Below are 72,089 nucleotides of genomic sequence, written 5' to 3' on the forward strand. Positions count from 1 at the left end.
GGATACACACACACACGGATATACATGGATACACACACCTACACACACCTACACACACACACACACACACACACACGGATAAACACGGATACACACACCTACACACACACAGATACACACGTACATACATGCATGTACATACACACACGGATACACACACATACACACACACGCACACACACACACATACACACGCACACACACACACACACACACACACACACACACACACACACACACACACACACACACACACACACTACAGCTTGTTAAACTTGAGGGAATGATTTGATTTCGACAACCATCCTCTCTTCTGTATGTTCCTCCTACATGACCTTTTCCTTGTTAGTTTCCAATCAGCAGCTCCTCTCCACTTGTTCTTGAGTGTAATTTCTCTGCTTTACAATTTGTTCTATTGATTTTTTGTCTCGCGCAGCTGTACAGTTGGGGAAACCATACAAGTACTAAGTGTGGGGGAGGAAATCCATTTTCGATTTCAAGGTGCCCAACTGTGTCAATCTATGGCTGAACTCATCAATACTTGTCCTAATCACCTGCTTCCCATTCATTTGGATCTCATCAGGTTTATTAAGTCGAAATCAATGGACCCAACAGCTTTTTTGACTTCATGTAGAAAACTGGCTTATCTTAATTACTTGCTTTATTTAAATTTGGAGTTTTTGTGACCTAGCCTTTTTCTGTGGAAAAATACATGAGGACATTTGAGAGGACATGGCAACATCCTAACTATTAGAGACTTCATCCAAAATTATGAAACTGTGTCATTTTCAGGGTGTTAAAAAGCAATTCATGTATTTTTCTCACAACAAAAAGGATTAACAAGTCTCACAGATGCCTTACATATTTTCCGTATCTTAAACCTGTTATATGCCCCTGTTCAACTTTTATAACAGTTAATTTAATTTATCCAATGAGATTTTTTTTTTTAAGTTTCAAAGTAATATTATTGAAACCACAAAATAATAAGCTACACATTTATACTGAACAATATTTTTTCTTTTTTTTTTTTTTTTAATTATTTAGCATTTTTCTTTGATGTAAAAGGTCTGTAAACCTTCATGTTTCACTGTGAAATAATAATTCACTAATTATATGCATTAACATAAAAACAAAAAGAAATGTTTTAAGATAAGATGTAGCACATGTTACCCATTGGTTTGTGTTTGTGATGTTTTGAAGCCTTGAATTTGGCATGTGGTTACTGACATGCTGATTATTTGTAGCTAGAAGTAAAACTAAGCTAAGATCGATCACACAGCTAATTAACACCACCAGGCAGTTTCAGATAAAGGGTAAACCCTACAGCTGTAGTTAATAATGCTATTGACAAATTAGTTTAATTTATGAACTAATATAACTTGGCTTTATTAGCATGCTAGCTGACAGACCACATTAAATCAACCCTAGCTTGTAACTAAGCTATGCTAAACTATGAGTGTAAGAAAATATTGGTTCTGCAATATATCGCGATATTTCACTTCATGATACTGTATCGATATTAAAAAATACTGTATCGATATTTTTAGGTATTTATTCAAATGCAGATATTGTGGAGGTTCTTTTTTTCTTTTTTGTTTATATTTTATTTATTATTGTTTAACACTGTTTTATTAAATAATGGTTATTTGATGCACTCTAAAAGCATTTTTTTACTGTCTGAGAGGCAGATGTTAGTTCCTTTGTTGGGATTGCACAAAAATAACATTATGATGTCAGTTATGAACTAATACAATATGAACATTTGAATAGGATCTTAAACTGTAATGTCTGTAAAACATAATTTAAGTTTTAACACAGGAACATTTTGTGATATAGCATCAGATTCTGTTGTGATCAAATAAAAATGTGTTTAGTATTTAGAGTCAAAAAAATCTGCATAAGCATGCAAGATTTCAAAAAATATTCAAAGGCACACTGTAGGATTTTATTTTTACACAAATCCTACAGTGTGCCTTGGAGTATTTTTTGAAATCTTGCATGCTTATGCAGATTTTTTTGACTCTAAATAGAAAGACCCACCACAACTTTCCAAAGAGCACCTGTGGATAATCACCAAGAAGGTCCAGCAGCACTTCCACTCTGCTAGTTTAGAAAAATGTGTTTGGGCATATTTTGGGTGTAATTAAATTTTTCTAGGAAATAATCATTTAAAAAAAGAAGAAAAAAAAGTTGACATTTCATAATGTGATCCTAGTAATGTGACTTGTATCGTATCGCCAGATTCTTGCCATAATACACGCCCTAAGGCTAACAAGCTGGATACTGTATTTAAAGTTCCCAAAATGTTCATGAAACATTTCCTCTCACAGTCTTCTAACTGTAATTCATAGCCACAACCACATTAGATCTTGGAGGGGGAAAAATGTATTCATTAAACAAAAGGTCTGGATGTCCCTCTCTGTAGCCAGGCCAACTGTCCATCTTGCCTCCACAACTATGACAGGGACCGACAGTACCCAGCTGTCAACCAAAACAACCATTCCTTAATTATTCAGAACTTTTACAGCTGAGTAATGTAAAATTCACTCACTGTGCATTTGTGCAAATAAGCTACAGAGACCAAAATCATTGCTAGTACTATGCTGTAAACATATTTATGCCACACAGCTGGGCATTTTAACACAGGGGACTAAAACAGTGACTCTGTAGGTTTCGACATTCCTGCATTATCTACATTTTTCAGCTGTTTAGCTTGAACCTTTGTGGAGTTTTAATTCTTCTCCACTCTTCTTCCCACAAGGACAAGCAAGTTAATAAGCTATTGATGATTTGTTTGTCCCTATGTGTCACCCATGGTGCACCAGGGACCTTTCTAGTCCAGGGTGTCCTCCATCCCCCCTCCCCCAAAGTCAGCTGGGATAAGCCCTGGGCCGTTGGGACCTGACAAGGAAATTAGGTAGATGGATGGATGGATGGATGAGAGGCATGTTGATATAATTTCTATACAAGACAAACACACACTCTACTATATACTTTTCAACCACATTTTAAAGCTTAAGGGGGTTGAGGATTTTACAAATATTTTTTTTTATTGAAAACACAGCCCTGAATCTGTTTATCTGTCATTCTGAAAACCCCAAAAATGATATTAAACATAAACATTTTAGTTCTTCAGTTGTGTTTGTTTCCTCCATTACCTGCTGAAAATAAAGCTCAGAAATTAGATGTTCCTCTGCAGATTTTCTGAAAATGATAGAATTTTGGCAAACATTTCTCTGTAAATATATGTACAGCTGATGTCTAAATTCTCAACAGCAAGGGGGAGTTAGTGTACATACCAGAACACAATCACTGCCTCCAAAACCTCCAGCAAATCAACACTATGTGTCCACAGACTATATCACTCATCAAATAGTCATTTACACATATCTATGTCTTTCACATTTAAAGAGACATAAACTGCTTCATTTAGATTCATTTTCATAAAAAAACAAATACAGATATTAAGGCTGCTCATCATAAATCTTCAAAGTTTGGGTCCCAATGAAAGTCAAAATTTTTCTTTTCAATCTTGAGCTAAAAATGTTTGGGAATACCTGGTTTACATTATAACTCTGTTAGCTTGTCTGTGTTTTCAGACAGAATACACTCACAGCAAAAACACGTCATTTACACATTAAATGGCTGCACCAAAAGTCTATTTGGAATCATCCAAAAAAGGTCAGAACTGTCACAATTTAGTCTGAACCGTAGATCAACAAACATAGAAAGCCTCATAATCAAACTCACTCATGTAGAAAACATGCTGCGATTTCAGCGTCAAACTCCATTCTTTTCCTTTAGAGCTGTGTCCAGTGGTGAAAACAACAGTGCTTCTAGCTTTTATCACTTTCTCACATTTTATTTACTCTGAAGTTATTTCCTAACAGTTCTCACTCATCACTGTCTACCGCTTTGGTCAAAGACCCCTTGACATATGTTTTTAACACCATATGAGACCACAGTGGCTACACTGACTCACTACTCCCTTTAGTGGTTACGTACATTCACAGTGACACATCGACCCATGGCTGTGAATTAATTAATTTCTCTTTAATACAATACACCTATATCTTTGACATAACATGAGAACTGTTTTTTTTTTTCAACACACAGGTGAACTGAAGCTGAAAGTGAATATTTTATAGAATAAATCAAAATATTGGACATTGTCTCAATATGTCATGTCCAATCCTGAATAAAGTTGGACAACCTAGTCACTGTATTTATCAATAAGCAAGCACTAAATGCAGACATAACAATAACAACAACCATAATAATCATGGGTTCAAAATATGCCAAAACATGCAAAGTAATGTGAATAAATAATACATTTTAGGGTCGATATATATATACAATAGAAGAGAATATATGTATTAATAATATGCTACAGTTAGGGAAATAAACACATACAGAAATGAGAAAGTGAATTTATGACTCTAGAGCATAAACACTTGCTCTCCAGCCCAGCTCTGTTTGGTATGTTGATCCGCCTGTTTGCCATGCTGAGAGAGATGCTTCCATTCCCTGTTGACTTGTGCTTGTTCAGGTAGAAAATGCCAACAGGACGCTGCTGCCAATTTGTCAGACACAAATACTGGCTGTCTGCTGTGAAACCAATTTAGAGGAGGCTTCATCACTTACCAGTACAATCTTTCCACTGACGACACTTTAAACATGTTCTTTCATCTGACTTTGTCCAAGTTGCTTCTGTTCCTGCGTCCTCTGTCTGTCAGTATCCACACACAGTCAGTATATTGTAAAATGTCCTGTCTTATTAATGTAACTGTTAAGTTGCAGAAACAGTGGAACTGTTCGAAGCACCATGAAAACATCAGGACTGAGCATCTAAAAAAAATACGCAAAATAAAGAAAGAACAGTGGTGGGTCCTAGTTTTCAGGACAGCTGTGAGTTTTATATTTCATTACCAACAGTATTTGTTTAGTAGATTTTACTGTCATTTATTTCCAGGCAGCTGGTTATTTTTACTTTATTTCCCATGCTGCATTATTCTCAGCTGTCTGTTGTCATCATCAGTAAGCATTGAGAGGAATACTCTACCATGCCACCTTTCAGATTTCTCCTAGAAACTGCTTTTACAAGTATGTTGGGGAAAGAAACAGTGTATACTATAATGCAGGAAGTATTTCTGATTTCTAGGACACTAGTACAGCCTGTTGTCATATTTTTCAATTTATGTATGTATGGCTTATTCTGAAAGTGACTGGATGTCAAAAAATATATATAACACACATTGAATGAAGCCGTGGTTCTAAGCAGTGGGAGTATAGATACTTTAAAGGTCTAGTGTGTGATATTATTTATTTAAATTACTTTATATATTTCTTCTAATCATGTGCTATGCATATCTTTTATCTAATTTTATTTGTTTTTATATGTTTTTACTTATCTCATGTTTTATCCTTTTAAATAATTTATTCTTAGTAATTAGTATTTTATAATTTCAAACCATTTGATTTCATTCATTGTCTTTTATCATGTAGTGTCTTTTAGTTATTATTTACTAGGCCTGTAACGGTAGCTCTGTCTGTCTGTCTGTCACGCACGCTGTATAATAGAGGAATAAATAGAACGTTGAAAGTATGTAAAGTTTCACTTTCATTTCACGACAGTGTTCGTTACGTTAGTTATGGACCGCACCCCCAGGTATGTAACTGCGCGCCTCCCCTACCCCCCAGCTCTGCCAAAAAAAAAAAGAAAAAAAAATCCCCTGTGTACACAGGCACACACACAAATACACACAGTGTCCTAAACAGTTTGTTCTCTGTCCTAAAATAAATAATTTGGTTCATTGTGTTGTCAAAGTTTCTCTTCAGTTTGTTTAAACAGAATACCAGTTTACCCTCTTGTTAATGTTGTACTTCATGTGGAATTTTTTGGTTATTTTTATGCAGAATGTGAACTGACAGAACTGTGATTAGATTTTTCTTGTTTGTTCGAAACTACTTTTCAGGGAAAAGTGCAATACTAATGTTTAAAATACATTTAGTAATATTAATAATTTATTTTATTTTCTATTTGATTTGTAGCAGCAGAATTATATTATTCCTGTTTTTCTATATTCTATTGTCTCTAAAAATTGGGGGAATAATGTTTAATTTTCATAAATGCATTAATAGACATTTTGAGGGGTTTTCTTTCTTCCCGTACCAAACCGAAAAAAAAAAAAAACGAACTGTGGCTTTGAAAACCGAAAAAGTACCGAACCGAAAATGTTGTGTACCATTACAGGCCTATTATTTACATTTTATTCCTTATTTACTTTAATCATTGGTTGCTGGCTTTGTTTTTGTTTTTGTTTTTTTTTTAAATTTACGGCAATTTGTACTCTACTCTCTTGGAGTCTAGTGGCCATTTGGAGAACTGCAGGTTTTGGCTCTTCTACGTTGCCCTTTTAAAACCCTGCAAATTGCAGCTTGAGCTTTTTCTTCAGGAAAAGTTGAGTAGTTTAGAAACCTGGGGGTAGAATGTGGCTGTTCCTGATGGAAAGGCCTCTGCTGAGGTTCAGGCATTAGGATGCCATCTGGGCAGACTTGCTTCAGGGATTACATCTTCCAGATGGCCTGGGAGTCGCTCAGGATCCTTGTGGAGGATAGACAGGGAGGCCTTGGTATGTGTGGTCCCCATGTTTCTATGGTGACCCTGAAATGGACAGACCATTTTGGAAACTAGACGGATGGTTGGACTTTGTGTCCTTGCACTGCTTTACAGCCTCCTGGGGATGCCTTTATCTCTGACAGCTATGGGAAATTTCAAATCACTGCTGTCACCTTAAACCCATCATGCATCTCTTCCACAAAGATAGTGCTGTTGTCCAGCACAGTGGTTCTGAAGTGTAAAGGCTGCAGTCACATCACATGGGGGCTTTTCTTTAAAAAAAAAAATACTATTTAATGATTGAGCAGCTGTGGGGACTTTGAAAGTGTTCAAGGTTGTTTGGAGACTTAAAAGATAAACTGACAAATATCCAAGGCAGGCTCTGTTTAGCATTGTAATGGTGAGACAGACTCATATAATGGGGAGTCGTTTCATAGGTATGAGAAAGTAAAAACACTTTTCACATTTTAAAAGCACACTTCACCTTGTGGATAGATGTAACGATAGTGTAGATTTGGTTTCCTTAGACAGAAATATTTTCTGCTGCCGTCCAAGTACAATAGAAGTGAATGAAATTTCCTCGCTACTGATTAACAAATCCTTCCCAATAAAAGCTGTTTTCTCCCTCGGTGGGTTATTATCTCTCTGTGAATAACAGGTTTTGGCCATTTGGAGGCAGCAGAAACAAGTTGTGAACAATTTTTTTTTTTTACACTTCCTTTTTAAAATCTTTTTTAAACCTTACACATTTATTTACGGATGTTGAAAACAAGCAGTTGATAAACCTAATTAACACGTTTATTCATTCTAAGCAAAATTATCATGTATCCGGAACGGAATTTTACCAGGCAAATCTTAATTAATTTCTTTTAGCTCTATTTTGGTCTCTACTATCTTTGGAGGGAATTATTTGCAGGTAAATACTCAACTTTGTCATGATGATTGGAGCTCAGACCTGCTGTTTCTGTGTTTTTTGTCGAGCTTTGAAACTAAAATCAGCCTCTTGCTGGGACTGAAAAAAATCCTTGCCACTTTTATGCAGCCCTCGACCTTACCTCAATAGAGGTTGTTTTTTTTTTTTCTTTTTTGATGGTGTTGACCTAGAAGAGTTTAATAATGCTAAAGATTTTTCAATACTGTCTCCTTCATATGCAATCATTTCAAAGTGGTAAAAATGTTGTTCCTGGATGTAAACATAAATTGTTCACAGATGATTCTTTTGTTCGTCTTAAAGATCTGACAGCTCAATATAATCAGTTAATTTTAATGACAGCAATGTTCAACATATGAAAATAATTGCTTGCAATATATTTTTTTTTATATTTAAACTGAACCACAATCTTTTTCAACACTATCTAGAACGCCTGAATCAAACCAACCAGGATACAAACTGTGTTCTCTGGTGACAAAGGCCTGGTTTCCCACTCCACCTATCTCTTGCCACTGTGATAAGAAATTATGTTTCCATGCAACAACATTAAGGCCCAGATTACATTCCAAGCAAAATACAATGTAGGTGACATTACATTCTTACAACATGTAACTGAATTTATAATTTAGTCATCCTGACTTTAACCTCATACAATTGTACAACTAAGTGTAAATAAAAATACAGGTGTAGATGAAAGTAACTGAAGAGACCAAACAAAGGTAAATACTGGAACAATTATAATAAGGTTCATTGTGAAATTTTATTAATTTAGACTTAACCACTTTTATTAATCCTACCCAAATAGGGCTTGTGTTTCAATCTAAATCTTGATCTATATCTAAATCTATATAAACTTAATCTATGGTATTGTAATGCAACAGTTTGCTTGTTAGATTATTTGTTTGTTTGTTGGTTGGTTTGTTTAGATCCCCAGTCATTTTTGCATAGCACCACCTATTGTTCCTGTGCTCATTTAATTTACATGGTATCAATACTGGTGATTACACACACATCATAATACACTAATAACACTATGCACATCAGTACAGTTAATTCAGCTACAGCTGCACAGTTATGAAGTGATATTTATTTTCTGCAATTTTTTTTCTGAAATTATTTATAATATTTTGTTGTTGAGGTTTGAGAGGATCTCTTGTTAGGCACCAAATGTCTCAACACAAGACATAGGTATCTTAAAAATAATGCTGTTTGTGTGTTTGTATATTTTTTTCAGAGTTTCTGTGAACCAATTAAGGCCTTTCCATATGAAAATGGTTTCGATCATATCTGCAAAAGTTTTGTATCAGATAAGCCTTTCATCTGCACGAAACAGGTGTTTTCAGTCACTGAAATCGCAATTTTTTTAAAACCGGGTCCCAGAGTGGATACATTTTAAAATGCTGGTTTCGCGTTGTCGTCTCTATGACCAAACCGCAACTTTTCTAAAACGATGATCTCATAGCCTCACCTCTCTAACCTTTCACCCCGGAAGCAAGACGCCATTTCACAACAACAACAACAACAATGGTGGACTACAGAGTAGTGCTCGTGCTACAACAGCTATTGTGCTTAATGGAAATATTGAATTAAAATCTTTGGCTACGCTTTCACTACAATGAACAACAAACAACCATAGCTGACAATGTTCACTACATGCTCTTGGATCTACTGCAGAGAGGAGCAACCAGAAGGGACCAGACCTGGTAGAACCAAGCCAGCTTTATACACATGCTCCACATCTTCTTCTCCATTTTTTGCGAGTGTTACAATGCCACATACAGGCCTGGCATTTGTACTACATCGTTTTCAGGCATTTTCAGTGGTTTTGTGTGGATGCAGATATTTTAGACGACTCCGTGTTTATGGAGCACTTTTTTGAAAACAACAAAGAAAAAGATCGAATAGGAAAACATGCGGTTTCATGTGGACATGGCCTTAGTCAAACATACTTAACAAGTGAGTTCAACGGGCTTTGTTTACAGTGGGGTGTAGTTTATTTAACAGGAGGATTGTCCGGGTTGTGTCAAGCAACTTGTAAGATGAGTCGGGGGCTGAGGAAGCAGCTTGTCAGTAAGTGTAAATGAACACCTGGCCTATATAATCTGAATCCTTTCAGGGGGACCTTCTCTCTTTCTTCATTCCATTATCAGAAATAGGAGACGAAGGAGAACAACAACAACAACAAAGCCTGAATGATTAATGGAGCAAAGCTTGCATCGACATTTCGTATTAATGAAGTACAGTTCAAGAGCATTTTAAAGCCAAGGCAGCTTTTGAGTGTAGACTTTTGGAGACCTGATAAGGCTGGGATTTCAGACTGGAGTTAATTAACGAGTGTTTGAAAGGACTGTTTGTGCTGAATCAAGGGTGAGTTATCAGTTGCCCCGCTGCACGGGTTCCCTGGTGATTTGGCACAAATTGAGAGAGCAGAGCAATTCCCCAGGAGTTTGGTTTAATTTCTTCTGTCAGACAGATTCCACTGAACCATGTTAACCCCCAGCACCATCAGAAAATTAAGTTGCAAAAGAGGCTTAAGGTTCGCAAAACAAAATAAAATGGGGAGCTGAATGTAGCATTCAACAGCTGCTCTTTTGAAATCTTATGAAGACAGCACAACGTTTAAAATGTAAATTAGCTTCTCTTTGCACAGAAACAAATTAAAAATGTTTCTGTCACAGTGAAACATAAAATAGGAAGTGGATTAATGTTTAAACAGTCCTGTGAATAGTTAAGAGTGGACCGAGAAATTCATGTTCTGTTTGCATAACATCAGTTCAGTCCCCAATGTAGATAATAACAATAAAGATCCTCTACTTCGATGAATAACCTCAGTCAGATACAACCTTTGTACAAAAGTAACCGACTTCATTAAAACTGCTAAAACAACCCCATCTAGAACACAGTATCTGTTAATGGTGTAAAATGTAGCTGTCGGACACCAGCTGTTTCCTCCTGCAAATGTCCATTTTCAGTGTCTGAGCAGCCACAGTTTCCGCATCACACTTGTTTAAGCTGCAAATTAGATCAGGACTGATTCTAAGGAATTGCAGTTGGAAATACTGTTGGTATCTATATGTCTTCAGCTGTAATGTTTCAGGGTAGATGAGGGTGAAAAAGTCAAATGAGTATCACAGACCATAGAAGTCACCCATTAATTTGATGAGTCTGTGTTCATCCGTCATCATCTTGGTGTTGTGTATGTGGATGAGAGGCTGGCACTGGGGAAGTGTGACTGGTGATGGTTTGAGCTAATGCTAACTTCATAAGACACTTAAATGGTAAGGATCATGAAACAATTGGTCAATTAAATCTCTTGATGGTCTAAACCACATTGCTGGAGAGCAGGGGTCAGCAACCCTGGTCCTGGAGAGCCACTATCCTCCATGTTTTTTCTATCCCTCTTCCAACACACGACCATCAGGTGTGTAGGAAGAGGGAAAACATGCAGGATAGTGGCTCTTGAGGACCAGGGTTGGCCACCCCTGCTGTAGAGGTGTCTGTCAAGGAAAAAGGTTAAAAACTCAGCAGATGACACCAGTTCCTCCACAATAAGAGTCCAGACCATCAGTAGAGGCTCAGTTTAAATGTAGGATTGTTTTACCTGGCACTGAAAAAACATTTAGATTTATGCCATTCTGTTGTGTTAATGTCTTATCACTAGTGCCTTCAAACATGGAAATGCAGAATTTTTTTTGAGTACTCTCCAACCCAAATCAAACATTGCATGTATACATCACTGTCTGTGTTTCTGTATTTTTTAAGGGAGTGGCTGCTGTGATTGGCAGGTGAGTCTGCCATACTGTGCGTTTTGATTGACAGCTAGTGTTAGCTGCTGAGTTGAACATTCAGAGCTGTTGTTGATCGAAAAAAGCTTATTTTTCTTGCTGACAGGCAGCTCAGCTGTAATTTATGCAGTAACTTAGCTTCATTAGCTGATGGTCTATATTATAAAAGGGAAGCGGACTCTGTCTCTGAGCTGACTGCTGCAGTTTGGCATACTTACGTATTTTTGGTTAAGGAACAGAGCAGCAAAAACGGCAAGTTGATAGGATCAGTATTTTGGGAGATATTTGCAATTTTGGAATACAATAGCCTCCCATTGGCCAATCACAGTGCTATGCCCAGAATAATAGAATCATCATTGAAGTGGGTTACCTAGCAACAGATAAACGATAGGGTCACATTGCCATGGTGTCACATTTCATGTGTAGAAACAGACATGCCAACTTAGAGGTTATTCAACTGACAATGCCAGTGGAATTTACCAAGAAAGTAAAGAAAGGATTGGATCAGAGGATCTAGAACCCATGGTTCCCCTCAGGTCAATGTACTAGTTAGCATTAATACATCTTGAATTATATAGTCTGTCAAGAAGCCTGTTAATTATCTCAGGTAGCCATGAGCTTGTTTAAATTTCTTAAACAAAATAAATGTGCAATGTATGTTAGAAAATGTATTGTCAGCTTTGAAACAAGGCACAAAAGAGTGACGATAAGTTCAGGACCGGAAAAGGCACCTGCCAACTGTCTGTGATGCATCTGGACGTTACGTCACCCAAACGTGATGACGCAGGGCTTTACTCCACCTACACTCCTGAACTGTCAATGAAGTTAAGTCGACAGAATTTACTGAGTTAGTTAGACAAGGATTGTCAAGTTAAGATTTGAGACATTTTTAACTTGTATTTTTTTGTTATCACAAGAAGTCAAGTAATCAGTTTTTGTTCAGAATAATACGTAATTAATAAGTAATTTCCAGTTTCATCCGTTCATCCTCTTCAACTCCACCCACTTATTTCCATCAAACCAACATGGCTGCAGTCATACCGTACATCTGTAGTTCACAAACTGGTGACACCATGGAAGGTTCATCCACTATTTAAATACAGTCTGTGGTTTTTAGTGCAATAGGTTGGAGGGACCCACAACTAAAACTTCAACATCTACCCAATTTCAAATCCTCCTTCAGAACTAAAATTCAACATAAACACAGTACATCGGTAAAATGTTGGTGGTTGTCCAAATGTCAAGGTTCAATGAGTGACTCAGTTTTCAGAGAAGGGGTACCTACAGTCGTCCTCAAAATTATTCATACCCCTGCCATTTTTTGCAACTTTTTGTTTTTGTGATGAAATGAATGAGTTTTGTCAAGTTTGTTTGTGACTTATATGTGATACACAAGTGAGGAAATAAGAACAAATGATACTTGGAGAAATACTTTATTTCAGGAGTATTTTATTAAAGGATTTCTAAAAAACGCCATGTTCAAAATTATTCATACCCTAGGTTTATTAAGTCCAAAGTCTTTTCTTAATAGTCAATAGAGTAGCCTTTGTTCTTGATAATGGTTCCTGCAAGTGTCCATAAGTTCTCTTCTGTCTCCTGTGGGGTTTTGGTCCACTCTTCCTGGACCAAAGCCTCCAGCTGGGCCTGGTTGGATGGTCTCCTACCCATCACTCTGGTCTTTAGCTCCCTCCACAGATCCTCTAAATGATTTAGGTTAGGACTTTGACTGGGTCATGTCCTTGAACCACTACTGCACTACCTTGGTGGTATGCTTGGGGTCAGTGTCCTGCTGGGACATCCAATCAGGACCAGTCTAGAGTTTCTCAGCACTTTCACACTGTCATCCAGGACGTTGATATAATTATGTTAAATTCATGATGCCTTGTAACTTCATGAGGTTTCCAGTGCCAATAGCAGAGAAGCATCCTAGCATTATAGGTTATAACCATAACATTATGTTGCCACCAAAATAACCGAGGTATGAAGGTATCACAGACAACCATCCAGCCAGTATTGCACAAAGGAGTTCTCCATGGATGCAGACACAGGAAGATGGCATGACTCAGGATGAAACATCAGGAGGCTCATCTGGCATTTCCTAGAGCTCTTCTTAACCAAGATCCAAGCTTTTGGTCATCAATCCAGTGATTTGATGAAACAAAGATGGAGTTGTTTGGCCACATGGATGTTGACTGCATCTGAAGGAAGCAAGGAGAAGAACGCAAGCTGAACACAGCCCCAACCATCAAGCATGGTGGTGGCAACATAATGCTATGGGGTTGCTTTTCTGCTAGTGGCACCGAGAACCTCATCAAGATACAGGGCATCATGAAAAAGGAGGATTATGTCAGCATCCTGGATGACAATGTGGAAGTGTCTGCTGAGAAACTCTAGATTGGTCCTGACTGGACGTCCCAGCAGGACACTGACCCCAAGCATACCATCAAGGTAGTGCAGTAGTGGTTCAAGGACATGACCCAGTCAAAGCTCTGACCTAAATCATATAGAGAATCTGTGGAGGGAGCCAAAGACTAGCGTGATGGGTAGGAGACCATCCAACCGGGCCCAGCTAGAGGCTTTGGTCCTGGAAGAGTGGACCAAAACCCCACAGGAGACAGAAGAGAACCTGTGGACACTTACAGGAACCATTATCAAGAACAAAGGCTATTCTATTGACTATTAAGAAAAGAATTTGGACTTAGTAAACCTAGGGTATGAATAATTTTGAACATGGCGTTTTTTAGAAATCCTCTAATAAAATACTCCTGAAATAAAGTATTTCTCCAAGTATCATTTGTTCTTATTTCCTCACTTGTGTATCACATATAAGTCACAAACAAACTTGACAAAACTCATTCATTTCATCACAAAAACAAAAAGTTACAAAAAAATGGCAGGGGTATGAATAATTTTGAGAACGACTGTATAAATCACATACAGCTACAAATGAGAGCAGTGTTCAACATGCTTTTAGAAAATAACAGTCGTGGCCTTTTTTTTAATTTAAAAAAAAAAAAAAAATCCAAACTGACAGAGCAACAGAAGACATTATCCAACTGTTTTCACAAGCCTTGAATACATGCATCGGATAATCCATCATGTTATTGTTGCACTGGAGGCATTTAACTGTCCTTCTGCAGCGTGGATTTTATTCATACACACTAAATCACATAGAGTTAGTCCTCTTTTCCTTGCATAACAGGACCCCAAACACAGTACAGTCCTGTTCCAGTAGATAATAATAAGAACGGTTAAAGGCCTGATTAAATCTTTTCAGTGAAATACCCATCATGCTTCTGCAGCCTTATGCGACCCATCATGTTCTTCAGTTTACCCTCACTTCCCTCCTGTCTGTGGATTATGGTGTAATCCTTGATATTCATCAGCCTTTGAGGTCAGAGGTCGTCTTATTACAATTCTCCAGCGTGGCTCGGAGGTTGCTGGGTGTAAATGAAATGGATTGTGCTGGTTTGTGGGGTTAAAGAGGAGAGCAGACAGTTGATAGTGTTCACACTCTCTCCCTCTTAAGGCATTCTACGTGTCACCTCTGGGTGTCATTTCCAACAACAAAGCCTTTTGTACATGTGAGGAGTTGACAGGCGTGGAGGACAGTTTAGGTCAGCCGTGACAGACAGACAAAAAATTACCCTTTTTAGAGTTTTAAAATACAATAGAAGGATGTCTTTTATGGATGGTAATGTCAGTCACCTGTTTGGTCCAGACTGAAATACCTCAACTATGTTATTACAGCTTATAAATTTGTGTTGCTCAGAACATTAATGATACAAAAAAAAAAAAGTTCATGAAAAATCCTTGATTCTCGGAAATGTGTGTGTGTGTGTGTGTGTGTGTGTGCTTTTTTAAAAAGAAAAATAATCTTGCAAAGCTTGCTTTTCATTACCCTTTATAAAACATTTTGAATATTAGATATGCTGATAATGACCAGATTTAACCTGTAACAAACTAAACACTGGCTTCTGGAACATCTCACCAGAGGAACACACTTATTTTTCATATTTTATGAGACTTCACTTCTACAACTGAGTACAGTATTAATGCTCCCCTAAATAACTGTAATAAACAAATGTAGTAAACAAATGTAAGACAATTTTGTAATATTAAAAATAAAATCTGTCTGTTTTCTAGTGTATAGGCTTTCTGTGGTGCCTGAGTACCATGTTTGATGTTTGTGTTTTTAATTAAAAATCTCAGCACTTGGCATAAGTGTCATGAAAACTGGTACCCATAAATGATAAACTTTTCATCTTGTGTCTATAATTTTAATTTGTCCTCTACTTTGCTAAGAGTTTGACATTCCCATCAGCCTCAGCTGTATTTCAGCAGTCGTCATGTCTTATGATGATGTTATTCATTCATTCTGATATGACCATGTGACTTTAATATTAAACAAACTGTGAAAAAAATCTTTAAAAAAATGTAAATATGCTAGATGAAAGACTAGAGCTAAAACATATTTACAACTAAAAGCAGTGCATTTTTATTGAAAAGGAAAAAAAATCAGACCATGACATGTTGAGTTCTGTTCTGAGGACTCTTCCAATTTTGGATTATTTGGTAGGAAAATATTTTTCTTTTTCATTCTCACAGTGTATTTGACAGCTGTGGCTAGTAGCTGCTTTTATACATACAAAATACATGAAGAGCTTATGAAATAGACTGTGTAATGTTTTATTAATGATTAAACTGGAGGCTGTCATGGAGGTGAACAGCAACGAAATGTTATAAATTCAAGTCAGGCTACCTAATATGTTGCTTTTTGTTGTCAAAGTGGATTCTTTATATCATGCAGATTTCGTCACAACACCGGTGCCTATTTTTTTCTCTCAAATGTGTCTGTGTTGACTTTAATCTCCTACAGGTTACACACTGATCTACTGTATCCACCTACATGACCTCTATTTGATGTTTCAGGTGCATGTTCATTACATGAAGTAGCGACACACAACAGGGATGTGATGCCATCAGTCTCTGATCTCTTTCCATGTTCAAGCACATACATACTTTAGAAGGTGTTTAAGGGGATGTCTGTTTTTAGTGACCAAAAATAGACCTTTTTCACAACTTCCGTATTTCTGACCAGAAATATGCAATCATCGCGGAACTCGTCTAACAGAGCAACTATGGTGCAAGTGAAGAACAAGAGTTTTTGTAGTGTTCCAGGTTGCTCTTGTTATGCCCAAAAGCAGCTGTATCTGTCTTTTCATTCATTTCCTGTGGACAGTGAGGTTACGCGGACATGGATTCAGCCAATCAGCAGGATGAGGGACCAAAGTTTGTGATTAAAAAGGGTAGTACATATGTCTGCAGCAGACATTGAACATCCGAAGATTAGCTATTAATTAACCCTAAGCCTAACCCTAGCCCTCAAAAACCTGTCCGTCTAGTTCATTTGATACTAAGATGACAGACACACACACATACATAAACACAAACATTCCCCAAAAGAAAGGTCAGCTGTTGCTACATAGAAGACGTCCCCTTGGACAACGTTAAACAGAATAAATTGATGCCAAAAATGTTTAATTCAAAGCAGACTATGATGCTTTAGCAAGGTCGACTGTACATCATAGATAAATTACTGTATGTCCAAGTAAACATGCTACTGACTTGTCATTCTAAGCAGTAGTTCAGTAACAGCCTGATCGCTCTCTACTTACCTTGATATTTATGGACAAATTCCTCACAGAAAAATTTGTACCCTTTATTGATTGTGTTTTTCTTGGTTACGGAGTTGTCTTCAGTGAACCTTGAACCATCTGCAAATGTAATATCTGGCAAATCAGTCAGGCAGGTTGTGTACACTCTCTCATCCATTTTGTCTCACTGTGTTGGGCACTCGTATTTTTGGGGGCATTTCGCTCAGGCTGGGGTTACGTTCTATGCCTTAGGGTTAGGGGATAGCCTAACTGGACCGCACCGCACCGCCGCACCAAGAGAAGAACCCACATTAAGCATGAAATGCCCAACAAAATAGAAGTCCACACTGTGTAGACTCTTGGCAGGAAGTCTTTTTTAAGTGTGAAAAAGTTCAATAGTTTTTATAAGTGAACCAGAGGTCCAAATGTAGAGAAAAATGTTGATTTTGCAGAATATCCACATTAGTGTGGAAAGGGCATATGTTAAAATGGTTCAGAGTGTATTGACATGGGAAAATGTGAGTCCTAAAATCAGTGTTGGGAGTAATGTATTATAAAAGTAATGCATTACAGTCACAGATTACTTTTTGCTGTAACGGAGTAGTGTAAGGCATTACTAATCAATTTTCAGTAATATTTTACTTCAATAGTGTTCAGTTGGACTTGCGTTACAACACACTTTTTGCCCATAATTTAATTGCTCAAATGAAAAAACAAACAAACCAAAAAACAGTAAGACCATGAGACCTTATGGAATAAAAGAAAGTTCTATTTCCTGTTGGTGTTCAGCCAATGGGTGAAGACGGCAGAAAACAGTACATTGGCCACATGGTCATGTAACAAACTACAATTCTGAAACAGTAATATTGTGAGGTAAGGAGTTACTTTTAAATAACAGTAACAAGTATTCAGTAATGGATTACAACTTGGAAGTAATTTGCACAACACTGCCCAAAATGAGACACGTTGATAGTTACAGGCCTAAGTGGTGCATATTATATTTCACTGGGAAAGTGACGAGCTAAAATTTGAAGTGAATATGTGATAGTAATGTTAGTTACCTGAAGACTAAGCAGATGGTTGTATATGTGATCGTATATACACTCCATTTTTAATGTGGTTTTACATTTCCTCATTACTGAACCTGAACACTAATTTCAGCTGACTGTAACATCATGCACAGCACCCTCCATGTGTCAGAAGACGTGGTAATGAAGAAGGAGCTGGAGCTGGACGCAGACTCACAAACAAAAACAGGGAAATCCATAAGCCCACCATCACAAAAAGAACATGAGGGTTAGAGCCAAGACGAGCAGCAGCACAGAGATAGGTGTGAAATGAACTGACAAGGAAACAAACAAGGAAAGGAGAGTGGGTGTGGCTAAAAGACTGGAAAACTACTGATGAGAAGATGGGCAGAGAAGGGAAGTAAGAGCTAATGATTAACAAGACATAGGTGAAACAGATGAGTAGAGGGAAACAACGTAAAGACAAAGACGGAAAACAGCAGAGGAAACAGACCACAGTCTAAAACACTATATACAGATGACTGTCAGACATCTACACCATCAGGACTGGACTTTTATTCTGTCCTTTAAATGTTTCAGACTTTCACTGATTATTTTTGGCTAGAAACCCTTCTGAGACAGTCTTACATGAAGTCATGAATGCATATTTTTTGCAGCTGTGTAGTGCTTTCCCAAAGGGCTGGTTTATACAATGCCCTGTGAGTGTTTAGAGTTATTGTAAATGACTGCACTCAATGGTAAAATTCTAGTTGTCACAGTTAGGGTGAAGATGGGATATTGTTTAAAAATAGAGATTACACAGGACTCTTTCAGTCGGACTCTTCTGGTGTTGAACTTGGATTCAATCAGTTCCCACAGGGCCTTCACTACAATTACTCAAACAGCCACCAAAAGCAATTACAGTGGAGACTAATCTATTCTAAGTCTTATACAAAACATATCCATCAAATCAAACCTCGGTTAAAGCCTCATTTCACCATCCTACCCAACATCAATTTCACTGAAGTCATATTTTAAAGAGTGTGGATGTCACCTTCACAGAGGCTGGTGTTCTGGTTATTAGATCTGAAACAACCACCTGCTTCTTGTAAAGCACCGACGCAAATCAAGAATGACATAATACTGTGTGTGTGTGTGTGTGTGTGTGTGTGTTACTGAGAGAGAAGCGCTGTGTTTCATCTCCTGTCCATTTTATTAATCCTCCTGCTGTTTGGATATCTGCCTGCACAAACTTTGTCAATCAGGCTTTAGCTGCATTTAAACAAATGCTTCACAGTGGAGTCCAGTTTATTCTGACCAGTCTTCACTAAGTACACAAACAAACGTACTCTGGAAAAAAAAAAATCTGCTCATCCACAATTACATCTGTATGAATCTGCTCAAATCTTCCCTTTCTTTCATACTTCAGTAATCAAACTTATATTAAACCCTTATTTCAGACTCGTAATACAAAATGTAATGACAGGGGAAACCTACAAAAGAAGTCTTACAAGACTTTAGGGGAAATATATATAAATGCAGGTTTTTTTTTTTTTTTTTTTTTTTCTAGTAGCCACAACTGCTATATATGCTAAACTAATAGGCTACACCTGTTGGCAAATAGTTAAATGTGTTGGACATAAAATACCAATGATAGTGGTATAATGTTCACTTTAGGCACAAAAACAACTTGGTTATGGTTAGGAAAAAGGGTTGGGAAAAGGACCAGAAGGAGAAAAAGTGTGTTGATGCAAGGCAGTATAGCTAAAAGTATTTTTGTTGATATTTTGTTGAAGATGATTTTGTTTTATCATCCCCATTCAGTTGGAAAATTCAGTTTCTGCATTTTACCCATTTTAATACACACAGTACTTAGCATTAGCAATTAGCATTAGCACACAGCACATATTAGGAGCAGTGAGCTGCCATTGAAGGTACTCAGGGACCAACTTCAGATCTTCATCAGCACTGTGGTCAGGGTACCGACAGGGGAATTAACTTCATGTACCTGTTGACTACATTAACATAGGCCTATAGTTACAGTGTGCATGTGAGTGTGTGTGTGTGTGTGTGTGTGTGTGTGGGGGGGGGGGGGGCAGCCATCCATCTTTCTCAATGAGAAATCTGTCTGGAATCGCAGGGCTTGAATCCTAAAATGAAGGCGGGACTAACAGGCGCCAAGTAAACCAATCACAGATGAGACAGATGTGATGTAATTATACAACGAGCAGATCCCTAATGTCAACAAACCTCAGCATGTTTCCATCATGGCATGTGGTGGTGGTTGAGTAGAAACTTACGGGGTGTAATCTGTAATTCAGTCCTTATTTTTGAATCAAGCAAAACAACCGACAACAGTTGTACAGAGACTTGCAGACTTGGAACTGACTTTAACTTGCGGCAAAAAGAAGTTGCTGTATATGATGCATTGCGAAACACCCGCCCCCCAGACTTGTGATAGATAGTGCATTTTTCACAGCGGTGTGCCCAATTTCAGACTGTTTTCTCAGTATTAAATACTACGGTGGCTGACAAGGGCCAAACATATTGCGACAGCCCAATGTGTCTCAGTTAAGAGAAAACAGCTGCAAGTACAGAAACAATGCAAATTCACAAACACAAGCAAGTGTAACTCCAAGTCTAAACGAGGTACAAAAAGAGGAATGTGATACAAATGAAAAAATGCACTGCACGAAACAAAAACAAATGTATAATCATCAAATGCTCTGCAAATAAAGAAACGATACAAACCAAGAAACATCTGCAGATGAAAAACGTTGCATAACCCATCACTACAACAGACCCACAGGGGGCAGCGTTTGTAGAAAACAGACTAGTGTCAAATGGAATCAAATACAAGTCACATGACCGCACCACTCCGTAACTTCAATTTGTTCCCACTGTAGTTTCAAACACTATCAGTCAGCTGTTCTCCGTCTCTCTCTCTCCATCCTGTGTGTCTCTGCAGTGAACTGTTCTGCTGACAGCGCCCCCTACAGGTTTGGAGCACTTCCATTGTAGTGACTGGTTATGCAGCATTTTTCGTCTGCAGATGTTTTCTTTATTTGCATTGTTTCTTTATTTGCAGAGCATTTGATGATTATGCATGTGTTTTTGTGTGTTGCGTCACATTTTTTCCATTTACACTACGTTCCTCTTTTTGTACCTCAGTTAGACTTGTGTTTGAGTTTGTGAATTTGCATCGTTTCTGTACTTGCAGCTGTTTTCTCTAAACGAGATGCATTGGGCCGTTGCAATGGGTTTGGCCCTTTGCGGCCACCGTAGAATACACTGAGAAAACCAGATGGCTGGTCAGGCCACTTCCATACCACCCTATGAACACCTCTTGTCACTCTATGAAAAATTTTCCAGATCCGCCACGGCAAAAAAAAAAAAAAAAAAAAAAAATGCACAGCACCACAATACTTTGAAATGTGATATGAACATTGGTCTCTTGTGTTCAAATCTGTAGTTCGTTGCTCTCTTATCTGTTCGTGTCCCTATTTAAGAGCATCACCAAAAGGGGTGTAAGAAAATATTGGTTCTGCAATATATTGCGATATTTCATTTCACAATACTGTATTGATATTAAAAAGTAATATATCAATATTTTTAGGAATTTATTCAAATGCAGATATGTGGAGGTTCTTTTTTATTTACTTTTTTGTTTATATTTTATTTATTATTGTTTAACATGGTTTTAATAAATAATGATTATTTGATACACTCTAAAAGCACTCTTTTACTGTCTGAGAGGCAGATATTAGTTCCTTTGTTGGGACTGCACAAAAATGACATTATGATGTTAGTTATTAACTAATAGAATATGAATATTTGAGCAGGATCTTAACCCTATCATAAAGTGATATGAAAACAGTGAAATGAAACCATGTTTAATGCTGCTAATCTGATGTTTTCTCACATTTTAACATATTCTAATACTAGTTATTACTCACTTCATGGAGATAATATGCAAAAAATAAATATTAACAATTGATTTCCACTCAAGAACCAACCAAGAACAGCAAAGTTACAATAATGGTATGAATTGCAGTTTATGAGATGATGCATAAGTGTCCACTGTGTTGGTTGATATGGAACTAAAACAACAAAACCCATGAATATACAAGATTAAAGCTGTAGAGTCTACTGTAGTGACCACTATGCATGAAAGGGTTAAACTGTAATGTCTGTAAAACATAATTTAAGTTTGAACACAGGAACATTTTGTGATATATCATCAGATCCTGTTGTGATCAAATAAAAATGTGTTTAGTATTTGTGCATATTTTGGGTGTAATTCAACTCTTCAAGGAAACAATATATATTAAAAAAAAAGAAACAAACAAAAAAATGGCCTTTTTAACAGTATCATGATTTATCGTGATATATCGTACCGTGATTCTAGTATTGTGATTTGTATCGTTTCGCCAGATTCTTGCCAATACACACCCCTAATCACCAACCAACACTACTTCTTTCTTCTTTCCTTCACTAAAACGACTGCATGAAGTCACCAAACGGCCACAGGGTAAATGTGAACCCTCATTGTGGCTTTGTGGTGAGGTTCAGCAGATCTTTTACGCTTTGTGCAGCACCATCTGTCAATGGTGCATCGTTGATTGTAATGGTTCCACTTAAAACCGTGGGAACGTGGGCTGGCCCTCATGTGTGAACTGTGCTTTACACCTCTGCTCATGCATTTTGATTTTTTTTACAGGCACTGACCAAATGTCAGTATGCGACAATGTGTTTAAAAGTGTTTATTCAGAATCTTTATGTGTGGAACCATCATTTATGTACAATAAAGTACTCTTCTCTAGTTTTATGTCAAATACACTACTACCTGTCAACAATAGTACCATCATTTACCATCTTCCTCTGTATGGAAATGGGAAAAAGCTGTTCAGTTTCTTGCCCTCCTTACATGGAATTATCTGCAAGATGACCTGGATCTTAAAGAGTTGGTCCTGATAGACACATTCAGAGGGGTTTTAACTGACCTGAAGGCATCTGCATCTGGTTGTAGGTGTTTTTTTCCCTGATTCATGTATTGATAGACAGTATTTTTTTATTGTGTGTGTTATTTTTGTAGTGATTCATATAAAGTGAGTCCTGTCCGGAGTTAACCCATAAAGACCCAAACATCCACCATCTACCAAAATCATCTACTGATATAAACTGTTGAATACCCGTTGATTCACTAATCCTATCAATGCATGTAAATAATTGTTTGTTTGTTTGTTTATTTCAAATTTGCATTAAAACCAAACAACAAAAGAATTATATAAAAGAAAGTTCAACCTTCGAAAAGGAGCGGGATGAAGTTTAACTTATAATCTCCCACCCCCTTACCCCATCCTTCAACCTACCCTAAATTCCTACACAAAACACAAAATTGCTGTACATATAAAGGATAGATTGTCCGTTATGCTGCAGCATTTTACATTAAGGTAAACTCTGTCCTTTTTGTAGCAGTAATAGTGCACATATCAGAAACAAAAATAAACTCTGTCCATTTCATAACAATAATACACAAGTCAAAAACAAAAGTAAACTATCCATTCCATAACAATAATGCACACACATAAAAAAAATAAACTGTCCATTTCTTAGCAGTATTATACTTACCAAAAATAAACTATATCAAATTCATAACAAATACGCCTATAAAACAACAAAAATATACTCTGTCCAGTTCATGGCAATAATACCCATATTAAAAAAACAAAACAAAAATAAACTCTGCCATTTTCATTACACTAATACCCATATAAAAAAATAAAAAGTAAACTCTGTCCTTTGCATTTTAATACCAATACATAATTGGTGTAAAATGAAGTTTGTCATTTTTTCACGGTCATCAGATATGACCCATTTGGATGTTCAGAGGCTCCGTATACGTGAACGTGGAAACACCATCATCTTCTACTGCAGGGCTGTCAAAGTCATTTTGGTTCAGGGGCCATATTTAGCCCAATTTGATCTCAAGCGGTAAAAAAACCTATAAATAATGACAACTCCAAGTTTTTCTTTTTGTTTTAGTACAAAAAAACCCCAATTAAATTATGAAAATATTTACATTTTACAAAAAAGATGTGAATAACCTGAAAAAACAGAAATTTCATTTGAAAAATTAGTGCAATTTTAACAATATTATGCCTCGACTTATTATTTATACATGTACATCCCCCACAATGTTACAGAAACATTTGGTAACAGGCAGAATATTGTTAAAATTTTGGAGTTTGGAACTAAAATTTGAACAGTTTCTACTGTATTACATCTCTTATCATTAACACAACAACAGATCACAGTGGATCCATAAATGCAGAAAATATTTTGTAACAGGCAGAATATTGTTCAAATTGCACATTTTGGGTTGTTCTTATTTGTTTTTATTTATGTATTTATTTGCGTTTTATTGTGAAAGAATTGTTTTGTAAATGTAAATATTTTCACTGTGTAATGTTATTTTTTTCACTTAAATTTTTTCCACCTAATTTTTCACAAAGAAAATTTGTTGTTGTCATTATTTATGGGTTATTGTGTTGTTATTTTTTACTGGAGATCACATTGGTCTGTATGTGAAACCTGAACCAAAATGATCAGAATCAGAATCTCTTTATTGTCATTGTACAAGTACACCGTAATTGAGGATTTTGACAACCTTGACTGCTCAGGTTAATTTTTGCACTTTCATCCTGCGGGCCGGAATGGAACCTTTGGTGGGCCAGATTTGGTCCCCGGGCCACATGTTTGACACCTGTGTTCTACATCATCAATTCACCAGTAAAACCCCATGGAGTTGGATCAATGACAGTGGATGGAAACACTTGATTTATGTTCAGTAAGTGATAGATTTTGCTGAAAAAGTCACTTTATCTTCAGTTTTCTCTATTTTTGATATGACAATCCTCTACTTTACTCTGTGCTTTTATGAATATTTATGTTTAGTACATTAAATATTGGAAAATACCCGATTTTCATTAAAACAAAAAACAAAACAAAACAAAACAAAAAAACGCAAAATACAGAAGACAATATGACAGTAAATGGTGATAAACTACTTAAGGACAGTTAAATATAGAGACAAATTAATTTGGGAACTGCAACAAATATCATAATGGGTCCTTATGGGTTAAATGAAACAGGATACAGCTACAGTCTACAGCAGTTGGAAAACATTTCACCACAAAAACTTTCATGTCAAAAGTATCTAATGCATTTTTTACAGTGTAGAAGGGAGAGAGAGAGCGAGAGAGAGAAAGAGAGAGAGGGAGGTGGATGGAGGAGGGCTTAAAGAGGTGGAGGAGGAGGAGGAGGAGGATGGTCCTGCTGTCAAACACAGATGCAGATGCAGCAGCAGGTTTGAGGAGGGCACCGGCGTTAGATAATCGTATTTATTCTATCCTGGGAAGCAGCGGGTACCAATGGAAACGGAGCGACGATCGGAGGACTAAAGCACACACATGTAACTCCGTTCACCTCCAGCCCACCGGGAGCCCACGGCCACGGAGCGGGGATGCTGCACGGACGGACGGACGCACTTGAACAGGGCAAACTTCAGAGTGGGCTCAGGGACATCCACAGTGATTCACGGCTGATCTGTGGGCTCCTGTCACCAGTTGCACCTTATTAAGAGGCGCAATTATGCGGACGGTTTGCGCTGAGTCTTAATTAGTGAGAAGCGTCTTTAACAGATCAGCAGGTGAGAACATGAACAGGACAAAGAACAGACAGCCAGGCTCTACTCCTGCCGCCTCCAAGGTCAGAAAACACCTCCTTTTACTCCATTTGACCCATCAACTGTGTTTAGTTTTTTATTTACTTATTTATTTCAGAAACATTGGTAACTTTAACACCAGCTCCTAATTGTTTTCATGAGCCACATTAAAGGTACAATTAGTAATATTTGACAGTATGCAATATCATATATGTAAAGTCTGATGCTTTCTCAGAATTAAATGAGGCTGTTGTCATGCACGATGCTTATCTAAAATGCAATAAAATAAAATAAAATTCTGTAGGAATTGAACATGTAATATAAAAACAAATCTCTTACAGCACATTATCAATGAAGTATTCAGAATGCTCACTTCAGGTCATATTAATGTTACATTAATGTTTAAGCAGCATATTAATACTGCAGTAGGTCACTTTTATCACATCTTAACTAATGCACTGATGGACAGTCTCAAAAATGATCATAAATTTATTTGAAACCAAAAATGTTAATTTTTGCTTGTTACAGTAAGCATCAATGAATGAAGTGAATATTATGTTTGCTTCTGCTTCTAAGAAAGAAAAAAACTCAATTAACGCTGAACTTCTCAAGTGGTTGAGTAACTCTATACTACTGCTGCTCTAATTAATGTTCACACTATCTGACTGTCATTGTATAGTTATTATTTATTTAAGGCAATAGAGTGACTGCTGTCAACTATCTCAGACAGAAAGAAAAAAAAAGAATTGTGTTCAACATAGTGTTTTATGAGGCATCCCTTTGAGTCTCATCAATCATCCGACATATCCAGATATCAACTGTAATAAGTGTCACTGCAGGGAAATGAAAATGTATGAGATTATGATGTCTCCCTTTTATTTATTTGCAAAAAGCTGAAAAAAACAAAACAAAACATGCAGACAGCTTATAAGTATAATGTATTGTCAGAGACCATGAAAATGTGATTAAATTTTAACAAAAAAAATTGTATTAGTCTATTCACACATTTGGGTTTGCATTGTCACAAAAATAATTTTACATTTTTGTTAAATTATTTTTATGGTGGTGATTGTACTTGACTTGTTTTAGTATTTTAACCTCTTGGGGTTGACCACACGTGATGCCACTCTAAGTTGAGAGTCTTTAAGGTCACCCAGTTGTGTGTGACTCGCATCAATCAAGGAGTGGAGTCAGATGAAAAAGTAGAGCCTGCTTCATTTGATGTCATGTCAGATATTAGACTTAATCTACTGGTTATGGAATTATTTGTTCATTTGTGCTATTTATGTATCACTGCAATATTTTCAGAATGATCTGAAATGAAACTGACGGTCTTTAGTACAGTAACACTAGTACAGCACATGTAACACTTTTTAAAACAAGGTTATAAAGTACAGTCTAAATACATTATAAGCACTGAATAAATATATATGAACAAGTGTGCCACATAAAAATAACAATTTAAAACATAAAAATAATATGCTTTTAAAAATCCATCAATAAGAGACTGAAAAAAGTGACTTTGAAAAAAAGTCAGACTGGATACAAATGGTAGAAAATAAATACAATATCATATGAACGTCAGTTACCTCAGAGAAATCACATGAAAAAAAACAAATCATTATCACAAAGCCATATCGCAGCCTGTCCATTTGTAAAGACTTCACATCATGTCTACTTTTGGATCCACTTCTGTTTATTCCTCTGTATTGAATCTGCTGCAGATCTGTGTTCTTGAGTCCATCAAACACCTTAAATTCATTCTACCACTTCCCATGTGATGAGGAGTAGAAGAAATGAATGAATGAATGAATGAATGAGGAAAACAAGCAGCTTGTAGCTAGTTAATGTTAGTGTGTTAGCTAACAAACCAGATTTTTATGGATTGTATGGATATAGAAACATCTTCGACTTCATGGTTTATTATCAGTTCTTTATCTGTGTTGTCCAGTTCAGGGGAAGGTAAATAAAATAACGATTTATGTCAACACACACAGCTGAGCATGAAATGAAGGGATGCACCACTATAAATGGACCAGTACCTCACAGGGGCTTAAACAGAGTTTAACATAACAGTATACTGGAGATGAAAATCGATCTGTCACAGCATGGGCAGAAATCACATTTACAGACTATATTCAATGTATTCACATCATGTTGTTTCATTCTATTGAAAGAACCAAGTAATATCAGCTCATACAGTCAAAATTTTAACTTAACATTAGATGAGTTGTCATGGTTTCCAGTGTGTATGCTCATCAGTCTGTTGGTATGTGGGTCTGTCATGTGGAGCTGAGCAGGTAAAGTATGTGAGGTTTCTTACTGAAAACAGCTACTGGATGCTGCCGAAAGCACACTGTAAGAGTAGTGACAGTGACCCAAAGGACTGAAGTTTGAGTTAGACGGCAAAACAATGAGGCAGTCACTACCAGTAAGAAGGATCTGGTGGAAGCTGCAGAACTGTCACAGTACCACTTCTCTTCTGACAATTTTTTGATGAAAATGAAGAGATGCTGCTTTCAAAGGTACAGTGATAGTTGAATTGCAGTCGTCACCATGGCAATTAGAATACGTTGCCGCCATCAGGATGTAGAAGATAGATGTAGCAGTGTATCACAATTCAGCAAATGTATGAAAAAATCACATAAAACAGACTTAACCTTTGAACATCAACCCTCTTCCACCAAACGGAAAAAATATTAGGTTCTATCCACTGAGGTGTATTGTGTATGAAACTTGATTTGAAAGAGAACATTTTCTAGTTTATGTGTTTAATGTGCGTCTGAAACAACCTTAAGTACACAACTCCAATCTCTATCCACCGAATAAGTCCTCAGTGACCCAGTGAATGTTAAGAGGCTTAAAGATAATTTCAAAATGTCTTTGACTGACTGCTTGTTGTCTTTTTTCATTTCAGTTCACCGTGTGCTTCTCATAATCTCCTGTTAGTTGGACATACAAATACTTCTTCTCTCCCTCCACACATACTGCAGCCAGCATGCCAATCATCAGCAATGCCAACCACGACTTCAGCACCTACTCTATCAGCAGTGACGACAGCAGTCTCGACCGCTTCTTCACAGAAATCCCAGAAACTGAGACCCTCAAAGGTGTGTACTTCCAACGTGCTCAGCTGCTCCGTGACCCCAAAGCCACATATGTTGTGGACCACACCCTGCAGGTTCTTATTAACGTCGGGGGAAACCGCTACACCTTCCCCTGGAGCACCTTGGAGCAGTTTCCCCAGAGCCGCCTGGGACGCCTGCGTTTCTGTACCACCCCAGAGGAGATTGCACGACTTTGTGACGACTATGATGAAACTTGCAAGGAGTACTTCTTCGACCGTAACCCTACAGCCTTTAGGGTCATCCTGAACTTCTTGGCTGCAGGAAAACTACGACTGCTGCGGGAGCTGTGTGCTGTGTCGCTGCATGATGAGCTGGACTACTGGGGCGTGGACCCGGGCCACATGGAGCGCTGCTGTCGCCGCCGCATGATCACCCGGGTGGATGAAGTAGCTGAGCGAGAACGTAAAGAAGAGGAGTGGAGGAAGAAGAAAATGACATTGAAGAAAGCCACCACAGAGGCTGAAAAGGGCTATCGCAAACTGATCTGGATGTTGCGGGAAGTGATGGAAAACCCTCATTCGGGATTGGCCGGGAAGATATTCGCCTGTCTGTCCGTCATCATGGTGATGGTCACCGTGATCAGCCTGTGCATCAGCACCATGCCGGACCTCCGAGCTGAAGAGGCCACGGTGAGTATGTTCAAGTATGGACGTATGAGAGGTGCAGAAAACCACATGTTTTGATATTCTAGTGCAGTATTTTTCAACCTTGGGGTCAGGACCCCACATGGGGTCGCCTGGAATTCAAATGGAGTCGCCTTAAACTTTTAGTAATTGATAAAAAAACTAGAAAAGCACTCGGAGAGCGCAGACCTCCGCCAAGCACAAAAATTCCCCACATCATCGGTGATACAAATCCTACATTTATTTTTTAAAATAAAATCCGCCTTCTGGATCAGATCCGGATCAGCCTTTGAAATGTGATAGAGGACCCCATTGTCAATTCCTGAGTTAAATTTCATGAGTTTTGGTCAATAATTAAGCGAGATATTGGGAAACGAAAATTTTGGCCCCATGTACCAAAATGTTAACGAAAATTTCAAAGTGATCCAGAATCCAGGATTTCTTCCGGATCACCCCCAAAAGTTAATCATTTCTTCCTTATCCCATTTCCAACAAACCCTGAAAATTTCATCAAAATCTGTCCATAACTTTTTGAGTTATGTTGCACACTAATGGACAGACAAACAGACAGACAGACAAACAAACCTTGGCAAAAACATAACCTCCTTGGCGGAGGTAACAAGAAAAAAACCTTCAAAAACTTACTAATAAAAAATATATGGTGAGTTGACAGAGACGATCACAATCCATAAAAGACATAAACTCTGAAGCTGAAACTGAAGCACTGTGGTACTGTTTATCTTTCAAATGTTCATTACCTCCGCCAAGGAGGTTATGTTTTTGCCAGGGTTTGTTTGTTTGTCTGTCTGTCTGTCTGTCTGTCTGTCCGTTAGTGTGCAACATAACTCAAAAAGTTATGGACAGATTTTGATGAAATTTTCAGGGTTTGTTGGAAATGGGATAAGGAAGAAATGATTCAATTTTGGTGGTGATCGGGGGTGGGGGGGCCCATTTCCAACAAACCCTGAAAATTTCATCAAAATCTGTCCATAACTTTTTGAGTTATGTTGCACACTAACGGACAGACAAACAGACAGACAGACAAACAAACAAACAAACCCTGGCAAAAACATAACCTCCTTGGTGTGGGGGGGCCCACGGGGGGGGGGGCCACTGATCAGCTTTGGCGGAGGTCTGCGCTCTCCGAGTGCTTCTAGTTGTGGTCAGTTTCAGATGCTGTAGTTCTTTCATAATTTATAGTTTGAGTTCTTGTTTGTTCAGTATTAATTGTCAGCCTTGTAAATCACAGCTGGACTGACTGTACATATCCTGACCAAGGAAAATACAATTCTCTCTTTGTGCCGTAATCTACACCTGGCTTTTCTGCCTCCGTCCATAATAATATACATTATATAGACTAAATGCCATCTAAAATTAATGTTTATTTGCAACATAGTATAGCAAACTATTACATGATCAAAAACAAATTAGCTTTAGCAAAAAAAAAGTCTCCATTTTGAATGTCTGGTGTTGCCACAAATTTGTGATGTTAAAATGGGGTCGCGAAACACAAAAGGTTGAGAACCAGTGTTCTAGTGTGTTAAAGTGTACCTGTACTGGTCATGCTTACGACATTAATTGTGTTTTGTGTATTACTTGTAAGTGAGAGAGGCGCAAATTCAGTAAAAAATCACCATAAATGCACCACACTGGACCTTTTTATTATGTGAATTACATCCGGGAGCAGAACCTATGGGGAGCAGTCATTGCTGGCCGGAAGTGACATAGTATTGTTAATTCCAGGTGTTGGAGTGCAAGTAAACACGCAGCAGTCAGTGAGTGAGGTTGAGTGGAAAGCACATGTTCAAGAAGCAAACTATGGGTAGCAATTTTGAGGAAATGGGTGTAAATGGTTACCTATTTGATCTGATAACGTGTCATCTTAGACTGGGGTCTGCTGCACGGGGTCAGTGACCAGTCCATCACAGACCAGGTAATCAGACAAAACAATGAGTCTGTGTCAGTACTGGTGCTGGAACAGCCTGTGAAGGAGGCCATATGTCTCTGACCATGTCTGACTGACGGAGCAGTGACTTAGTACTGACGTGTACTTGACAAAGGGCTCTGATGAAAGTTACCCGATGAAACCACTAGTATTACACGTGATCTTTTGAAATAGCTAGCAATGAAAATTCCCTACAGGTACCCTTTAAGTGAATGTGAGTAACCTGTTTGTTCTGACCTATAGTTCTGTATCATGTATCAAGCAGCAACTGCAACTTGAAAGTGAAGCCAATGCAGGAGTGTAAATTGCAATACACCTACAGGGTGGGGAAGCAAAATTTACAATATTTTGATTGAAAGGGATTGAAAGACAGTGTATGACCAATTAGTTTATTGAAAGTCATGAGAATTTATTTGCCACAAGAAAATTGACATAATAGAAAATGTTTTTATTCTATGTGTCCTCCTTCTTTCTCAATAACTGCCTTCACACGCTTCCTGAAACTTGCGCAAGTGTTCCTCAAATATTCGGGTGACAACTTCTCCCATTCTTCTTTAATAGTATCTTCCAGACTTTGTCGTAATAGTTTTGCTCATAGTCATTCTCTTCTTTCCATTATAAACAGTCTTTATGGACACTCCAACTATTTTTGAAATCTCCTTTGGTGTGACGAGTGCATTCAGCAAATCACACACTCTTTGACGTTTGCTTTCCTGATTACTCATATGGGCAAAAGTTTCTGAAAAGGTATGGATAATAGTGTTAGGTATGATTATGACATCAATATATGTTTGGTTTCAAAACAATTGACGTAGTGCCTGCTGAGAAAAAACAACTAAAAGTTCATTGTAAATTTTGCTTCCCCACCCTGTAGTGACCATTATAGTTTTCAAAACCTCATCATAGCTTTCAAAACCTCACTCCCATAGACTTACATTTAACTTCTTTCAGCTACCGTTGTCAGTATTTGTACAGAATGTTCTTTTGTAAATTTACTTGCTGCATGTATTTGGTTTTGTGTTTTAATGGAAGCCTTAAATGTTGTCTGTGTGGGCTTTGACTGACAGGTGCAATTGGCTTGGACGTTTGGAGCTTCCTCTGATTCAGACAGATAACACTAATGTTGCTCCTGTTAATCAGTCAAACTGACAAGACCATCAAAGGACTCTGTTACATCAGGGTTTCATAAAGTAACCATCATCCATCATCTCATTTTTCATATTCCCCAGCTTCATCCTGTTGTCCAAATATGGTCACTTCTGGTTTCAGGAAACAACATTACAATGACCAAAACACAAACTTAAGGCTTCACAATGGTAGTTCAGTAACAAAAATTAGCATAGCATTGTTCAATAGGAACTATTTGTTTTTTTTATATTTCATAGTAGTATTAACAAAGCTAGCATTACTCCCAGAAAACTGACAAAAACTGAGCTGAATTTGTGCTCACAAGTCATTAGCTGCTTTTACACAGAGATCCTGGAAAAAAGATGAGATCCCACCTTTTTGTCACCGCTAAGCGATTTCCACAGCCAAGCCAACGGAGTAACAGAGGTGAGACAGGCTGGACTTTTACACAGCGGACCTGCATTCTGGAATTAAAGGGGCGGTGACGCAGCGCAGTGTATAGTGTGACATATAACTTGCATGTCAGAAATACCCAGAGCATAGCTTTGTAACTATCCTCTCCATAGTCGGCCCGTCTTCCACGGTTCTACAAATGTTATATGGATAGAGTCCTCTGCCCGAAGTGACAAAAGCTGGCAGATCTCGGCGTCTCCCCAGTTCGACATCTTTCTGTTCACGTTGATATGTTTGTTTACTGTACACGGCCCGCACTCATTTTTAAATCCCAATGGTGCAGAGGTGTTGCACATGCAATACGTCATCAAAATGTCACACCTTGGTTGTGGAATGAGAGGTGTTCCTTTTACATGGTGCTCCAGAATCATGATTCCACCTTTATCACGGCTCTGTTTCTACATCCAGAGGCGTAACAGAGCCATGACAGAGGTGGGACCAAATGATCCCACCATTTACACAGGCGTCGTTCTGGAATAAAGGTGAAATATTCCCGGAACAGAAGTGCTGTGTAATAGGGGCTACTGTCACAGACATAATTATAATTAACAGTATCAGTGCTTATTCTGTTGACTTTATGCCACCATCATAGAATAAATTGAATCATACTTTACTTTATGCACATACACTTTATTTATTACCATAGAATTTTGGATCAAATGAAATGTATTATATTTCTTTTTGTGTTTCGTTGATAAAAACTGAACATGGCAGGAACGGCCTGACTCACATATACAAAACCAGTCACTGAAATTTTCAAGCAAAGTACAAAAAATAAAAAAAATATATATAAAAATAAATAAGCAGTGTTAATTATCCAGAAAATGAATGAGGCACAATAAAACATTGCCATTCAAAGTGAGGAAAAATGCAGAAATAATGACTATAAATTCTTTCTATTTGTTTAATGCAACTGCCTTCATGCAGGTGAATGGAGACATGATTATGTAAGGGAATGATTATTATTGATAACTGATGTATGTGATTGTCTAGTAGTTGTGAGAGGACACGTTCTGAGCAGATTATGACAAGGCCGGACAACATGCATTTTATGTCTTAGTGTGAATTAAACTTTTACAGTGGGTGCATCAGCTGAAAAGTCTTCAGGGGAGTTAGTGCAGCCCATTACGTTCTCTGTCCTCTGCCTATTTTAGACAGAACCTATGGGAACACATTTTTGGCAACTGCTTAATCATGTTCCATTTTAGTAAGCATTACCACACCCTCTGCTTTTCCTGTTTTAACTCTATGAAGGCAGACAGGCATAAATATTGACTAAAGTGATTCTTCACCTGTCAGCCAGTGGAAAGACTCTGCGCTGCACTGATGTGATTATGTTTCTGGGCCGGAGTTGCTGGATTGATTTCTCACTAGCGTGCGTTCAGTCAATTGGACTAATCAAGACAAGAAAAAAAATCAAAGCACTCAACAAACAATATAATACATAACTGATGAGATTTAAACAATTATCTGAAGTTGTGTTGGTTAATTTGGCCCAGAGGAAGAGCCTAGATGAGCCCGTTTTTCATTTTTAGACTGAAAATCTATCTAGTACTGCATCTGCAAAACACTGTAAATGCATAAAATTACTATTTAACCAGACATTAAACTGTTTTTTATTCAGTTTGATGATCTAAATTGGTCCAAATCTGATACAGCTGAATGTTTGCAGATGCACCAAGCAATTAAACAAATGTTCAAAGTGGACAAATGTTGCAATAGATAAATGTAAGCTTTCAGCACAGACACAATCCTCTGATGTAGATTCTCATTTTTGCTTTTTATTATTGTTTTGAATGCTGCGACTTCATGACTATGTTCATTATAAACAATCTGAGGAATATTTTCTCAGCTCTTTAACCCTAAAGACACTGAAAGAGATCACAAAGTCTAATCTAACGCAAGTTAATTTCATTGCATTTATTGTTTATTTCGAGCATTTATGCAAGTTCAAAATTCCAAAAATCATTCATTTAAATTCAAAAAGGGGTGGGAAGAAGAAAAAGTTATTTAATCCCACCCTCATTCTCATCATCAAATAACTTAACATAATAACATTTTAAATACTCACTCTTGTGTTTAGACTTCAAGCCAGAACAATGATCAAAATAGGCCTATACCGAATTTGAATAAACTCATTCGACAGTATTTACATTATAGAACCAAAATATGTGTGAAAAACAGAAATAAAGTACATTCCTGGTGGGGTTGCTACAGGTAACAGTTAACCATCAACTTACATTCTGATCATTACATACATATATAGTAAGAAAACTACAATACCACTAATGGTAAAGGGCAGCACATACCAGCAATGGAATGAACAATACCAGAAGGTAATGGACAACATATACCAACTAGATGAGGAACACCAAGCACACATAAACATTGTCAGACAGAATATTGATGTAACATAAGTGTAAAGATCCTCTATCTTTATACTGGGAACAGAATATATATTTATTTTGGCATTGCTTGTGTTGGATGTCCAGACTGTACCAAAGTTTCACTCCACATACAGACACACAATAATGTTTATGAGTGATTCAAGCAACAAAATTGACAAATAAAATGAAATACAAACTATATTTTTGGATGTCAGAAGAGAAACAGTTGGCCTCTTCCAGTTAAATATAACCTGAAGAAAAGCAGTACAGTATGTACTGGACAGTATTTTATGTTCCTCCATTATCTTTCAAAACTCTGAAAGAACTCATATCTGGATTATTTTTTAATGATGCCTGACCCTGCAGCCTGTTCTACTTACCAAACATGAAAGCTCTTTTTATGTGTTAATAACCTCTTATAAAACAAGGTTCTACTTTAAAAATATTGAAAAGGCCTTCCTAACATAACGACATGTCTACCATATTTTCCAAATCCAAATATATTTCATTGAGATAAAAAATGCTCACATTTGAGAAGAAAATTCTTGAAAAAAAAAAAAAAAAAAAAATCATAGAAGGGATTAGTTGTGAAGAAAGTCCTTTTGCTGCCATCATTCAGTATGTTTGTAAAGTCTGAAATAGAAATTGATTTTTTTTTTTTTTTCACTTCAATAACAAATCCTCCACATAATACCTTTTTTTTTTCTTTATTAAACAATGTGGGGTAAAAGAAATCTTGTCTGTATATTTATTTCACACAGATAAATATAGTGTTGTCAAGATGGTGTTAGAAAAATGGTCAGATATGACAGCTTTGAGTTTTCCTCTAAAGGTTCAATCATCATTATCCTCAGAGCATAGTTGCCTGACTCAGACACAAATGGGCAGAACTATTGGGACACACTGGATTCATATGCTTCTTTTTCTAACAGGGGTCTGGGCTACGTAACATTAATAACTAATGTCATAATATAGTTTTATATTGTGATAAATATCATATTTATTATTAATATTGATGTTTATATCTCAAATCAGCATGAAAAGGACATCTTACAGCTTTAGCCATGATGTGTCCCAATATTTTTGTCCATATAGTTTATAAACACCAATTTCTTTCTTTAATGGGAAATTTTTCTTCCTAAGTGAGATGTGAAGAAAATAGATGGTTAGTTGTCGTAGAAACTTATTATTTAGTCAGAACACTTTTTTTTTTGGACATTTAGAGGTAGAATTAAAATCATACTTCAAAAAAACCCCAACAAAATAAATGTTGAGAGAAATTAAGTAAAAACCATCTCTGAGGCATTTTGAAAGCAAAGATAACAATTTAACCAAAACTAACCAATGCAATGATATTTATCCCAATATAAAACTATATTACAACATTAATCATTATTGTTGTGTATCCCAGACCCCTGTTAGAAAAGAAACACCTGAATTCAATGTGTCCCAATACTTTCGTCCATGTGTGTATGAGTTAGGCAATTATGCTATGAGGCAAACGATATGGGATGCGTGCATGTGGAGTGTGTGTCGGAGTCTGTTTTATGCTGGGATTAATTTTTTTTAATCCCTTTCCATGTAAAAATTTGTTGTGGATGAAGGAAATTATACACATCATGCATTTAAATGAATACAGTCAAACCTTTTTAATACCCTGTCCTTCTTTAACTGGATTGTTTCAGGCTTAATCTACTGGGTTTTGAATCTTCATATGCAATAGATTTAGATAGATTGGTTTATCTATTCTTTTGTTTCCCCAAAGATTTAACCATAAGTATGTCCTTCTGTTTGCCTGTTGTTCTGTGACTCCTTTGACATCTTTCATCTACGGATCTAAAATGTTTAGTAACGTCTGAACCACTAAACCTATTAATACATTGAAATAATTGATGTAAAATGCAGTTTGTCATCTTTTCATGGTCATCAGATAGGACCCATCTGGACGTTCAGAGGCTCCGTAGTGAACATGGAAACACCGTCATCTTCTACAACATTAATTCTCCAGTAAAACCCATGGAGTTGGATCAATGACAGTGGATGGACACACTTGGTTTATGTTCAATTAATGATAGATTTTACTGAAGAAGTCACTATTTCTTCAGTTTTCTCTCTGTTTTTGATATAAAAACTCTCAACTTTAAACTGGGCTTTTAAAAATATTTACATAATCAGTAAATTAAATATAGGGAAGTATCTGATTTTCACTGAAAAAACACAAAATACAGAGAATAATATAATAATAAATGGCGATAAATCACTTAAGAAAGGTTAAAAATAGAGAAAAATTAATTTGGGAAGTGCCACAAAAGTAGCTCTGGGTCTTTATGGGTTAATGGGGCTGCATAAATATACTGTTTTTGCACAGACTCACCTTTTGCACAGACTCATTCATTGCACAGACTCTCTAAACCAGTGTTTTTCAACCTTGGGGTCGGGACCCCACGTGGGGATATAGAATTCAAATGGGGTCGCCTGAAATTTCTAGTAATTGATAAAAAAAAACAAACAAACAAACAAACAAAAAAAACAACAACAACCAAACAAAAAAACTTATTACTAAAAATACATATGGTGAATTGAGAGAGACAATCCCAAAACATAAAAGACATGACAAACTGTGAAGCTGAAACTGAAGCACTGTGGTTCTGTTTATCTGTCAAATGTTCATTGTGATCGGTTTCAGATGCTGCAGCTCTTTCATAATTCATAATTTGAGTTCTTGTTTGTTCAGTATTAATTGTCAGCCTTGTAAATCCAAGCTGGACTGACTGTACATATCTTGACCGAGGAAAATAAAATTCTCACTTTGTGCAGTAATCTACAGATTTTCTGCCTCCGTCCATAATAATATACATTATATGGACTAAATGTCATCTAGAATTAACATTTATTTGTAAGATAGTATAGCAAACTATTCCATGATCAAAAACAAATTAATTTTAGCAAAAAAAAAAATTCTCTGCTTTAAATGCGTGGGGTTGCCATAAATTTGTGATGTTAAAATAGGGTCACAAGCCAAAAAAGGGTGGGAACTACTGCTCTAAACACTCTCTTGCACTGACTCCTTGTGGAAATTTAAAGTATTTTTTACTATTGTGTTTTACTATTGTTGTTTTTAAGTTTGTGATACTTAGAAAATACTGTAATTTTATTGCTGACAAATCTTGCATATAGTGCTGTACGTTACACATCTGTGTTCTGGAAACACTGGTGTGACTGCCTCATGAAAGTATAGAGCTTAAACTATCTATCTATCTATCTATCTATCTATCTATCTATCTATCTATCTATCTATCTATCTATCTATCTATCGATCTATCTATCTATCTATCTATCTATCTATCTATCTATCTATCTATCTATCTATCTATCTGTCTATCTGTCTGTCTGTCTCTGTCTGTCTGTCTGTCTGTCTGTCTATCTATCTATGCAGTACTGATTTGATGCTCTGTTGCGTCATTCACAGTTCGAAGGCATGAAGAGGCTGAAGTCCAACACATAAAGACAGTGTGAGTGTGTCCTCTCATCCTGTTTATCTTTGTGTTTGCAGGGTGAGTGCTCCCAGAAGTGTCACAGCATGTTTGTGGTTGAGTCCATCTGTGTGGCCTGGTTCACCTTGGAGTTTCTGCTGCGATTTGTCAATGCCCAGAGCAAGCTGGCCTTCGCTCGCGGGCCCCTGAACATCATCGACGCCATCGCCATCCTGCCGTACTACGTGTCCCTGGTGGTGGATGTCAGAGATGAGTCAGATGAGGAGGTCAGCCTGAGCGCTGGCAGAGGATACCTGGACAAGCTCAGTCTGATCCTGCGGCTCCTCAGGGCCCTGCGTATCCTGTACGTCATGCGTTTGGCCCGTCATTCTCTGGGTTTGCAGACTCTTGGGTTGACCATGCAACGCAGCACCAGGGAGTTCGGCCTGCTGCTGCTTTTCGTCTGCGTGGCCGTGACCCTTTTTTCACCCCTCGTCCATCTAGCGGAGAGTGAACTGGCGCCGTTTGCGGCCACGCCCCCACATCACAGCTTCAGCAGCATCCCTGCTTCTTACTGGTGGGCCATCATCTCTATGACAACGGTCGGCTATGGCGACATGGTGCCGCACAGCATCCCTGGACAGATAGTGGCTCTTACCAGCATCCTGAGTGGAATCCTCATCATGGCTTTCCCTGCCACCTCCATCTTCCACACCTTCTCACGCTCTTATCAGGAGCTCAAACAGGATTATGAGCGGCTATGGAAGGAGGAGAGAAACGAAGAAATAGCTGCGAAATCAGAGGAGCCTTTGACCAAGGTCCATCCGTCACCAGATGAACTCGCGCCAGTGTCCAGAGCAGATAATGATGTACTAATGACAAGCAGGAATCATCAATCCATGCTCCCATCTACAGCTTTCTAATGGAGCAGGAAGTGAGCAGTCAGACACATTCATTTAGTAATTACATGATAAAACTGGTAACACTCAATTATATAATTTATCTTATGTAAGTAGATTTCGACTCCAGAGGACCGTTACATTGTGGAGTTTAACTTCCTGTCTGTCCACGTCCATGATCAAACTTTAAACTGTCACTTATCAAACCATGTATTCAGCTCGTATATATCAGCAAATACAGCACTGCACTATATACTAACTAACTGCTTAGCACCTAAAACTTATTTATACTTTAACTTTAGGGATCAAATGGGAAATAGCACAAATGAAGTCAGCTGAAATATAATGGGAAGTAAAAAAAAGAAAAAAAAACATCTATTAATCTAATCTAGTAACAGATTTTGAAAAGTCCTGTCCTGTTTTTGTTCCATTTATTTTGTGTTTTTGACTTTCTGATCACACCATCAATAGAGGTAAGAAATTTTCATGAACCAGATGTTGGAATGTCCTTCAGCTTGATTTATACTTTGGAAAATGTGTAAGAAATATATAAATATTGGGCTAGAACACATAACACCACTGTTTATCTGTCACGTCTCTGTCTCTCTGTTTGTCTGTGATCCATTTTGAAAGGTATAATAAAAGCATCTGTTCCTTTTTTGTTTCCTTTTCTGTTTCAGGTACTTTAGATATAAGTACATATTCTCTTATTTGCGTCTTGTGAAGTATTTGAAGCTAAGTAGACCATCCTTGCACTCACATTTGTTGTTTTTTACTGCTTTTAAAGACACAGATGGAGAGTTTTGAGGAACCTCTTTCTGCTGTGGAACTTCTTCAAACAGTGTTGTTGCCACTGTTACATCCACTCAAATGACAAACAATGGAGACACTGAAGAGTTCAACAATCCCTTCTTTATGTCCTTTGCCACCTTTTCATTTCCTCCACTCTGTGCTCCCCACTGTTTTCATGTAGAAGACACAAACAAACCAAAAGCCTCAAATGTGAAGCTCTGAATGTAGGACTGACACTACAGAGTCTGTCTGCCAAACTCCCCAAAAAAACCCCCCACCTCACTGCATAACAAAAACCACCTTTCCCACGGCAGATTGTTTTATTTTTGTAAAAGGATACTAAAATCACATCCACTTTATGTAGCCGCTTGCTTACAGGTGCAGATGTGGATAAAGTAAGTACGTTTGAACATTTCTCGCAGTCTCTTTCATCCGTCACAGAATTATATCCACGAGGTAATAAGTGTACAACCAAGAGACAAAATCTAAAAGAGGTGCAACAGTACTCCTATTTGAGAAATTTTTGTGATCAAATCACGAGGATGCAAAAAAGTGTTATTCAGATGTAAATCTTTATAGGACGTGTTTGACCTTAAAGCAGTGTATGACTTTCATCACAAATTCTTTTTCAAATTTGGAAAACCCCAGTGATAGTTTAATTATCACTAATCCGACAGTCTTTCTGTGCTTATGTACCTGAATCACTTCCCTCACAGTGAACAATTTCGAAAATGACTCCATGATAAACACAGTCCGCGCATGCAACATTATCACACAGTAACATTAGCTACAGAAAAGTTTAGTGCTTGTGGTAACTGTTGTTTTACAGTAGTTATTAGTTACAATATAACGTTTCTTTGAAATTTGGCTGGTTGTTGATTCAGATTTTCTTAATTAATTGTCTTTTGAGTTCCTGGTTTGTTGGGAAGCAGTGAAATGACAGTGAATCATCAGATTTCCTGTGTTCAAACAGAATTACATCCAAGTGAGTGAGCCCTGAAATAGTGAGGTAATATATACAGTTGCGGAAAAAATTATTAGACCATCAAAAGTCATCAAAAACAATGGTTATGCAATCAAGTACTAACTCCTGTGTGTATCATGCGACTAAAACAGACAGAAAAGAAAACATGGAATGTCTAAAAGCATTGTTTTTGTAAGTACAATGATATAGATATTAATGTAAGAACTGAAGTGATTTTGGTTATTATCAAGAAAACATGGAAAATGGATAGATATCAGCTCTGAAATTAAACTCTTATGAGCTGTTTTTGTTGTTATCATTATATTTGTCCAAACAAATGCACCTTCAGTTGTACCAGGCGTTAAAATGAACAAGAATTTGAAGAAAACAAGGGGTGATCTAATAATGTTTTCCACGAATGTACATTTACAGGACACTTCAGTTGACCTCCTGATATTTGAGTCTTTGTTCAGTTGAAAGCTGATGAAATTATTTGAAACAGACCATGAAATATACTTCATGGTTTTGGTGCATAACTGAGGAGTTGTGTTGGTCAAATGCAGTAGAGTAAAATTCTGCTTATTACATTGTTTGCCGTGTTTTCAGGCTTTAAAATCTGGTCAAAATGAAATCATGTAAGTTGTTGTTATTAGTCTGTTAGATAATGTCATTTGTTAATGTTGACATCAGGTGAATCTATTTCTGTGCAAATATTGTATTATGCAGTATTCAGACATAATATACAGGTTTAACCCATAAAGACCCAAACATCAACCGCTGACCACAAACATCTACTGATCTAAAATGTTTAATACCTGTTGATCCACTAATCTTATACAATCCACGTAAATAATTGGTGTAAGGTACAGTTTGTCATCTTTTTATGATCATCAAATATGACCCATTTGGACGTTCAGAGCCTCCGTAGTTACGCTGGAAGCATCGTCATCTTCTACAACATTGATTCACCAGGAGTTGGATCAATGACAGTGGATGGAGAAACTTGGTTTATGTCGGTTAATGAGCAATTTTGCTGAAAAAGTCACTTTTTTTCAGTTTTCTCTATTTTTTGATCAAAATTAATGTTTGAATTTGTTCTGAGCTTTTATGAACATCAACAGGATTAGTGAATTAAATGTAGGAAAATACTTGATTTATACTTAAAAAGGCAAAATACAGAGGATAATATCTCAATAAATGGTAATAAATCACTTAAAAAAAGGTTAAAGACAGAGAAAAATTAATTTGAGGACTGCCACAAAACTAGGACTGGGTCTGTATGGGTCAAAGTTGGACTTTCAGCTGAGATCCTAATGTTTGCTCTTCAGTTCTTCGATGACTCTTTTCTGCTCTTCAACAGCAGGAAAATTGTTCAGCACTTGCTACCATTAACAAATTAAAGTTTGTAAAGGAAACTATAGCCACCTCCCAGCATAACACAGACATGAAGACAAATTTTATGCAAGCGTGTGCACTTATGGTTCCTGTGGAAGACGATGCAGTGTTTGTGTGGTGAACATGTGCCTTCACCAACAGCTGCAAGTTCTCTTTTCCAGCCATAACTTCAGCTAAACATTTCATGTTTTATTTAACCTTGTGTGTTGGCTTGGAGGGATTTTTGCCCTTTCTTCCTGACAGAATAGTTTCTGTTCAGGGATGTTTGTTGACTTCCTCACATGAATAAGGTCAGGAGTCTTATTCAGCTATTTCCAAAACATTATATTCTTCTGCTTTAAACATTCCTTTTTGGAGAAATGTGTGTGTTTGCAGTCATCAATTTACTGCCGGATTGCAGTTTATAGTCGGAGAGCTTGACATTTACAATCCAGTATTCATAGCTCCATTGATGAAGGTCAAGAGGTCCTGGTCTAGAGTCAGCAAAGCCGGCTGAAATCATAATACAGCCTTTCTGTGTTTCACAGATGGGATGAGGTTGTTATGCAGGAATGTAGTATTCTGTCATGTACATAGATGGTAATTTCACATGTAAAGCCTCAGGAGCAAACACAAAGGATAAAAAGATAAAAAAGGCCATAATTGGAAAATGCACACCTTTCCTTTGCAGTGATGTACTGTCTGTTCAACTGAAAATACTAATTATAAATATAGATGAAATGTTACATCACGTACAAGAGGAGATACTATTTCAACCTTCCATCTTAAGCAGTGGAGTCAGAAAGCAATAGGGGGTGACAACTGACCAGTGACACCCAATATAAATAATTTAATGAATTAATAAATCACTTCACTAATCATGTTCTGTTATGCTTTTACAGCAACATCCACGAATATTCCATAAATGGCATTCTGGGTTATTCACATGGCGACACTCGATGTGACTGGTAACTACTGATCACAACATCCCATTTAGTTATTTACACCCGTCCAAGTGTATACAAAGGCAGAGACAGTTTATACCCATGTGTCTACCACCGGTTTTTACAAGCAGGTGTTATGTATACAATCTATTCTTTTAGTCACAAAAACTAAACAGTTGTAAATTAAGCAATGGTTTTATTGCCATGTTTTTCCCCAACTGATACATTTGAGAAGATATTTTGATTCACACTGTTTCTTTAAAATCTGACCATTCAGGCTGAAGCTCATGTTTTAAACAGAAGTGTTGTTCTGCCATAAACACACAAATCTATATTATAAAAGCCAAGTGGTCTCTGTGTGCATGTGTGTGTGTCTGGGGATTCACACAAAATCGTCAAAGAGCTGACTGCTGCAGTTCGGCATATTTATGTATTTTTGGTCAAGGAACAGACTAATGAAAACGGCAAGTTGATACGACCAATACTTTGGGAGATATTAGTAATTTTGGAAAACAGTAGTCTTACAGTCATGTTGCTATGGCCAGAACACTTTGGCGGTGACTGCTGGACAAATGTGGTACAGCATGCACGAATACACAACAGCATAAAAACTACGACATCTAGAACCTGAGGATCCCCATGGGTCAACGCACTAGTACATCAATATGTTTGGAACATCTGAGCAGTAATGCAGATACTCTGATTAGGTTTTCAACACTGTGTGAAGAAGAAGCTTGTTAGTTATGGAGGGAAATTTGTTTCTTTATTCATCAATCAAAAAGAATGGATTTACAATTAAAAAGAATAGATAGTCATCTGCAATTTTAGTCATATGCAATAAACACTTACATACACCTACATATTATATACATATATTACATACATTAGCCTGAACTGGCAGTTGTGTTTCTGTCTACACAACTGACATTCATTCAACTTTTTTTAACAGTATTGTCTGTTTAGCTACTAAAGGCTTCATTTAATTCATAACATGCAGACCTTCTTCATCAAAGAAAATAATAAGTCATATTAACAGACTAATACAACAGTTTATTATGAAAGCAACTCTTTACACTATCAGATTACTTTCCATGAAAATTACAAATACATATTAACTTTATTAAACCCCAGGGGGTTATTTTATACTGCAACTCAGGGGAAGAAAAGAGTCACCTACAGCAGTAGGACTCAAAAACTGAAAATACATCTATAAGATATGTGTATAAATGTAAAGAATCAAACAAGAAAAACAAATACAGAAAAATCACTTCATATTTACAACAGTTAACTCAAACAGCCTATTGTTGCATCATCTTTTTACAGTGGATTTATAAAATATAATTCTGTAAATAAAACTTTTCTATGTAATAAAAGGCAGTTGTCAGAGTCAGCAGAACACGTGTAAAAAACATTCACATATGGGAAAACATGGATTTTCACATTATTTCACATGTTAGATGGAGCAAAATTTGTCCAAGTTTTCAGTGACATTACTTGAGGTGTACAAACAGGTGACTTTTCCTTATTGAACAGATTCACTTATTTCTTCAAGAATTCATTAAGGAAATCCTTGTTTTTCTTCACCCAGGAACAGCTGGGATCCACGCAAATCTTTTTTTGTTTTTCAGTTGTGACTCTGTAAGAAACAACACATACAGTTCATTATCAGAGGAGACAGTACAGAAACAGCAGCATGAATGAAAGAACAAAGAACCATATCTGAACAGCTCTCCCTAGTGGACAGTCCTATCAGGTACTACACAGGAAAATCAGTGAATACCTACAACAGCAAAGTGTTTTAAATTCTAACACTTGAATGATTCATGTTTCAGAACTGACCAGCTTTAATACTCACTGCAGTCGGAGATGGTTTCTTGTAATGGGCTTTTTATGCCGTTGTAATAATTATTTACAATGTTAAATATGAGACTTAAATTTAACAGTTATTTTTTCCTGATTCAGTGCTTCTTTTGTGCGTTAAAGACAATATATATACATATTCCTTATCAACCTTTATTATTTTTTTTTAATTTAGTGATTGATTATTATGAGGGGAAAATCTGTTATTTAAAAAAAAGTGAAAAAGTCACAATAATACAGGAAGAAAATCGGAATATTCTGAAAATTCTTACTGTTGCAAGAATAGTCATAATATTAGAAGAAAAAAAAATAAAGTTTTATTTAAAAAAAGAACAAACAAAAAACTTTGTAATATTCAGAGAAAAAAGTTACACTGTTACAGGGATAAAATCAATGTATTTTGAGAAAAACAATTAATACATAAATGTGAATTTTGATAATGCATATATTAAGCCTTTTTTCTAAAAAAAAAAAAAAAAAAAACACAACAAAAATACAACATGTGTATTGCAATAAACTTCATGCAGTAACTTTTTCTCGTATAATTCTGATTTGATTGTTCTCAAAATATCATGTGTATACTTAGGGTGGCTTACTTTATAATATTGTTGAAAAAAGACAGTTATAATTGCTGAAGTGTATGGTAAAATGACCTTCAAAAGCTTACAATTACTTCTAAGACTTTGAGTTCATTTCATAGCCTGTATTTTTAATGAAGTTAAAATAGTACTTTTACCACTAGTTTTACTATCTGTACTTTTTCTGAAGAATGTGTGTACTTTAGTCACTTTTAATGCATTTGTTCTTCATTCTAGGGTTCGTTGCACATGTATTATTCTGAAAATCTGACCACACCTGCAAACAAAATGGAGAATAATGATATTCAGTTTTACTTACATAAATGCTTTATGGCCTCTACAGTTACTTGGAGTCTCGGTCACGTTTGTCACTTTATCCCTCGGAATACCTTTATCGGTCATTGCTAGACAGCATTCATCTGATAGTGGAACTGGTGGCCTTTTGGCATCTGTGAACACACAAACAGACATTCACACTTAATAATAATAATAATAATAATAATAATAATAATAATAATAATAATAATAATAATAATAATGGATTGGATTTATATAGCTCTTAATACTTTCTCTCTAAATGCAGTTGTGTTTGCAGCTTGAATGAAAACAGCAGAGTTACCGACCTGCAGAGTCCTGATGGAGGAGGCAGATCAGAGTCACAAACAGCAGAGCCACCAGAGTCTTCATGGTTCAACGCAGACAGAGGCCGTTTGTTCGACTGGAAGCCTTTAATCTTCAGTTCTGGTCTGGTCTGATTTGTGATGGAGACCTGCCCCCTTTATACCCAACAGTCCACCATTTCTAATACGTCATATTCTCAGGAACAGCTGGTGGTTTCCTCTGTATCCTCTTCTTCTCTTTTTTTATTCATTCAGGATGTTTTCTGCACTGTGGAGAAAATAGTGAATATGCAATAGAGTTCTGCAAAAAGGCATACGCAGAGTTAGGTCTCAGCCGTCACTACTGCATGTCTTCTTAGAGGAAGTATTCTGAGAATATCATTCACACCCATGAGAGGGGGGTTTACTTGAAACTAAATGCCCGTGTAAAACTCTCTTTCTTTTAAAGGTGTTTCTTCTTTAACTTGTTTCTTAGTAGTTTGTGTTTGAATTTTTTGGTTTTTGATAGTGACTCTTTATTTAGTCAAAAAACCTGCAAAACTGTATGAATAGAAGCAATTATTTGTGTGAAAGCTTGACACAAAGAGTAAGTGAAACAATTTTTTAAAAGTTTTTTTCAACCATCTTTGCCTTTTATCAAAGATAGCAGATAGTACAGAGGGAACTTCAGTTTACATCCATATCTGTCAGAGTCATAATGAACATAATAAAGCCTTTGAAGACGCTCAGTAGAAAGTATTTCATTTAATTGGATTTAACACAACAAATATAGATATGATCCTTCCATTGGATAATTACTGCAGTGAGTAATATGTTTGATCTGGAATCAGTTCTTTAACTGATGCTGTAGCTTCTCATTTCTTAAACATCCATCAGTTTGATAGAAGCATAAAGATTGGACTGAAGATAAGATAAGATAAGATAAGATAAGATAAGATAAGATAAGATAAGATAAGATAAGATAAGATAAGATAAGATAGCAGTAATATTAAATATATAGTAATACAATTAAATTACTAAATAGTAATAATATTAGTAAATAAATAAAGTAATGAGTGTGCAGTAGGTGACATTGACCAGATGTAGTAGGTCTGTTTAGTCCAGGCTGTAGTTCAGTCCAGGCTGTAGTTTAGTCCAGGCTGTAGTTCAGTCCAGGCTGTAGTTCAGTCCAGGCTGTAGTTTAGTCCAGTTTGATGGAGGTCGGTAAAAGGAGCGTCTGAACCGTTCAGTCCTGCAGCTGGATGAATGAACTGAATGAACTGAATGAACCACCATCAGCCGCAGATCATCCTGCAGAGGTGAGAAGGACTGTCCAGAATCCACAGATGTTGTCCTTCATCCTCCTCTCAGTCACAAGATAAAGTATTAGAAAAATAATTACAACAGAATTTAATGTGATATTTTGAAGGTTTATCAAAGCTGCCACAGTGAATGTGTTCTGTTGGCAAAGCTAAAGGTGGTCCAAAAATATTAAAGTGTACAATTTCTTTTGTCTAAACAATGTATGCATGATCCCACCAAAGCTGACCTTTGACCTTTTGGATAGAAAATGTCATCACTTTACCATTTTATCCTGTTAAACATGTGTTAAATGTTTTATATCAAAATACTAGATCAGTTTTGTAAAGGATCAAAATAGGTTTTGTTTAACTTTGCAAAATCAGCATTTTTTTTTTTTTTAATTTCCTCCACTATAAGTCAAAGGTTACGTCATAACCACACTTCAACATTCAGCAGTACTCGATATCCAAATTCTGTTACTTTTCACTTCCTCAGTGTTTCAGAATTCTTTGGCGCTAAATACTGACTATTGCGGTTTAAAGAAAACATGTGGCTTGTTGAGGCAAACTGTTCTCAGAATGATTCGACAGCATTTAATGTTGGATGTGAAAGAAAAGATTCACACAGAACTTATGGGGAAGATGAACAGGTGTCAATAAAACCTTAACCACTTCTTCTTTTACCTCCAACTACTCCTGTTTTTAAGTAGATGTCTTTGTTTTTAGTTCATCTTTATCACTTTTACTTTTTGGTACTTCTACTATGGCATTGTATGTTTCAAATATTTTGTGTTTTAAATCCATAATCTCATCTTATGTTACCTCCAGCTGTTCCTGTTCTTAGTAGACTTCTCTGTTTTGAATTCTTCTTTGTCACTTCTACTTTTCAGTATTTCTGACATGTCCATTGTATGTTTTAAATGTTTTGTTTTGCTATATTGTAAATGAGTTTGTGTTGTAAACATATTTCCGAGTTTAAATAAAGGTTTTGAAAGATGAAAGATCGCGCAGGTTTGTGATTTGTGGGTAATATTATTGAGGTGTTTATGATTGATGTTCCTCAAAGAAAAATAGAAACAGATTTGGATATTTCAGCCTCTACGATGCAAATAGAATCAAAAGATTTAAGAAACCTGGATGGATTTCAGTGTATAAAGGACAGAGGTTCAAGCTTAAACTGTACACTGTGGTCTCTGATCCCTCGAACCACATCACATCCAAAACCATTATTCATCTGTATGTGACCAAACACATTCACCACAGGTTTACTGACACATATCTGTTAATATTACTAACTAACCTTGGTCCTGTGACTCTACTGCAGGTCTATGCGTCTGTCTGCACTGGGAACTGATAAAACCACTGCACATCTTGACCTAAAAATGAATTTTACACAAAACAGGACTGTCTCACATCTTAATCCCACTGGAGATGCTTCATTTGACTTTTTGTTTGTTTGTTTGTTTGTTTGTTTGTTTGTTTAGAGAAATGAAGGCAGTTCTTTCTCTGAAAAAAGATAACATACTGCATAACAGCATCTACAACATTTGCACAGTCAATATCTTGCTAATCCATCTAAGAGTGTATTTTCATGTAATTTCTTAATTTGACGTATTTCCTGGATGTTCCTGACTTCAGTTTTACACACAGACTGTAGATGTGGTTTGATCACTTCTTGTTCACACCTTTTTTCACATACAGCTTGTCTTTTTCTTGTCTCATAATAGAACTGACCATATTAATACTGAAATTGCATCCATTCCACCACATGTAACTGTGAAACAACTGATGAAAGGTCAAGGAACTCATTTATGACATACATGTGTTTCTTGGACTACATATAAAAACGTTATTCAGTGTGGAGAATAAGATAATATAAGAAACTTTATTGCAATTGTATTTTCATACAATGAAATTTGTATGAAAATATTGGAATATGATCTATGGAAATTTTGCAGTCTGTGCCTCGTTTTCAGTGCAAAAAAAATATCTGAATGAAATTTATCATCATTAGATAAATCTGACACAATATAAGTCCACAAAACACGTATAAAGTAACATTTAACCCATAAAGACCCAAGTGCTACTTTTGTGTCAGTTCCCAAATGACATTTTCTCTTTATCTAACCTTTCTTACGTGATTTATCATCATTTATTATAATATTGTCTTCAGTATTTTGCATTTTTTCAGTATAAATCTGGTATTTTCCTATATCTAATTTATTGATCATGTAGATGTTCATAAAAGCTCAGATTAAAGTTGAGGTTTATTATATTAAAAACTGCAGAAAAAGTGAGTTTTACAGTAAAATATATCATTAACTGAACATAAACCAAGCATTTTCATCCACTGCCATTGATCCAACCCCATGGGTTTTACTGGTGAATCAATGTTGTAGAAGATGACGGTGTTTCCATGTTACTGGAACTTTATCTTTTAAGTCTCTACAATCAGATAAAGCATGAACAGGCCTTTAACCCATAAAGACCCAGTGTTACTTTTATGGCAGTTCCTTAACCATTTTTTTCCTCTCTATTTTACATTTTTCAAGAGATTTATCACCGTTTGTTATAATATTATCCTCTGTATTTTGGATTTTTTTCAATGGAAATCATGTATTTTCCAAAATGTAATTTACTGATTATGTAGATGTTCATCAAAGCTCAGAGCAAATTCAAAGGTTATCATATCAAAACAGAGAAAAATGAAGAAAACACTTTTTTTTTTTATTTTTTTTTTTATTTTCAAGAAAATCTATCATTAACTGAGCATCCACTGTCATCGATCCAACTCCATGGGTTTTACTGGTGAATCAATGTTGTAGAAGATGACGGTGTTTCCACGTTCACTACAGAGCCTCTGAACGTCCCAATGGGTCATATCTGATGACCATGAAAAGATGACAAACTGTATTTTACATCAGTTATTTGCATGTATTGATAGGATTAATGGATCAACAGGTATTAAACAGTTTAGATCAGTAGAAGATTTTGATCAGTGATGGATGTTTGGGTCTTTACGGGTTAAAACATTCAAATGTGTAAATGTTACATGTTATAGATTTAAAGGTAGTGTGGTCTTAGTAGTGAAAGTAATTACATAAAGACCAGTATAAGCATTAAATAATGATAAAACTAAAGTGAAGTTATGAATTCCCTAGTAAGCATTCTGTGACTTTCCCTTCCTCATAAGGTTGCATCAGCATTGCAGCTTTTCTAAGAACGTATCCATTCGTACACTTTCACAGAAAAAGACTTCATTCACAAGTTAATATTGGTATAATGTAGTGTAAGTGTCAGTTCTCCTCTACTTCCTTTTTACTTTGGCTTTCCTTATAACCTTCAAAGTACAAAACCAAGAAACCTGAGTTTCCCTGAAAGCAGCATTATAAAAGAGTACAACAAATGACTGAATCTGATTAATGTTAAATATGTCATATGTGAAACTTTGGATTTCATAAAACATTTTAGTAGCCATGACGATTCCTCAACCTTTCATATATAAAAGAAACAGCGGTCAGAGATCAAGCGAAAGTGAACATCAACATGAAAAAGTGAATTTGCACATATCATTTATCAAGTGGGCTCATTTTTTAGTTAAAGATCTCTATTTTATGGAACTGTTTTCCTTTTTAAAATACCACTTACACAGTACAGGAGAAGTTCTGAACCTTCTGTTAGGCCGCATTAAATTAACAAAAAGACATACAAAAGACTGTCTATTACTTTGAGAAATTCAAATTCTGAATGATGCAGTTTGTGAATTTATACACTGGTCACATTTAAAAAGACTATATGTGAACTGTCACCGAGAAACTACTCTTTATTTGTAATTTACCTAAATCAGTATGGACCAGCACAAGCTGTAAATAATACTGTGTTAGCATTAAATACATTCAATAAAACATTGTGATTAAATCTGGCTTGTTGGTTTAAAAAATAAGTCAACATTTTGGGTGATGAGTCGTCCACATGTTACTATGGCAACCTCTCCAGGTGTTACCACATTCTCATGTCAATAAAACAGAAATTTTTCAATATTTTTCTCCAAAATTTATTTTCAGCGTAGTTGAACATAATATCTGAAAGGTTTTGTCCTACCTGATATCAATTTCTGTCGAGAACCACATGTTTTGAATGTTTCCATAAAGCTTAAAAAATGGATGCCCGTTTCAAATCCACGTGTTATCGAACAGTCATTTGACATTTTTCACCTAAAAATTTTTATCTCCCCAAATTTTGTTATGCGAGGTGAGACAAAAAAGAAACAAGACTATGACAGCCATGCTCATGACTCAATGCCTATTGGCTAACCCAGTGTTTTTCAACCTTGGGGTCGGGACCCCATGTGGGGTCGCCTGGAATTCAAATGGAGTCACCTGAAATTTCTAGTAATTGATAAATAAAAACCAAAAAAAAAACTTACTAATAAAAAAATATATGTTGAGTTCAGAGAGACAATCCCAATACATAAAAGACATGACAAATTGTGAAGCTGAAACTGAAGCACTGTGGTTCTGTTTATCTGTCAAATGTTCATTGTGGTTGGTTTCAGATGCTGCAGCTCTTTCATAATTCATAGTTTGAGTTCTTGTTTGTTCAGTATCAATTGTCTGCCTTGGAAATACAAGCTGGACTGACTGTACATATCCTGACCAAGGAAAATAAAATTCTCCCTTTGTGCAGTAATCTACACCTGGATTTTCAGCCTCTGTCCACAATAATATACATTACATAGACTAAATGTGTCTAAAATTGACCTTTATTTGCAACTCAGTATAGTAAACTATTACATAATCAAAAACAAATTAATTTTAGCAAAAAAAAAAAAAGTCTCAGTTTTGAATGTCTGGGATCGCAAGAAATTTGTGATGTTAAAATGGGGTCATGAGCCAAAAAAGGTTGGAAACCACTGGGCTAACCACTTATTTCATTGTGTTGTGCAACTTCTCGCCAATAGTCTGCTATAATATTTTACAGCAACATCCACGAATATTCCATAAATGGCATTCTGGGTTATTCACATGGCGACACTCGATGTGACTGGTAACTACTGATCACAACATCCCATTTAGTTATTTACACCCGTCCAAGTGTATACAAAGGCAGAGACAGTTTATACCCATGTGTCTACCACCGGTTTTTACAAGCAGGTGTTATGTATACCATTTATTCTTTTAGTCACAAAAACTAAACAGTTGTAAATTAAGCAATGGTTTTATTGCCATGTTTTTCCCCAACTGATACATTTGAGAAGATATTTTGATTCACACTATTTCTTTAAAATCTGACCATTCAGGCTGAAGCTCATGTTTTAAACAGAAGTGTTGTTCTGCCATAAACACACAAATCTATATTATAAAAGCCAAGTGGTCTCTGTGTGCATGTGTGTGTGTCTGGGGATTCACACAAAATCGTCAAAGAGCTGACTGCTGCAGTTCGGCATATTTATGTATTTTTGGTCAAGGAACAGACTAATGAAAACGGCAAGTTGATACGACCAATACTTTGGGAGATATTAGTAATTTTGGAAAACAGTAGTCTTACAGTCATGTTGCTATGGCCAGAACACTTTGGCGGTGACTGCTGGACAAATGTGGTACAGCATGCACGAATACACAACAGCATAAAAACTACGACATCTAGAACCTGAGGATCCCCATGGGTCAACGCACTAGTACATCAATATGTTTGGAACATCTGAGCAGTAATGCAGATACTCTGATTAGGTTTTCAACACTGTGTGAAGAAGAAGCTTGTTAGTTATGGAGGGAAATTTGTTTCTTTATTCATCAATCAAAAAGAATGGATTTGCAATTAAAAAGAACAGATAGTTAGTCATCTGCAATAAACACTTATATACACCTACATATTATATACATATATTACATACATTAGCCTGAACTGGCAGTTGTGTTTGTCATGCGTCGACGTTTATGTTGATTTAGTTTTGGGTTTTTGTCTCTTCCTGTTTTATTTTGGTGATGGTGGTTTCCTTCCTGTTCTGTCTGCACTCTGTCAGTCTTGTCTTTGTCTTCCCTGTCCCATCATTGCCTGCACCTGGTGTCTCCTCATAATTGTCCACACCTGTTTGTGATCCCTGCCTCCCTTATATATTCTCCCCGCTCCCTTTGTCTCTTGTCAGTGCGTCGTTTTCTGTAATCTTGAGAAGAGCTTCATCTGTTTAGTGTCTAGAATCTTGAATCTTGAACCTTGTGATTTTTACCTCAGGTTTTAGTTTGTATAGAGTACGTTGTACTTCTCTTTTAGTTATTAGGGTTTTTTGAGCACGTTGTGCTTCTCTTTTTGTTAATCCTTTTTTTGTACTTTGAGAACTTTTGTTTAATAAATCCTTTTTTGACCACGGACAAACGTGTCTCGCTGCATTTGGGTCCACACCAAGAGTCGTGTCGTAACAGTGTTTCTGTCTACACAACTGACATTCATTCAACTTTTTTTTAACAGTATTGTCTGTTTAGCTACTAAATGCTTCATTTAATTCATAACATGCGGACCGTCTTCGTCAAAGAAAATAAGTCATATGAACAGACTAGACCAGTTGATTATGAAAGCAACTTTATTCTCTTTACACTATCAGATTACTTTCCATGAAAATTACAAATACATATTAACTTTATTAAACCCCAGGGGGTTATTTTATACTGCAACTCAGGGGAAGAAAAGAGTCACCTACAGCAGTAGGACTCAAAAACTGAAAATACATCTATAAGATATGTGTATAAATGTAAAGAATCAAACAAGAAAAACAAATACAGAAAAATCACTTTATATTTACAACAGTTAACTCAAACAGCCTATTGTTGCATCATCTTTTTACAGTGGATTTATAAAATATAATTCTGTAAATAAAACTTTTCTATGTAATAAAAGGCAGTTGTCAGAGTCAGCAGAACACGTGTAAAAAACATTCACATATGGGAAAACATGGATTTTCACATTATTTCACATGTTAGATGGAGCAAAATTTGTCCAAGTTCTCAGTGACATTATTTTAGGTGTAGAAACAGGTGACTTTTCCTTATTGAACAGATTCACTTATTTCTTCAAGAATTCATTAAGGAAATCCTTGTTTTTCTTCACCCAGGAACAGCTAGGATCCACGCAAATCTTTTTTTGTTTTTCAGTTGTGACTCTGTAAGAAACAACACATACAGTTCATTATCAGAGGAGACAGTACAGAAACAGCAGCATGAATGAAAGAACAAAGAACCATATCTGAACAGCTCTCCCTAGTGGACAGTCCTATCAGGTACTACACAGGAAAATCAGTGAATACCTACAACAGCAAAGTGTTTTAAATTCTAACACTTGAATGATTCATGTTTCAGAACTGACCAGCTTTAATACTCACTGCAGTCGGAGATGGTTTCTTGTAATGGGCTTTTTATGCCGTTGTAATAATTATTTACAATGTTAAATATGAGACTTAAATTTAACAGTTATTTTTTCCTGATTCAGTGCTTCTTTTGTGCGTTAAAGACAATATATATACATAGTCCTTATCAACCTTTATTTTTTTTTTAATTTAGTAATTGATTATTATGAGGGGAAAATCTGTTATTTAAAAAAAAGTGAAAAAGTCACAATAATACAGGAAGAAAATCGGAATATTCTGAAAATTCTTACTGTTGCAAGAATAGTCATAATATTAGAAGAAAAAAAAATAAAGTTTTATTTAAAAAAAGAACAAACAAAAAAACTTTGTAATATTCAGATTCACTGTTACAGGGATAAAATCAATGTATTTTGAGAAAAACAATTAATACATAAATGTGAATTTTGATAATGCATATATTAAGCCTTTTTTCTAAAAAAAAAAAAAAAAAAAATACAACAAAAATACAACATGTGTGTTGCAATAAACTTCATGCAGTAACTTTTTCTCATATAATTCTGATTTGATTGTTCTCAAAATATCATCTGTATACTTAGGGTGGCTTACTTTATAATATTGTTGAAAAAAGACAGTTATAATTGCTGAAGTGTATGGTAAAATGACCTTCAAAAGCTTACAATTACTTCTAAGACTTTGAGTTCATTTCATAGCCTGTATTTTTTAATGAAGTTAAAATAGTACTTTTACCACTAGTTTTACTATCTGTACTTTTTCTGAAGAATGTGTGTACTTTAGTCACTTTTAATGCATTTGTTCTTCATTCTAGGGTTCGTTGCACATGTATTATTCTGAAAATCTGACCACACCTGCAAACAAAATGGAGAATAAATGATATTCAGTTTTACTTACATAAATGCTTTATGGCCTCTACAGTTACTTGGAGTCTCGGTCACGTTTGTCACCTTATCCCTCGGAATACCTTTATCGGTCATTGCTAGACAGCATTCATCTGATAGTGGAACTGGTGGCCTTTTGGCATCTGTGAACACACAAACAGACATTCACACTTAATAATAATAATAATAATAATAATAATAATAATAATAATAATAATAATGGATTGGATTTATATAGCTCTTAATACTTTCTCTCTAAATGCAGTTGTGTTTGCAGCTTGAATGAAAACAGCAGAGTTACCGACCTGCAGAGTCCTGATGGAGGAGGCAGATCAGAGTCACAAACAGCAGAGCCACCAGAGTCTTCATGGTTCAACGCAGACAGAGGCCGTTTGTTCGACTGGAAGCCTTTAATCTTCAGTTCTGGTCTGGTCTGATTTGTGATGGAGACCTGCCCCCTTTATACCCAACAGTCCACCATTTCTAATACGTCATATTCTCAGGAACAGCTGGTGGTTTCCTCTGTATCCTCTTCTTCTCTTTTTTTATTCATTCAGGATGTTTTCTGCACTGTGGAGAAAATAGTGAATATGCAATAGAGTTCTGCAAAAAGGCATACGCAGAGTTAGGTCTCAGCCGTCACTACTGCATGTCTTCTTAGAGGAAGTATTCTGAGAATATCATTCACACCCATGAGAGGGGGGTTTACTTGAAACTAAATGCCCGTGTAAAACTCTCTTTCTTTTAAAGGTGTTTCTTCTTTAACTTGTTTCTTAGTAGTTTGTGTTTGAATTTTTTGGTTTTTGATAGTGACTCTTTATTTAGTCAAAAAACCTGCAAAACTGTATGAATAGAAGCAATTATTTGTGTGAAAGCTTGACACGAGGAGTAAGTGAAACAATTTTTTAAAGTTTTTTTTCGACCATCTTTGCCTTTTATCAAAGATAGCAGATAGTACAGAGGGAACTTCAGTTTACATCCATATCTGTCTTAAACATAATAAAGCCTTTGAAGAAGCTGAGTAGAAAGTATTTCATTTAATTGGATTTAACACAACAAATATAGATATGATCCTTCCATTGGATAATTACTGCAGTGAGTAATATGTTTGATCTGGAATCAGTTCTTTAACTGATGCTGTAGCTTCTCATTTCTTAAACATCCATCAGTTTGATAGAAGCATAAAGATTGGACTGAAGATAAGATAAGATAAGATAAGATAAGATAAGATATATTTTATTGATCCCTCAAGGGGAAAATTTAAATGCACAGCAGCACAAGACAACAGGCATCAAATACAACAGAAAAATAGAGCAAACTTTTTTTTTTTTTTTAATAAATGACATAAATAGTAATAATATTAGTAAATAAATAAAGTAATGAGTGTGCAGTAGGTGACATTGACCAGATGTAGTAGGTCTGTTTAGTCCAGGCTGTAGTTTAGTCCAGGCTGTAGTTCAGTCCAGGCTGTAGTTTAGTCCAGGCTGTAGTTTAGTCCAGTCTGATGGAGGTCGGTAAAAGGAGCGTCTGAACCGTTCAGTCCTGCAGCTGGATGAATGAACTGAATGAACTGAATGAACCACCATCAGCCGCAGATCATCCTGCAGAGGTGAGAAGGACTGTCCAGAATCCACAGATGTTGTCCTTCATCCTCCTCTCAGTCACAAGATAAAGTATTAGAAAAATAATTACAACAGAATTTAATGTGATATTTTGAAGGTTTATCAAAGCTGCCACAGTGAATGTGTTCTGTTGGCAAAGCTAAAGGTGGTCCAAAAATATTAAAGTGTACAATTTCTTTTGTCTAAACAATATATGCATGATCCCACCAAAGCTGACCTTTGACCTTTTGGATAGAAAATCTCATCACTTTACCATTTTATCCTGTTAAACATGTGTTAAATGTTTTATATCAAAATACTAGATCAGTTTTGTAAAGGATCAAAATAGGTTTTGTTTAACTTTGCAAAATCAGCATTTTTTTTTATTTTTATTTCCTCCACTATAAGTCAAAGGTTACGTCATAACCACACTTCAACATTCAGCAGTACTCGATATCCAAATTCTGTTACTTTTCACTTCCTCAGTGTTTCAGAATTCTTTGGCGCTAAATACTGACTATTGCGTTTTAAAGAAAACATGTGGCTTGTTGAGGCAAACTGTTCTCAGAATGATTCAACAACATTTAATGTTAGATGTGAAAAAAGAGATTCACACAGAATTTATGGGGAAGATGAACAGGTGTCAATAAAACCTTAACCACTTCTTCTTTTACCTCCAACTACTCCTGTTTTTAAGTAGATGTCTTTGTTTTTAGTTCATCTTTATCACTTTTACTTTTTGGTACTTCTACTATGGCATTGTATGTTTCAAATATTTTGTGTTTTAAATCCATAATCTCATCTTATGTTACCTCCAGCTGTTCCTGTTCTTAGTAGACTTCTCTGTTTTGAATTCTTCTTTGTCACTTCTACTTTTCAGTATTTCTGACATGTCCATTGTATGTTTTAAATGTTTTGTTTTGCTATATTGTAAATGAGTTTGCGTTGTAAACATATTTCCGAGTTTAAATAAAGGTTTTGAAAGATGAAGGATCGCCAGGTTTGTGATTTGTGGGTAATATTATTGAGGTGTTTATGATTGATGTTCCTCAAAGAAAAATAGAAACAGATTTGGATATTTCAGCCTCTACGATGCAAATAGAATCAAAAGATTTAAGAAATCTGGATGGATTTCAGTGTATAAAGGACAGAGGTTCAAGCTTAAACTGTACACTGTGGTCTCTGATCCCTCGAACCACATCACATCCAAAACCATTATTCATCTGTATGTGACCAAACACATTCACCACAGGTTTACTGACACATATCTGTTAATATTACTAACTAACCTTGGTCCTGTGACTCTACTGCAGGTCTATGCGTCTGTCTGCACTGGGAACTGATAAAACCACTGCACATCTTGACCTAAAAATGAATTTTACACAAAACAGGACTGTCTCAAATCTTCATCCCACTGGAGATGCTTCATTTGACTTTTTGTTTGTTTGTTTGTTTGTTTGTTTAGAGAAATGAAGGCAGTTCTTTCTCTGAAAAAAGATAACATACTGCATAACAGCATCTACAACATTTGCACAGTCAATATCTTGCTAATCCATCAAAGAGTGTATTTTCATGTAATTTCTTAATTTGACGTATTTCCTGGATGTTCCTGACCTCAGTTTTATACACAGACTGTAGATGTGGTTTGATCACTTCTTGTTCACACCTTTTTTCACATACAGCTTGTCTTTTTCTTGTCTCATAATAGAACTGACCATATTAATACTGAAATTGCATCCATTCCACCACATGTAACTGTGAAACAACTGATGAAAGGTCAAGGAACTCATTTATGACATACATGTGTTTCTTGGACTACATATAAAAACGTTATTCAGTGTGGAGAATAAGATAATATAAGAAACTTTATTGCAATTGTATTTTCATACAATGAAATTTGTATGAAAATATTGGAATATGATCTATGGAAATTTTGCAGTCTGTGCCTCGTTTTCAGTGCAAAAAAAATATCTGAATGAAATTTATCATCATTAGATAAATCTGACACAATATAAGTCCACAAAACACGTATAAAGTAACATTTAACCCATAAAGACCCAAGTGCTACTTTTGTGTCAGTTCCCAAATGACATTTTCTCTTTATCTAACCTTTCTTACGTGATTTATCATCATTTATTATAATATTGTCTTCAGTATTTTGCATTTTCTCAGTATAAATCTGGTATTTTCCTATATCTAATTTATTGATCATGTAGATGTTCATAAAAGCTCAGATTAAAGTTGAGGTTTATTATATTAAAAACTGCAGAAAAAGTGAGTTTTACAGTAAAATATATCATTAACTGAACATAAACCAAGCATTTTCATCCACTGCCATTGATCCAACCCCATGGGTTTTACTGGTGAATCAATGTTGTAGAAGATGACGGTGTTTCCATGTTACTGGAACTTTATCTTTTAAGTCTCTACAATCAGATAAAGCATGAACAGGCCTTTAACCCATAAAGACCCAGTGTTACTTTTATGGCAGTTCCTTAACCATTTTTTTCCTCTCTATTTTACATTTTTCAAGAGATTTATCACCATTTGTTATATATTATCCTCTGTATTTTGGATTTTTTTCAATGGAAATCATGTATTTTCCTAAATTTAATTTACTGATTATGTAGATGTTCATCAAAGCTCAGAGTAAATTCAAAGGTTATTATATCAAAACAGAGAAAAATGAAGAAAACACGTTGTTGTTGTTGTTGTTGTTGTTTTTTTTGTTTTTTTTTTTCAAGAAAATCTATCATGAACTGAGCATTCACTGTCATCAATCCAACTCCATGGGTTTTACTGGTGAATCGATGTTGTAGAACACAGGTGTCAAACTCCAGTCCTCGAGGGCCGGTATCCTGCATGTTTTAGATGTTTCCCTCTTCCAGCACACCTGACGGTCGTTATCAGGCTTCTGCAGAGCTGGATGATAGGCTTATCATTTGAATCAGGTGTGTTGGAAGAGGGAAACATCTAAAACATGCAGGATACCAGCCCTTGAGGATCTGAGTTTGACACCCCTGTTGTAGAAGATGACGATGTTTCCACGTTCACTACAGAGCCTCTGGGTCATATCTGATGACCATGAAAAGATGACAAACTGTATTTTACATCAGTTATTTGCATGTATTGATAGGATTAATGGATCAACAGTAGGGATGCCCGATATTGGCATAAAAATGTAATATCGGTGAATATCGTTATCGGTTTTTTTGCCTATCATTAAAACCGATAAAATAATGCCTTGATTTCACCGGCATTTACTGAAGCGTAAATGAAGCATTGTTTGTAGCTGAAAGAAATGTGCAGTTTTCAAAATTGTACAGTAGAGTTGCCGAACTGTAATAGACTCATGGAGGGAGGGAGAGAAAATAAATAAATATGGCATTTTTTCCACAACTTAAGTTGAAGTATGTAGTTTAATATCCCACATATATCGGCAGCAGTATCGGTAGATATCGGAATCAGAAATTAAGCGTTGGACAATATCAGCATATTGGTTTTTGGCAAAAAAGCCAATATCGGACATCCCTAATCAACAGGTATTAAACAGTTTAGATCAGTAGAAGGTTTTGATCAGTGATGGATGTTTGGGTCTTTATGGGTTAAAACATCCAAATGTGTAAATGTCACATGTTATAGATTTAAAGGTAGTGTGGTCTTAGTAGTGAAAATAATTACATAAAGACCAGTATAAGCATTAAATAATGATAAAACTAGAGTGAAGTTATGCATTCCCTAGTAAGCCTTCTGTGACTTTCCCTTCCTCATAAGGTTGCATCAGCATTGCAGCTTTTCTAAGAACGTATCCATTCGTACACTTTCACAGAAAAAGACTTCATTCACAAGTTAATATTGGTATAATGTAGTGTAAGTGTCAGTTCTCCTCTACTTCCTTTTTACTCTGGCTTTCCTTAAAACCCCCAAAGTACAAAAACAAAAAACCTGAGTTTCCCTGAAAGCAGCATTATAAAAGAGTACAACAAATGACTGAATCTGATTAATGTTAAATATGTCACATGTGAAACTCTGCATTTCATAAAACATTTTAGTAGCCATGACGATTCCTCAACCTTTCATATATAAAAGAAACAGCTGTCAGAGATCAAGCGAAAGTGAACATCAACATGAAAAAGTGAATTTGCACATATCATTTATCAAGTGGGCTCATTTTTTAGTTAAAGATCTCTATTTTATGGAACTGTTTCCCTTTTTAAAATACCACTTACACAGTACAGGAGAAGTTCTGAACCTTCTGTTAGGCTGCATTGAATTAACAAAAAGATATACAAAAGACTGTCTATTACTTTGAGAAATTCAAATTCTGAATGATGCAGTTTGTGAATTCATACACTGGTCACATTTAAAAAGACTATATGTGAACTGTCACAGAGAAACTACTCTTTATTTGTAATTTACCTAAATCAGTATGGACCAGCACAAGCTGTAAATAATACTGTGTTAGCATTAAATACATTCAATAAAACATTGTGATTAAATCTGGCTTGTTGGTTTAAAAAATAAGTCAACATTTTGGGTGATGAGTTGTCCACATGTTACTATGGCAACCTCTCCAGGTTTTACCACATTCTCATGTCAATAAAACAGAAACTTTTCAATATTTTTCTCCAAAATTTATTTTCAGCGTAGTTGAACATAATATCTGAAAGGTTTTGTCCTACTTGATATCAATTTCTGTCAAGAACCGCATGTTTTGAATGTTTCCATAAAGCTTAAAAAATGGATGCCCGTTTCAAATCCACGTGTTACCGAACAGTCATTTGACATTTTTCACCTAAAAATTTTTATCTCCCCAAATTTTGTTATGCGAGGTGAGACAAAAAAAGAAACAAGACTATGACAGCCATGCTCATGACTCAATGCCTATTGGCTAACCCAGTGTTTTTCAACCTTGGGGTCGGGACCCCATGTGGGGTCGCCTGGAATTCAAATGGGGTCACCTGAAATTTCCAGTAATTGATAAAGAAAAATTAAAAAAAAAAAACTTACTAATAAAAAACATATGTTGAGTTGACAGAGACAATCCCAAAACATAAAAGACATGACAAATTGTGAAGCTGAAACTGAAGCACTGTGGTTCTGTTTATCTGTCAGATGTTCATTGTGGTTGGTTTCAGATGCTGCAGCTCTTTCATAATTCATAGTTTCAGTTCTTGTTCAGTATTAATTGTCAGCCTTGTAAATACAAGCTGGACTGACTGTACATATCCTGACCAAGGAAAATAAAATTCTCCCTTTGTGCAGTAATCTACACCTGGATTTACTGTCTCCGTCCATAATAATATACATTATATAGACTAAATGTGTTTAAAATTGAACTTTATTTGCAACTTAGTATAGCAAACTATTACATAATCAAAAACAAATTAATTTTAGCAAAAAAAAAAAAAGTCTCAGTTTTGAATGTCTGGGATCGCAAGAAATTTGTGATGTTAAAATGGGGTCATGAGCCAAAAAAGGTTGGAAACCACTGGGCTAACCACTTATTTCATTGTGTTGCGCAACTTCTCGCCAATAGTCTGTTATAATATTGTTCACTTATCTCACTCCGTTCTTCTGTTTCAGACATTTGTGTAACATAGTGCTGTTAGGCCTTGTCACGCAACTTTTGTATGGCACAGTGATAACAAACATGGAGCAAAGAATTTATTTGTTAAGTTGGGAAGGAGCCCAACAGAGTGTCTCAAACTTCACTGTGAGGCTTACAGAGAAGTTTATTTATATAGCACTTTTTAAAACATGTTACAAAATGCTTCACATAAAGGAGAGCTAGATCAAATCAAATCAAATTTTAAGCCAATTTACAGAAACCCAACAGAATCCCCCAGGAGCAAACACCTGTGACTGGTGACAGTGGAAGGACAAACTTCCTTTTAACAGCAGAAACCTGGAGCAGACCCAGACTCCTGAAGGATGGACATCTGCCTTGGCCAGTTGGGGTTAAAGAGAGAGGGTAAAGGAGGAGAAAAAGAGAGAGAGACTGGGGAGAAGGGGGGAAGTAGAGGGAGACACATGGATGCAGTTGATGCACAGATAACTGAACTAGAACTGTCAAAAGTAGATCAGCTGGTGTTAGTATAATTACTAGAAACCAGAACAAAGGTCCATGACTGTTAATACTACTACTACAAATACAAGTACTAACAGTGGATATACTACTATTACAACAGTTAGTACAAATAATAGAAATCTCTACCATCTATAGAACTATATAATAAACACTATCATAACTATATGGATAAGTGAGATGAGTGAGGATGTGAAAGGTGTGTGATAAGATGGTGCCTAAGGTTTTGTCAGATGACCAGAAGGAGAAGTTTGAGACACTCTGTTGGGCTCCTTCCCAACTTAACAAATTAATTCTTTGCTCCATGTTTGTTATCACTGTGCTACACAAAAGTTGCGTGACAAGGCCTAACAGCACTATGTTACACAAAAGCCTGAAACAGAAGAACAGAGTGAGATAAGTGAACAATATTATAGCAGACTATTGGTGAGAAGTTGTGCAACACAAGGAAATAAGCAGTTAGCCAATAGGCATTGAGTCATGAGCATGGGTGCCACAGTCTTGTTTCTTTTTTGTTGCACCTCGTATACAATGTTAAAGTGCTCATAAATACACTACCAGTCAAAAGTTTGGACTCACCTGGTTTTTCTTTATTTTCTTGTCTATTTTTACATTGTAGATTCTCACTGAAGGCATCAAAACTATAAATTAACACATATGGACCAAGTGTTCAGAGAACGCAACCCTCCGCCAAGCAGCCCAAACAGTGTGCATGTGTGGATCGACAATTTCTCTTTAAGTTAAACAGTTTCAAGGTTGTTCCATACATCAGAAAATTTTGAAGTTTGGTACCAGTCATATGTATGTCAAATTATATTTAAATTCCAATCAATATTTCTTGAGTTATAATGAAAAATGTGTGGTAAATGGGATTTTCAATGTTAACTTGAAATGTCCGCAGAGTCCACATTCCGCAGTGGATGTGGACAATTTTGTGCCAGATACAAGATATTGTTCTAAGCTACGGGTGGATCAAATTGGAGGCTAATCGGAGTTGTTTTTAATTTTTTATGAATTTTTGAAAATTGCTCAATGAAGAGAGATAGAAAATGTGAGATTTTGTGACCTTGCTGTGACCTTGAACTTTGGCCTACTTGGCCCAAAATTTAATGGGTTCATCCCAGGACCTAGGCCTATCTGTGGGTAAAATTTGGTAAAGATGGTTGGAATAGTTTTTCCCGTAAAGTTGCTAACAAACAAACAAACACACAAAGCAAAGTGATCACAATACCTCTTAGCAGAGGTAATTATGTAATTAAAAAAGTGTGACATAACTCAAAGCAAGTTTTATATTTTAGATTCTTCAAAATAGCCACATTTTGCTTTTATTACTGCTTTGCACATTCTTGATATTCTTTTGATGAACTTCAATGAGGTAGTCACCTGAAATGTTTTCCAACAGTCTGAAGGAGTTCCCAGTGATGCTGAGCACTTGTTGGCCATCTGTGGTCCATCTGATGTCATTTAAATGAGAAGGTGAGTCCAAAGTTTTGACTGGTAGTGTATGTTGACTCTTTACAAAACTGATCAAATATTTTGATATAAAACAATTAACACATATTTAACAGGATAAAATGATGACATTTTCTATCTAAAAGGTCAAAGGTCAGCTTTGGTGGGATCATACATACATTGCTCAGACAAAAGAAGTCATACACTTTAATATTTTTGGACCACCTTTAGCTTTGTCAACAGAACACATTGACTGTGGCAGCTTTGATAAACCTTCAAAGTATCACATTTATTTCTGTTGTATTTATTTTTCTAATACTTTATCTTGTGGCTGAGAGGAGGTTGAAGGACAAAATCTGTGCATTCCTGGACAGTCCTTCTCACCTCTGCAGGATGATCTGTGGCTGATGGTGGTTCATTCAGTTCATTCATCCAGATGAGCTTCATGAGGTAGTCACCTGACATGTTTTCCAACAGTCTGAGGGAGTTCCCACTGATGCTGAGCACTTGTTGGTCATCTGTGGTCCATCTGATGTCATTAAAATGAAAAGGTGAGTCCAGACTTTTGACTGGTAGTGTACCTTCTCAAATATGTATAACACATAAGTTACTCTGCTTACATGGCAGAAACTGTTGAACATGAAATGTGTCCATGTGTTACTGCTTGATCAGACCCCAGAGTAAAATAAGGTTTTCTGCTGAGCATGAAAGTCACAGATAAAGGGTGGGATTTTCATGTTTCGGTTAAATATAACACATTAGGATAAATGAACATGGAGACACATGGACGCACACAATAGGAATGAGAAAAACTGGCCAAAAAAAATTACTTCATTTGTTTTTTCTTTGAATTTTCAGTGACTGGAAGTTCTGTGTTATCACTACCTAGTATATCATATTCACAGAAAACCTGAGGACAGACATGGAAGTGAAAATAGGAAAAGAAAATGACTGACTTCACAAACAAGTCATGGATATAACTTTTCATTGTATTTGGTCATGCAGTATTACCTTTAAATATTACACCTTCAGCCTCTGTTTTGAAAACACTTATGTGTAGACTAAAAATATTCTAATATATTATCATTTTTACAGTTACATACTTAGAAAATGTAAAAATAGTAGAACATCTGGAGGTTAGTTCGATAATGCTTTAGACTCCTACTGTTACATTTATTATTGACACTTAAAATTTACATCATCAAAACCAAAAGAGGTGTTAATATTTTTCCCTCATATACTTTACTGAAGACATCATGACTTGTGAGTTTCTCAGCGCTTCCTTAAAATCTTTTTATTTAACTTTTGTGTCTGAATACAAGCGATTTCATAACTCATGATGTTATTCAACAGGTCTCATAAGTAGATCCACAGTCACACTGGAACAGGAATGACTATTTTCTGTAGATTCAAGCACAGTTTTTACCCACAAGCAGTTAAATGACTGAACGACCCCCACCTCAGTCTAATGAACAATGTTTTATATATATATATATATATATATATATATATATATATATATATATATATATATATATATATATATATATATATATATATATATATATTTATTTATTTATTTATTTATATATCCTACATTGCCTATATATATCCTTATTTGTTGTACACATTTCTTATCTGTAGTATAGAGTTAGCTTTTTGTATATTTCAGTAGTTTTTCGAAGCACTTTAATAGCATATGTATATAAAATGAAATAAAATAAAATAAAATAAAATGGGCGGCACGGTGGTGCAGTGGATAGCACTTGTGCCTCACAGCAAGACGGTCCTGGGTTCGATTCCAGCACCAGTTGATGGGGGTGGGACCTTTCTGTGTGGAGTTTGCATGTTCTCCCCGTGTCTGCGTGGGTTCTCCAGCTTCCTCCCACCATCCAAACACATGCACTGATAGGTTTATTGGTTAATTTAAATCACTCATAGGTGTGAGAGTGATTGTTTGTCTCTATATGTTCAGCCCCGCAATGAACTGGTGAAATGTCCAGGGTGTACCCCACCTTCGCCTGTAAGTAGCTGGGATAGGCTCCAAGCGACCTACGTGACCCTAGTGAGGATAAAGCAGGTTCAGATAATGAATGAATGTATATTTAATATTTTATCCTGTAGATTTGCACATTGCCTACATTTTCCAGTATTTTTTGTGGTATTTTTATACAGTGTTTTTGCTGCTAAACAAAACAGAGCTGCTAAACAGACTTTCATTGTTCCTGTGACAATGACAATAAAGATCTATTCTATTCTATTCTATTCACTGAGGCATTTTTAATGTCACAGATTGTTGATGTGCTCAATCCATGATGGCTGACATTAACCCATAAAGACCCTATCACATTGGCGACCAAAATCATTCACTGACATAAGAAGTTAAATACCTGTTGATCCATTAATCCTATCAATACATGTAAATAAATGGTTTAAAATACAGTTTGTCTTCTTTTCATGCTCATCAGATATGACCCATTTGCACATTCAGAGGCTCCATAGTGAACATGGAAACACGGTCATCTACAACATTGATTCAACAGTAAAATCCATGGAGTTTGATAAATGACAGTAGATGGAGACAGTTGGTTTATGTTCAGTTAATGATACATTTTACTGAAAAAGTCACTTTTTCTTCAGTTTTCTGTTTTTGATATAATAACCCTCAACGTTAAACTGAGCTTTTATGAACATCTACATCATCAGTAAATTAGATATTAGAAAATAAGTTATTTTCACTGAAAGACAGGGAAAATACACGAGACAATATTATAATAAATGGTGATAAATCACTCAAAAAAGGTTAAATAATGAGAAAATTCATTTGGGAACTGCCACGAAAGTAGCACTGGGTCTTTATGGGTTAATAACCCTTGAATAAAGTCCTTCAAAAAGGGTCTATGAAAAATGTCTTGAGTCATGTACTCAAATAAAAACATGTTAACCTGTACATTGAACTATGGTTAACATGTCTATGATTTGAAGGCCTATATTTACAGAAATATAAATGTGTTCATGGAGGAGTCAGAACATATTAAATCATGCTTGTGGAACCTACAGTTAAACTTGTCGTATTTGTTCAGATATGATTACACAGAATTACTCATTATTTCATTACATTTCATCTGTATACATCAGTATCTCTATTGAAGGAGGATGTTTTCTCATATTTAGCTCAGTGTGTCAGGTTTTTGCATACATTTAAACACAACTGCTATTATCATGTGACTGTTTTACGTTATTCCTAAAGTTCTTTGATTTCCTGTTTTGATTTTGACTTTATATATATATATATATATATATATATATATATATATATATATATATATATATATATATATATATATATATATATATATATATATATATATATGTGTGTATATATATATATATATATATATATATGTATATAACTGAACTTACACCATATACACAACAAAAAACAGCATAACCCAATTATTGATCACATTATCATTATGATCAGTCTGATGACATTTTTTGTTCTTTGTTGCTTAGTATATGCATACAATAGATAAACACAATAAAACTTTGTTAAACAATTTTGTAAAAAGGTTAAATAGATTACCATTTCAACAAGATGAATAAGAAAAAGATTAAAATGTGGATCTTTTGAAAATACAAAGTAACTGTTTCATTCAATCATGCTGTGATTGGTTTATAATGTAATAAAATGTTAATAGCTTGATTGAAAATGTAAGAAAAGTCACTACTTAATGATAAAATGTGACATTATTGATAATTAAATGCCTTTAAAAAGATCTTTAAAAAAAAAAACAGAAAAAAAAAAAAGATTAATAAAGGCCTAAAATGACCTGATTATGTTGTACATTTCCAATAATTACAGGTGGAATAACCATGCAATTAAAAATAATAAGGAAAAATGAATAGGTTTTACATTTTCAATCAAGTGCAAATGAAATTACATCCATTCATCCCTTTTCCAAACGGCTTAATCCTTGTGAGGGTTACTTGGATCCTGGATACTCTTGGATGAAGACGGGGTATATGTTGTCACCAGTTTATTGCTGGAAATTATTTTGCTGACATATAAATACTTGAAAAAAACCAAACAAAAAACCCAGACACTCCAGGTTGGATTTTGATCTTTTATTGGTTAGGTCATCCAGCTACCTTACCGTCAAATAATTAACTTTTTTTTTTTAAATATTGTCTTCAAAGAGGAAAGCATAACTAAAAGCAAACGGAATAAAACTGAAAAAAGAAAAACAAAAATCAAGATCTCCTCTAAAAGTAAAACACTCTATTCACAACATCAAACACACAATAATTCAAGTTTGGACACACTATACACAACTTCATCTATGAATCTAGAAAGAACTGGTGCAACATGGGCCAGAACAATCCCACCGGTGACTCGTTGGTTGGTGTTCATCCAGTCAGGTGAGCAGTCAGTCCGTCGTTCCACTTGCATTCGCGTCTCTGAAATCTCGCCGGGGTTTCCCACAGTTTCTCCGGGGGTTTGAGTGGGGGCTGTGATTAGACGTGGGTGGGTGTCAGTGTGGCGCCGTGGGTAAGGCCGCTCACCACCGGCGCTTTGCTTTAAAATCCAAAGGTGTTCTCCCCGCTGTAAGCCACATATAAAAAGCCATCCTCGTCTTTCTCTTTGTCGTAGAGCTGCCCCATCGTGATGCTGAAACACAAACGTAGACACAGTTACACACCTCAACAGATCAACTCCAGTCAATCGGTAGAACGACAGTCAAATAGTTAAACTTCCTTCCACTCCTTTTCAAATGTGCGAATGAAGTCATACTTTGTTTTCATGTATATGTATATTTTTTTTCATGTTTCCTTGCAATCTGTTTTATTTCTATGGACTAAGTAGGATTACTCTTGTTCTGTTGCATATTCAAAATAAACTAAACTGAACTGAAATATACAAAGAATAATTCAATTAAAAAAGATTTACTCAACACTTAAAGACCTAAAGAGCCACCAGCTACCAAAAATACCTATTGAACTAAAATGTTAAATAACTTATGATCCACTAAATAATTCAGGTAAAATGCAGTTTCTCTGCTTTTCATGGTCCTCAGATGTGACCCATTTGGATGTTCAGAGGCTCCGTATTTATTGTGGAAACACCATCATGTTCTGCAACATTGACTCACCAGTAAAACTCATGTAGTTTGATAAATGACAGTGACTGTCGACGCTTGTTTTTATGCTCAGTTAATGATATATTTTGCAGTCACTTTTATCAGTTTTTTCTGTTCTGATATAATAACCTTTGACCTTTTATGAATGTCAACATGGTCACAAAATTAGATACAGGAAAATACCAGCTTTTCACTGAAAAATGCAAAATGCATAGGATGATATTATAATAAATAATGACAAGTGATTTAAAACATGTTAGATGTGGAGAAAAATTCATTTGGAAGACAGGAAAATAATTCTAGGTTTTTAAGGGTTAATATTTATTGAATGTGGATGTGGAATGCTCCTCAGATGGTCCTAAACTCTGACAATAAATTCCACTGGATGAAGATTAACCCCAGTAAACTAGAATGACGTCCCTGTGACTATATTAAACGTTAACAACATGATTCACCTGTAGATGATTCTGGGTTTTCTCTGTTTCCAGGTGGCTGTAGTGTTTGTCAAGTTTGGAAACTCCTCGTATTTTAGACACACATACATGTTCACATACACATAATTTAAAAGCACGAAGATTTATTTTGACCAAACAAATATATAAATACACAACTATAAAAGCTTCATATTTAAAATTATCACCTTAGGCAATAATAGTACTTTGTAGATGACAGACATGTGACTGTGTGATGTTCCACTGGACAAGGAACATGTAAATTAAATATCCTGTAGAATATGACTGAGAACGATGACACATGAAAAACAGTGTCTGGTCTGTGGAAGATCTAGACACATGGATGAAGAAGATTTGACACTTTTTAAATACAAATAATATATAATTTAACTAGGGCTGTCAAAATTAATGTATTAACGCAAATTAATCCATCGTCATGATTAATTTGATTGAAAATTTTAATGCAATTAACCCATCTGCAGCACAGAATGACTCTAAACGTCTCTGGCAACGCATTTGGGGCAGTTAGTCCAAGTAGAGTTACTGTCGCACATGTGCAAATGTGCAATTGATCCGGTAGTGACAGGCAGCAGAACCAACCCATAAAGATGGAAGATGCTAAACAGCACGTTGGCCCTCTGGATGGAAATATGAGAAAAAAAAACAAAACAAGACAGAACAGTCGACCAACATAAAGTATTATCCACACTCTGCAGGGAGGAGTTTTCTTTTCACCGAAGCACTTCCATCTTAAAATACTACATTAACGGAAAGCATACGTTACTTGGGGATTAATGCTAGCACTTCGGCTAACTCATCGCCCAGCTTGCTACAAATATGTTAAGTGCATATATATTCCCTTCTTTCTTGAGTTTGTTCACTCGTGCAAAGTGAAACGTGATTAATATAGATTAAAAATGAATGATATT

At 36.0% G+C, this 72,089-nt stretch overlaps 4 protein-coding genes across 5 annotated transcripts in view; 1 reads left to right on the forward strand and 3 right to left on the reverse strand.

Moving 5' to 3' along the window:
* Positions 1–25,327: 25,327 nt before the first annotated feature.
* Positions 25,328–40,420, forward strand: LOC115416932 (potassium voltage-gated channel subfamily G member 4-like). Of its 2 annotated transcripts, none has more exons than XM_030130800.1 (3): positions 25,328–25,769; positions 28,643–29,482; positions 38,943–40,420. In XM_030130800.1, the coding sequence occupies exons 2-3, from the start codon at positions 28,724–28,726 to the stop codon at positions 39,783–39,785; spliced, it is 1,602 nt and encodes a 533-aa protein (XP_029986660.1). In that variant the 5' UTR covers positions 25,328–25,769; positions 28,643–28,723; the 3' UTR covers positions 39,786–40,420. The 2 variants fall into 2 exon arrangements, with proteins under 2 accessions (XP_029986660.1, XP_029986661.1); XM_030130801.1 differs by having other exon boundaries at positions 25,328–25,710.
* A 4,169-nt stretch (positions 40,421–44,589) lies between these two features.
* On the reverse strand, positions 44,590–47,037 carry LOC115416933 (eotaxin-like). The gene is made up of 3 exons (XM_030130803.1): positions 46,897–47,037; positions 46,593–46,722; positions 44,590–45,471 (listed from the first exon to the last, which is right to left on the reverse strand). Exons 1-3 carry the CDS (start codon positions 46,958–46,960, stop codon positions 45,375–45,377), a joined length of 291 nt encoding a protein of 96 aa, XP_029986663.1. The 5' UTR covers positions 46,961–47,037; the 3' UTR covers positions 44,590–45,374.
* A 7,701-nt stretch (positions 47,038–54,738) lies between these two features.
* On the reverse strand, positions 54,739–56,872 carry LOC115416290 (eotaxin-like). The gene is made up of 3 exons (XM_030130043.1): positions 56,732–56,872; positions 56,440–56,569; positions 54,739–55,326 (listed from the first exon to the last, which is right to left on the reverse strand). The coding sequence occupies exons 1-3, from the start codon at positions 56,793–56,795 to the stop codon at positions 55,230–55,232; spliced, it is 291 nt and encodes a 96-aa protein (XP_029985903.1). The 5' UTR covers positions 56,796–56,872; the 3' UTR covers positions 54,739–55,229.
* A 12,808-nt stretch (positions 56,873–69,680) lies between these two features.
* LOC115414788 (autophagy-related protein 8-like) overlaps positions 69,681–72,089 on the reverse strand; it is a 7,084-nt gene continuing 4,675 nt past the window's right edge. The window contains 2 exon segments of the mRNA XM_030128110.1: positions 69,681–70,193; positions 70,196–70,239. Of these exon segments, the coding sequence (XP_029983970.1) occupies positions 69,862–70,193; positions 70,196–70,239 (376 nt within the window). The 3' untranslated portion in view covers positions 69,681–69,861.

This window comes from Sphaeramia orbicularis, chromosome 3 (genome assembly GCF_902148855.1).
Source record: "Sphaeramia orbicularis chromosome 3, fSphaOr1.1, whole genome shotgun sequence".
Classification (NCBI taxonomy): Eukaryota; Metazoa; Chordata; class Actinopteri; order Kurtiformes; family Apogonidae; genus Sphaeramia; species Sphaeramia orbicularis.

Coding starts and splice junctions, on each gene's coding strand:
- LOC115416932 (XM_030130800.1), top strand. CDS start 28,724: ATGCCAATCATCAGCAATGCCAACCACGACTTCAGCACCTACTCTATC. Junction 29,483..38,942: donor TCCGAGCTGAAGAGGCCACG/GTGAGTATGTTC, acceptor TTGTGTTTGCAG/GGTGAGTGCTCCCAGAAGTG.
- LOC115416933 (XM_030130803.1), bottom strand. CDS start 46,960: ATGAAGACTCTGGTGGCTCTGCTGTTTGTGACTCTGATCTGCCTCCTC. Junction 46,723..46,896: donor CCTCCATCAGGACTCTGCAG/GTCGGTAACTCT, acceptor GTGTGTTCACAG/ATGCCAAAAGGCCACCAGTT. Junction 45,472..46,592: donor AGAGGCCATAAAGCATTTAT/GTAAGTAAAACT, acceptor TGTTTCTTACAG/AGTCACAACTGAAAAACAAA.
- LOC115416290 (XM_030130043.1), bottom strand. CDS start 56,795: ATGAAGACTCTGGTGGCTCTGCTGTTTGTGACTCTGATCTGCCTCCTC. Junction 56,570..56,731: donor CCTCCATCAGGACTCTGCAG/GTCGGTAACTCT, acceptor GTGTGTTCACAG/ATGCCAAAAGGCCACCAGTT. Junction 55,327..56,439: donor AGAGGCCATAAAGCATTTAT/GTAAGTAAAACT, acceptor TGTTTCTTACAG/AGTCACAACTGAAAAACAAA.